The sequence below is a fragment of the Hemiscyllium ocellatum genome, chromosome 4 (assembly GCF_020745735.1).
Source record: "Hemiscyllium ocellatum isolate sHemOce1 chromosome 4, sHemOce1.pat.X.cur, whole genome shotgun sequence".
Classification (NCBI taxonomy): domain Eukaryota; kingdom Metazoa; phylum Chordata; class Chondrichthyes; order Orectolobiformes; family Hemiscylliidae; genus Hemiscyllium; species Hemiscyllium ocellatum.
The window spans coordinates 9,948,470-10,020,558 of NC_083404.1; the positions used below are offsets into that span (position 1 = coordinate 9,948,470).

A 72,089-nucleotide genomic window follows, 5' to 3' on the forward strand; every position below is an offset into this window, starting at 1 on the left:
CCAGGGATTGGTGTTGGAACCTTTGCTTTTTCCGATTAATATAAGCAATTTGGAGATGAGCTTTGAGGGCAAATTCTCTAAATTTGCAGGTGACACTAAGTTAGGGTGAATAATGAATTGTGAGGATGGTGCTGAGTGACTTCATAGAACATAGAACAGAGAGAGTGCAGCACAGTACAGGTCCTTTGGCCCTCGATGTTGTGTCAACCTTTCATCCTACTCTAAGATCAAACTAACCTACATACCCTTCATTATACTATCTTCTATGTGCCCATCCAAGAGTCGCTTAAATGTCCCTAACGTACCTGACTCTACTACCACTGCTGGCAGTGCTTTGCACACACCACTACTCTCTGTGTAAAGAACCTACCTCTGACATCTCCCCTAAACGTTCCTCCAGTCACCTTAAAATTGTCTATCTCTTGTAATAGACATTTCCGCACTGGGAAAAAAGTCACTCGCTATCCACTCTATCTATGCGTCTCAACATCCTATACATCTCTATCAAGTCACTTCTCATCCTTCTTCACTCCAATGAGCATAGTCCTCATTTCCTCAACCTTTCTTCATAGACATGCCCTCCAGTCCAGGCAGCATCCTGGTTAATCTGCTCTGTGTCCCCTCTAAAGATTCCATATCCTTTCTTTCATGAGATGACCAGAACTGAACACAATATTCCAAGTGTGGTCAACCAGGGCTCGATAGAGTTGCAGCATAACCTCGCGGCTCTAAAATGTAATCCCCCTGCTAATGGAAGCCAACACACTGTACGCCTTCTTAACAACTCTATCAACCTGGGTGGCAACTTTGAGGGACATTGATAAGTTGTCCAAATAGGCAAACCAGTGGCAGATGAATTTCAATGCAGAGAAATGTGAGGTAATGCATTTTGATAAAGGAAAGATGGAGAGATAATAAAAGCTCAATGCTACAACTTCGAGGGGATACAGGGACAAAGAGACTTAGGGATTCACATGCATAATTCTCTGAAGGCGGCCAGGCAAGTTGAAACAGTTGTTAAGTAGGCTTATCGGTTCCTTGGGTTTATAAATAGAGGCATAGAGTATAAAAGCAACACCTCTATAAATCATTGGCCAGATCACATTTGAAGTATTGTGTTCAGTTCTGGGCACTTTAATTGAGGAAGAATGTTAAAGCCCTGGAGACAGTGCAAAGGAGATTCGCTAGAATGATACCAGGAATGAAGGATTTTAGATACATGGCAAGATTAGAGATATGAGGCTTATTCTCCTCGGAGCAGAGAAGGTTAAGAGATGACCTTACTGAGGTGTTCAACATTATGAACAATTTTGACAGGGTAAGGAATGATATTCTGTTTCCACTAGTTGATGTGCCAGTATCTAGGGGTCACAATTTGAAGAATAACAGCAAGACAGCTGGGAGTGACATGAGAAAAAGTTCTTTACCCAGAGGGTTGTTAGGATTCGGAATGTGCCACCTGGGAAAGTTGTGGGGGTGGATTCCATAGGAGATTTGAAAAGAGAGCTGGATATATATTTGGAAGTGATGAACTGAGAGAGCTGCTGAGAAAAGGCTGGAGAATGGGACGAACTGGGTAGCACTTTCAGGAACCTGTACAGACACAATGAGATGAATGACCTCCTTCTGTACTGTAAAATTCTATGATTATTTTCAAATTGACTGAATTAATTTAGTTGGAATATTTATGGAATCTTCAAACAACACATGGAGCAAATGCCTGTAGAAAATGGGGAAATATCCTAGCATAAGTACCCGGACCTCTGCCCCAGTTCTACCAGAAATTGTAAGGTCAGGAGGTTTTTTTTAACTTTAACAGTTAATGTCAACTACTTGTGTCACTAGAGATGGACCTTGGACATCCAGCTGCTGATGCATTTCCCCCCAATATTCTGGATCAGTGGTGCTGGAAGAGCACAGCAGTTCAGGCAGCATCCAACGAGCAGTTCGGCTGCTCGTTGGATGCTGCCTGAACTGCTGTGCTCTTCCAGCACCACTGATATGGTTAATGTAATTTCTGCAGTTTCATGCATTCACACACACACACACCTCACACATAACCCACACACATACACACACCTACACACACACTCACTCACACACATACACACACCTACACACACACACATACACATACACTCACTCACACACACACACCTACACACACACACACACACTCTCACACTCTCACACACATACATACACACACACACACTCACTCACACACTTACACACACCTACACACACACTCACTGTACTAAAACTGAGGTTTAATGAATAGAAGCTAAATTATGAAACTAATGATTGACTAGGCCATAATGAAGCATGAACTAGAAGTTACCTCTGTAAAGCCAGGAACCTTGGGCAAGAAACCGAGGAATGCTTTGATTAGACACAGAGGGCAAAATACAATGAAAGCTCTTTTCATGACATACACAAAAATCAATAAATGTTACCAAATAGCAGAAATTGTAAAATAATATAACATTTTAATTAAAGAAATTGGCAGAGAAAAGCGTGAAATGCTTTAACCAATGGAATTGTCATTAATGATTTTTAATGTAAGAAAAATCCATAGCGTGAGATGTTTAAACCAATGAAATTATCACCAATGTATTTGAATGGAAAAATAATGTATAAGTATTAGTGCTGTAAAATCTCCCGTTGCGACTTCCAAAGTCCTTTTTGGAACTCGCCCAATCTTCGAAGATTGAATAAACATCTGTTGCTCCGTTTGTGTGTGTCTCGCAGTATTTCGATTTGCCACGGGAGAAGTGATAGCCGGTGGGGATAAGGGCTGATACCAGTCAACTTGGAGTTCGCCTTTTTGAACTTAACCTTGCGGACAGTCTCCCTTGATACAAGGGTTAAAGGACAGTCCGCGGTTGGCAGAGTTCGGAGGCAGGACCCGGTTGTTCTGAATCAGATCCCTAGAGTTAGAATAGTTAGCCAAGTGTCAGGAACTATTCTCCGGAGATTCAGAAAGCCTAGACAGAATTCACTTATAACAAATTTGGGGGCTCGTGTCCGGGATCCTAAACAGAACTCCCACAGGAGGCTCTGAATGATTCTGGGACACTGTGACACACACAGATGTTTGAGCAAACGATGTGAATAGGTGGCGCTCGCAATAAAGTAAAAAGGTTGAAGCTTCGAAAAAGTAAAAAGGTGATTTTTTACTTTGAGTCGGACAACTCCGTGCACAGGATCAAGGTAAGAACCTTCTCTGGTATTTTGGGGTTTTCGCGGAATTGAGAAGGGTACACTGCCTTGTCGACTCGGTGGTTGTGACAGGTAACTGGGATACAAGGGTTAATTGAGTAACCAGAGTGTAGGTTAGCCTGAAGACCAACCATGGGTGGCCGAGGTTCCAGGTCTAAAAAGGAACGGGAAAACGAAACCCCACAGATTCCCCTTAATAGTCCTCTGGGACGAAAATTGGGGAATTGGAGTCCCTACGAAAGTCGGGGCTTAAAGAAAAAGGAAATGATAAAATACTGTTGTTTTGTTTGGGTAAAAGAACCCATCCGTCCGCCATCAGTGATCTGGCCAAAATTTGGATCGGGCGAGGATTGGGTTTGTCAAATTTTAAATGATTATGTAAAGAATAAACAGTATCCAGGTTTAAAGGAGAGCGAGTATGCTGCATGTTGGGTAGGGAACCTGACAGCAACTGCTCCAACCCCAGTACCCTTATATCCTTTAACCCCACTGAATGAGAGTAAGTGGGAAGTGTTAGAGAACTTACCCCCGCCTGTGGCACCCCCGCCATATGCTCTTCAGGAGGAACAACGGCAGCGGCCGTTGGAGAATCAGGGAGCGGGATCCAGGGGATCTGGCGAAGGGGACGTAGAAGCCACAGCAGCAGGGGCTGAGGGGGTAAGGAGATCTGCACGACTAAAGGAGAGAGAGATGAGGGGAAAAGGTGATAAAGAAGTAGTGAGACTGTGTCCCCTACGGGAGGTCCCGTTTGGGGAACGGACCACAGGATTTGTTGTAGCCCCATTAAACTCAAATTATATAAGACAACTGAAGTTTATTTTTTACCAGCAGCTTGCAGTAAGACCGACAGAGAGAGAGAGAGAGTGCGAGAACTGCTCGCAAAACATTTAACCCTCTGTGATTCGGTTTGAATGCACATTGGTTTGTTGGTGATTGAATGAGGAAGTTTTATTCACTGGAGCTTGAGTTCCAGGATTGTTTTAAATGTGATCTTTATGTAAACTTAACATGATTTATTTTCAATATGCGAAGGACAGTTGTAGTTTCAGTTCAACAGTAGACTGTCGGGAAAAAAAGACGATAACTTCCATGGTTATTATCTGAGACCTTGGATTCGGCCATTAGAATTTTTTTAAAAAACTTGAATTGACAAATTATTGTAAGACAGCTCTGATTATTTTACGACCTAAAGTATTGTAATTGAGAAATAATTGGTCAGGAGTACATAAGAAAACTAATTTTGGATCTAAAATTAGGGTACTAAATCTGGGTGAATACAGTGGATTTTAAAATTGGGAACTGTATGCATTTTACATTTTAAATATTAAATACTGAATAAATGGACGTAAATATATAAATATGTTTACAAGTTAGGAACAGGCTTTAAAGTTAGTCAAGCATGAATTAATAAATTGGTGTTTGAGGATATGAGAAGCTAGGAACATTGCAATATTTCTTAAAAAAAAGGAAGAACGTATCGACTAAATTGCCGATAGGGGACAAGGAGATTGGGTTTGTGTGTGACCCCCTCACCAGTGGGGAGGTCGGAACATTTAGAAGGAAATGACGGTCCTGGATGAGAATCCGATAGGATTGTCAGAACAAATTAATTTTTGAGGCCCAGTCTGTATATGTGGGCTGAGTTAATGTCTATTTTTGAATATACTATTTACTGGGGGAGAAAGGAGACTTATATGGGGATACTGGATAGGGAAAGTGTTAATTGAGATTAAAAAAAACTAGTAGCAGTGCCGGTATTAAGCTTGCCGGACAATTTGGCCACGCTAAATTGCCCATGGTGTTAGGTGCATTAATCTGAGAGAAATGGGACTGGGTGGGTTACCCTTTGGAGGGTCGGTGTGGACTTGTTGGGCTGAAGGGCCTGTTTCCACACTGTAGGGAATCTAATCTAATCTATATCACAACGGTTGTCTATTTTCAACGCTTCTGAGTTCCCAGGAAGTTACAACACAATTGCAGTGGGAGGCCTGTGGAATGTTAACAAAGAAGTGTTTAGGAATGGAGAAAAAAAAGCAAATAGAATTGGAATTAAAACATTCAGATTTCTCTGATAAACAGGCTTGGTGTTCTCAGTGGATTCCTCAATTTTAAGGTTCGTCAGTATTTTTGTATACGTGTCTAGAACTACTGTGGCATTTCACACAGTGAGCAGGAGGCTCAGGCACCTTCTCCCATACCCTTACAGCAACACACACACACACACACACACACACACACACACACACACACACCAGGACTGTTATCCATTTTCAACCACCAATGTCCCCATTTGCAACAATTGATTCTCCCAGATGACCATTACCCATTTCTTTGTCTGTCCAATTGTTGTTGTCTCTCCCTGCCCCTCTCTCCACCAATCGTTTACTCCTCCCCCTTCACCCACCCAAACATACCAACCTTTTCCTAGTTACAATCAGTTATGAAGAAGGACTCAAAACATTAACTCTGATTTCTCTCGACAGCTGGTGCCAGACCAGCTAAATTTTCCTAACAATTTGTTTTCATTTCCGATTTCCAGCATCCGCAGTTCTTTGGGTTTCTTTTTGTTTAATATATACTACCAATCCTGGGCACAAGCAATCCTAAACATGAGATTGATCAATACAAATTAATCTTAGTAATCTTTGTGAAGCAGAAGTGATTGCAGGTGGCCTGTTAACTGTCACCTGTAGTCTATGATACGCAAACATGTTCCAAGACCTCATAGGCTGCACAAAGGGGTGAAGCTCCTTTCCTCACATTGAATGTGCTGTTATATGCATTGGTGCCTTTCTTGGGTCATGTGTTGGTGAGAACAAGGTCTCAGTGATCCGACAATATTCTACTCAATGTGCACAACATGCAGCATACACCTGAATGAGGTATACTATGTAATAGTTATATGTAGAGGCCTCCCTGGTCTCCCTTGTTGGAGACCTCCATGTGTTATGGTACTACGGTAAACACAACAAACTTTGTTTTAACTGGCACTTAATGAACCAACACTCTTAATAAACTGACAAAAATTATATACCTTAAATACTGTGAGGTTTACTGTATTATTCTGTCCAATTATTATAGTTTTCAATTTCTTTAACTCAATATAAATTATTCAATTGAATGGCTGCACAAAATATCAACAGATGATTCAATTTCAAGTCAATTTCTCCTCCAATACCATGATGTCCAAGTAGCCAGTTGAGAGTGAGAGAAGGGTCTCCATCAGTGAGATTTATTGAAAGCAAAGTTGCATTATTATTTAAGTGATTTATGCTGTAAATAAAGTATAATAATCATGTGTATCTTCCTGCACCACGTTTTTAATACATTGTGTATTTTTACATCGATTGTGTGGACCTCTTGATCAACTGCAATGTTTGATCAACCAACACATTATTGGTCCCATAGAGTCATAGAGTTGTACAATGTGGAAACAGACCTTTGGTCCAACTCATCCATGCCAAGTAAACATCCCAATATGGCCTAGTCCCATTTGTCAGCATTTGGCCCATATCCCTCTAAACCCCTCCTGTTCATATATCCATACAGATGTCTTTTAAATGTTCTAATTGTACCAGCCTCCAATACTTCAGGTGCTGGTTAATAAAAGGTTTGCTGTAGAATGCTGTAACTGCTGGCTGCTCAGGAGCTACGTGGTTTCTAAAATTCCCAACTTCGAACCAGCATCAATGGATCCAACCACAGCAGGTGTAACTATCACAGTGGCCAATGCACCACCAGGGCACGGAGAAGTTAAAGAGGAACGCTGCTTCTGCAAGCCCAGGGTCAACAGGAACCCAAAGTGTCTGCTGAACAACCTCCAAATAACCAGGTTGCAGTAAAAGATCCTGTCAGGACACGGAGATGGTGCAGGAAGCCCAGAACCAAATGTCCTCAATATCATTCCCTTTAGATGAGCAAGGCACAGTATTGCCAACAAATGAGGACATCCCAGGACACTTTTACAGAACTGCTGGAGCATTTCAGTTGCAGGGCTTTATGGACAGTGCATATGTCGTGTTGAGAGCACGGTATCATAATGCAGCTGACATCTTTAACAGGAAAGATTTTCATTCTGTCAACAGACACGTCTGTGATCATCGCTATTACATCTTAGAAGTCTGTACCCTGGAAACTGTCATGACACCTCTCTCCATAATAATTCTCAGGTTTCGGCTTCATTCCAAGGGGCTTACAAGAATGGCTAGGAGAAAGTGAGGACTGCAGATGCTGGAGATCAGAGTCGAGAGTGTAGTGCTAGAAAAGCACAGCAGGTCAGGCAGCAGCCAAGGAGCAGAGGAATTGACGTTTCGGGCATTAGCCCTTCATCAGGCTGCTCCTCAGATGCTGCCTGACCTGTTGTGCTTTTCCAGTGCTACACCTACAGGAACGGTTGCTGGGATACAAGAGCTCCCCTGCCCCCAAACATAACTAATGATTCTGTAGCACATTGTAGGTACATTGCCACCCCATTCTTCCACTTGGACAATCGTGGGCAGATGACAGGCCTTTTCACAATGAGATTCTGATGCTAGGATAGTTTGGGGTTGGTGCATTTGCAGTAAACTACAGGCAGAGTGTGCTGCATCATTCTGGCATGCTGTGCTCTGTCCAACTGGAGCAGGCAAAGAGATCACATGATGGATGCTGACGAGCGAGAGGGCGGCAGCCATCTCCTGAGGAGGATCATGAGGCCTTTGAGCAGGAAGAAGATTACCTTCAGCAGGATGAAATGGAACAGTGTTAAATTAAACAATTGAGGCAGGATTTAATGGGTACACAGATCAAATTTGGGTGAATTGACTGCGAATTTAAAGACAAATGGAGATTTATTTTTGTTTCTTTTTTTGATTTTCTTGTGCATTAAAATTAAAGTTAACAAAAGGACAGTGAAGAGGGTTACCTCAGTGTACAACAGTATCTTGATCAGATGGGCCAATGGGCCAAGGGGTGGCAGATGGAGTCTAATTTAAGCAAATGTGAGATGCTGCATTTTGGAAAGGCAAATCAGGGCAGGACTTATACACTTAATGGTAAGGTCCTATGGAGTATTGCTGAACAAAGAGCCCTTGGAGTGCAGGTTCATAGTCCCTTGAAAGTGGAGTCACATGTAGATAGGATAGTGAAGAAGACATTTGGTATGCTTTCCTTTATTGATGGGGACATTGAGTATAGGAGTTGGGAATATTGTGTGCAGTTCTGGTCTCCCTGCTATGGAAAAGATGTTGTGAAACTTGAAAGGGTTCAGAAAAGATCTAGAAGGATGTTGCCAGGGTTGGAGGATTTGAGCTAGAGAGAGAGGCTGGGGCTATTTTCCTTGGAACGTCAGAGGCTGAGGGGTGACCTTATAGAGGTTTATAACACCATGAGAAGCATGGATAGGATAAAGAGACAAGATCTTTTCCCTGGACTGGGGGAGACCAGAACTAGAGGTCATAGGTTTAGGGTGAGAGGGGAAAGACATAAAAGGACCTGAGGGACAACTTTTTCATGCAGAGAATAATGTATGTATTGAATGAGCAGTGAGAGAAAGTGGTGGAGGCTGCTACAATTATAGCATTTAAAAGGCATCTAGATGGCTATATGAATAGGAAGGGTTGAGAGGGATATGGGCCAAATGCTAACAAGTGGGACTAGATTAATTTAGGATAGCTGGTCGGCATGGACAGGTTTTCATGCTATACATCTCTATGACTCTAACTGTTTGAAGACTTTACAACATGTGATGCTCCCACATTACAACTATTTCCTGCTACTTCCCAGGAATGTCATACCATTGAGGTTATTAATTAATCTTGGCACATTACAATATATCAGGTTTCATATAACTTTCTCTCTGGTCAGTTTCAAAATGCACCGCTCTAAGAAACTATTTCAAAAGCATTCGCTGATCTCATCACCCAGGGGGATTAGAGCTTTCCAGTTTGTATAAGATTAAAGTCACCTATGATAACAGACATCCATTTATCACTTATACCCAATATTCCTTTTGGATACTTTGTCCCACATTGTGGCCTCTGTGGATGATTCCCATTCATGACTTCTTTCCTCTGCTATTAGAGTCATAGGGTCATAGAGATATACAACATGGAAACAGACCCTTCGGTCCAACCTGTCCATGCCGATCAGATATCCCAACCCAATCTAGTCCCACCTGCCAGCACCCGGCCCATATCCCTCCAAACCCTTCCTATTCATATACTCATCCAGATGCCTTTTAAATGTTGCAATTGTACCAGCCTCCACCACATCCTCTGGCAGCTCATTCTATACACACATCACCCTCTGTGTGAAAGGGTTGCCCCTTAGGTCCCTTTTATATCTTTCCCCTCTCAAAAATCTGATTGAAGATTTGTAGCTCGGGTATCCGTTGTTGTGGTTCTGCTCGCCGAGCTGGAAGTTTTTGCTGCAAACGTTTCGTTCCCTGGCTAGGGAACATCATCAGTGCTGTTGGAGCCTCGTGTGAAGCGCTGCTTTGATGTTTCTTCCGGTATTTATATTGGTTTGTTCTTGCCGCTTCCGGGTGTCAGTTTCAGCTGCAGTGATTTGTATGTGGGGTCCAGGTCAATGTGTCTGTTGATGGATGTTCTTGCCGTTTCCGGGTGTCAGTTTCAGCTGTAGTGGTTTGTATATGGTGTCCAGGTCAATGTGTCTGTTGATGGAGTTTGGGGATGAATGCCATGCTTCTAGGAATTCTCTGGCTGTTCTCTGTCTGGCTTGTCCTATGATAGTGGTGTTTTCCCAGTCAAATTCATGTTGCTGGTTGTCTGAGTGTATGGCTACTAGAGATAGCTGGTCGTGTCGTTTTGTCGCTAGCTGATGTTCATGGATGCGGATTGTTAGCTGTCTTCCTGTTTGTCCTATATAGTGTTTTGTGCAGTCCTTGCATGGTATTTTGTAAACTACGTTAGTTTGGCTCATGCTGGGTATTGGGTCCTTTGTTCTAGTGAGTTGTTGTCTGAGCGTGGATGTTGGCTTGTGTGCTGTTATGAGTCCTAAGGGTCGCAGTAGTCTGGCTGTCAGTTCTGAGACGCTCCTGACGTATGGTAGAGTGGCTAGTCCTTTTGGTTGTGGCATGTCCTCGTTCCTCGGTCTATCTCTTAGGCATCTGGTGATAAAGTTGCGTGGGTATCCGTTTTTGGCGAATACCTTGTATGGATGTTCCTCTTCCTCTTTTCGCAGTTCTGGTGTACTGCAGTGTGTTGTAGCTCTTTTGAATAGTGTCCTGATGCAGCTTCGTTTGTGTGTGTTGGGGTGGTTACTTTCATAGTTTAAGAGTTGGTCTGTGTGTGTTGGTTTCCTGTGTACCCTTGTGGTGAATTCTCCGTTGGGTGTTCTCTCTACTAACACGTCTAGGAATGGGAGTTGGCTATCCTTTTCCTCTTCTCGTGTGAATCGGATTCCTGTGAGTGTGGCGTTGATGATTCGGTGTGTTTTTTCTATATCTGTGTTTTTGATGATTACAAAGGTGTCATCAACATATCTGATCCAGAGTTTGGGTTGGATTTGTGGTATGGCTGTATGTTCTAACCTTTGCATAACTGCCTCTGCTATGAGTCCCGAGATTGGTGATCCCATGGGTATTCCGTTGATTTGTTCGTATATCTGATTGTTGAATGTAAAGTGTGTGGTGAGGCACAGGTCCAGTAGTTTAAGTATGCCGTCCTTGTTGATAGGTTCGGCCTCCTGTGTTCTGTTATGTATGTCCAGTAGGTTGGCTATTGTTTCTCTGGCTAGGGTTTTGTCAATTGAAGTGAACAGTGCCGTCACGTCGAATGATATCATGGTTTCTTCTTTGTCTATGTGTGTATTCCTGATGACGTCCAAGAATTCCTGTGTTGATTGTATGGAGTGTTTGGATCCGCTGACTAGGTGTTTCAGTTTTTGTTGTAGTTCTTTGGCCAGTTTGTATGCTGGTGTCCCTGGTAGTGATACTATGGGTCTGAGTGGGATGTCTGGTTTGTGTACTTTGGGTAGTCCATAGAATCTGGGGGTGTTGTTGCTTTCAGGTTTCATTCTTTGCTGGTCCGCTTTGGTTATCTGTCCGTTTTTTTGTAGATTCCTTAGTGTGTTGTTTATTCTATTGGTGAGTTGTGGTGTGGGGTCGGAATCCTTCATTTGGTAGGTGTTGGTGTCTGCGAGTAGTTGTTGTGCTTTCATGGGTACTACCGTTTGTCTCACTGTTTGTTGTGTCTCTTCTGTCAGTCCATTGTTCCTGAATGATGTAGTACCCATGATGATAAGAAAACGACAAACACATAACCTCAACACCAAGGAGAGGGAAGCACTGAAAGCACTGAAAAATGACAAAAACATAATCATACTACCGGCAGATAAAGGCAGAATGACGGTCATCCTAGATAAATCAGACTACATCAGTAAAGCACAACAACTACTCGCAGACACCAACACCTACCAAATGAAGGATTCCGACCCCACACCACAACTCACCAATAGAATAAACAACACACTAAGGAATCTACAAAAAAACGGACAGATAACCAAAGCGGACCAGCAAAGAATGAAACCTGAAAGCAACAACACCCCCAGATTCTATGGACTACCCAAAGTACACAAACCAGACATCCCACTCAGACCCATAGTATCACTACCAGGGACACCAGCATACAAACTGGCCAAAGAACTACAACAAAAACTGAAACACCTAGTCAGCGGATCCAAACACTCCATACAATCAACACAGGAATTCTTGGACGTCATCAGGAATACACACATAGACAAAGAAGAAACCATGGTATCATTCGACGTGACGGCACTGTTCACTTCAATTGACAAAACCCTAGCCAGAGAAACAATAGCCAACCTACTGGACATACATAACAGAACACAGGAGGCCGAACCTATCAACAAGGACGGCATACTTAAACTACTGGACTTGTGCCTCACCACACACTTTACATTCAACAATCAGATATACGAACAAATCAACGGAACACCCATGGGATCACCAATCTCGGGACTCATAGCAGAGGCAGTTATGCAAAGGTTAGAACATACAGCCATACCACAAATCCAACCCAAACTCTGGATCAGATATGTTGATGACACCTCTGTAATCATCAAAAACACAGATATAGAAAAAACACACCGAATCATCAACGCCACACTCACAGGAATCCGATTCACACGAGAAGAGGAAAAGGATAGCAAACTCCCATTCCTAGACGTGTTAGTAGAGAGAACACCCAACGGAGAATTCACCACAAGGGTACACAGGAAACCAACACACACAAACCAAGTCTTAAAACTATGAAAGTAACCACCCCAACACACACAAACGAAGCTGCATCAGGACACTATTCAAAAGAGCTACAACACACTGCAGTACACCAGAACTGCGAAAAGAGGAAGAGGAACATCTATACAAGGTATTCGCCAAAAACGGATACCCACGCAACTTTATCACCAGATGCCTAAGAGATAGACTGAGGAATGAGGACATGCCACAACCAAAAGGACTAGCCACTCTACCATACGTCAGGAGCGTCTCAGAACTGACAGCCAGACTACTGCGACCCTTAGGACTCATAACAGCACACAAGCCAACATCCACGCTCAGACAACAACTCACTAGAACAAAGGACCCAATACCCAGCATGAGCCAAACTAACGTAGTTTACAAAATACCATGCAAGGACTGCACAAAACACTATATAGGACAAACAGGAAGACAGCTAACAACCCGCATCCATGAACATCAGCTAGCGACAAAACGACACGACCAGCTATCTCTAGTAGCCATACACTCAGACAACCAGCAACATGAATTTGACTGGGAAAACACCACTATCATAGGACAAGCCAGACAGAGAATAGCCAGAGAATTCCTAGAAGCATGGCATTCATCCCCAAACTCCATCAACAGACACATTGACCTGGACACCATATACAAACCACTACAGCTGAAACTGACACCCGGAAACGGCAAGAACATCCATCAACAGACACATCGACCTGGACCCCACATACAAATCACTGCAGCTGAAACTGACACCCGGAAGCGGCAAGAACAAACCAATATAAATACCGGAAGAAACATCAAAGCAGCGCTTCACACGAGGCTCCAACAGCACTGATGATGTTCCCTAGCCAGGGAACGAAACGTTTGCAGCAAAAACTTCCAGCTCGGCGAGCAGAACCACAACTTTCCCCTCTCACCCTAAACCGATGCCTTCTTGTTCTAGACTCCCCCACCCCAGAGAAAATACTTTGTCTATTTATCCTCTCCATATCCCTCATGATTTTATAAACCTCTATAACATCACCCCTCAGCCTCCAACGCTCAAGGGAAAACAGTCTGAGCCTATACAACCTCTCCCTTTAGCTCAAATCCTCCAACCCTCGCAACATCCTTGTAAATCGTTTCTGAACCCTTTCAGGTTTCACAACATCTTTCCGAAAGGAAGGAGACCAGAATTGCACATGATATTCCAACAATGGCCTGACCAATGTCCTGTACAGCCGCAACATGACCTCTCAACTCCTGTACTCAATACTGTGACCAATAAAGGAAAGCACATCAAAAACTTTCTTCACTACCTATCAACTTGCGATTCCACTTTCAAGGAGATCTCACGGAAAACAGGGAGAACTAGCCATTTGGATACAGAATTGGTTCAAAGGTAGAAGACAGAGGGTGGTGGTGGAGGGTTGTTTTTCAGACTGGAGGCTGGTGACCAGTGGAGTGCCACAAGGATCGGTGCTGGGTCCACTACTTTTTGTTATTTACATAAATGATTTAGAGGCGAGCATAAGAGGTACAGTTAGTAAGTTTGCAGACCGCACCAAAATTGGAGGTGTAGTGAATAGTGAAGAAGGTTAGCTCAGATTACAACAAGATCTTGACCAGATGGGCCAATGGGCTGAGAAGTGGCAGATGGTGTTAATTCAGATAAATGCGAGGTGCTGCATTTTGGGAAAGCAAATCTTAACAGGATTTCTACACTTAATGGTAAGGTCCTAGGGAGTGTTGCTGAACAAGGAGACCTTGGAGTGCAGGTTCATAGCTCCTTGAAAGTGGAGTCGTAGGTAGATATAATAGTGAAGAAGGCGTTGGTATGCTTTTGTTTATTGGTCAGAGTATTGAGTACAGGAGTTGGGAGGTCATGTTGTGGCTGTACAGGACATTAGTTAGGCCACTGTTGGAATATTGCATGCATTTCTGGTCTCCTTCCTATCACAAAGAGGTTGTGAAAGTTGAAAGGGTTCAGAAAAGATTTATAAGGATGTTGCCTGGGTTGGTGGATTTGAGCTATAGGGAGAGGCTGAACAGGCTGGGGCTGTTTTCCCTGGAGCGTTGAAGGCTGAGGGGTGACCTTACAGAGATTTACAAAATTATGAGGGGCATGGATCGGATAAATAGACAAAGTCCTTCCCCTGGGGTCAGGGAGGCCAGAACTAGAGGGGATAGGTTTAGGGTGAGAGGGGAAAGATGTAAAAGAGACCTAAGGGACAACATTTTCTCGCAGAGGGTGGTTCGTGTATGGAATGAGCTGCCAGAGGATGTGGTGGAGGCTGGTACAATTGCAACATTTAAAAGGCATTTGGATGGGTATATGAATAGGAAGGGTTTGGAGGAATATGGACCGGGTGCTGGCAGGTGGGACGAGATTGGGTTAGGATATCTGGTCGGCAAGGACGGATTGGACTGAAGGGTCTATTTCCATGCTGTACATCTCTATGACTCTATGACTCTAAGGAGCTATGAAAATGCACTCCAGGGTTTCTTTGTTCACTGCATCTCCACCAAATGGATTCTACACCCTGATCTCCTGAACCAAGATAATCTCTAACTATTGCACAAATCCATTAACAGATCTACCCTTACACCTTTACCACCCTTCCTGTGAGTCTTGGTGTGAGTTGTTTCCATTGGTAGAGTTTGAGTGTGAGGTAGCAAAGAGAAGATGGTGGCACTCATCTTGCAGGCTGCTGAGAATTATTGAACTTCTCCCTGCACTGCTCTGCACTCTTCTGACCTGTGGCAATGGCATTGAAGCAAGCTGGTATGGTCTGGTGTCGTGATCTCCTCTGTCGGTAGGGTAAAAAGAGGATGGTTCTCTGCTCCAACAGAAGAAAGAGAGGACTGCAGGTAATGGCGATCCGAGTCGAGAATGTGGTGCTGACAAAGCACAGCAGGTCGGGCAGCATCCGAGGCCTAGGAGAATCGACATAAGCCTTCTTGACTTTTCCAGCACCACACTTTCAACTCTCCTCTCCAACACCCCGTACACCTTATGTTCCTAACCATAAACCGGGATACTAAATCGACTCTGTTGGACATCTTCCTTACAACTGTTGAGACTCACGAACTGTGAAGGGCAATCCATGGCTTGCAGCACCTTAAATTGAGCTCATCTGGAGTTTAAATGGGCACTTCCACCACTGCTGAGTGCAAGATGGCATGAGGGCAGTGCCACAGGGGTGTGGGGACATACTAAATCAGGCCAGCAGTGTAAAATTGAGTGAGAAAGCCCACTAAGGCTCACGAAGGGAAATCCACCGTGATACTCCCCAAAACTGACAGTCCGCCACATTTGGGAAAATTCAGTCCAATGCCCAAAGCAAGATAAACTGAGGGAACAATGTGTGAAGGTTGGGGCCAAGTGCTGAAGGACAACTAAAAGGTGTTGGATTCCACTGAATGGTAACAAACATTATCACAGAAAGCATAAGACACATGGCCTTTTGAAAATGGGTCCAGACCAAAGCAAAGTAACTTTCTGAATGAACTGCAATGAGGTTGAGTCAAAGTGTGATCATTGAGGTGACTTTGGAAAATTGGACTTAATTGGGAAATAATAAATTTCTACATCAGAACACATTCTTTGTAATGTTATTAATAATTATTAATATTTGGATTCCTTGTTGTAAAATCTGTTTGAAATGTACTTCAATTTTCTGCCAAAAACACCAGGATTTTTTTGAAAGTTTTTCTTATATATGTCCAATTGCAGCAATATTAGTTGTGCTCAGGTCATAACCTGGTGAATGCCTTTCTGAAAGAGACAAGCTCCCGCCTGTAACACAATCAGTCTAATTTGTTATCAGTTTAAATTGCGAAGTTCTGCCGGATTACTGCTGGAGCCTAATGCGGAAGTGGACTTCCTTCTTGGATCCAGGGTCTCGGAGCTGGAAATCTGACACTTCTTTCGAATTGACTTGTGCAGCAATGTTGTAATTTTGACCAAACGACGACGTTATAAGTTTGTCAGGACACCCTCAAACATGCAGATGAGAAGTTTGGGAGAGAGCAGAATGTGGTATGACTACATTTCAGCCTCGGTTGCAAGTGGAAGATACCGAAAGTTGGCCAACAGCCCATTCCAATTCCAGAATCTCTGTCTCAGCCCAGGGGCTGTTCCCAGAAGGACTTCGCTCCTGAATTGTAAGGAAGTTGCACTCGGTCAGTCATTCATAATTATTTCTTCACCAATCACATGATTTACTGCACAGAACAAACGGCGTTAATTCGATTGGCGTTTCTCTGTGCAAAAGTGAAAGAAAAAGTCACGTCCCCTCACTTGACAGACACAGCAGGATTCGGTGAAGACCTTATGGATTCTGTTTGAGAAACTTGGACATGGCAATCCAGGCAACGTTCACTAAGTGCGACTTTGTATTGAACCTGGGTGGCTTCGTGCTGTACTTAGCAGATATTGGAACCGACCTTTGGGTTGCTGTGGTGTATTTTCATGAAAAGGAGTTTGTTTGGTTTGCTCTGGTTCTGACTGTGATATTGCTTTCTGCAGTGGTGCTTCAGAGCTTCAGCTGGAGTTGGTATCAAGATGACGGGGAGTTTCACCAGGAGCAGCATAGTTCTGAAATACAGCACTTCCACAGCCCGAGTTCCTGGCTGTGTGCCGTGCATATCTTTCAGCTGGGGATGCCAGTAAGGTAGGTCCTCTCGAGTTATACAATCCTTACAATGTAGACCCATCTGATCCACACTGACCCTCGAAACAGCATACCACCACCGCCCCACCCTATCCCTACATCTCTGCATTCACCAAGGGTGGCACCGTGGCTCAGTGATTAGCACTGCTACCTCACAGCACCAGGGACCCCGGGCTTGTTTCCAGCCTCAGGTGACTGTCTGTGTGGAGTTTACAAATCCTCCCTGTGTCCGCGTGGGTTTCCTCCAGGTGCTCAAGTTTCCTCCCCCAATCCAAAGATGTTCAGGTTAGGTGAATCAGCCGTGCTAAATTGCCCACAGTATTCAGGGATGGGTAGGTTTGGTGCATTAGTCAGGGGTAAGTGTCGAGGAAGGGGTGCTGGGTGACATACTCTTTGGAGGGTCAGTGTGGACTTGTTGGGCCAAAGGAACTATTTCCACACTGTAGGGACTCTAAGATTCTAATCCACCTAGCCTGCACATCCCTGGACACTACTGACTAAGTTTGAGAGGGAGAAGCTGGAATCAGATGTGGTGGTATTACAACTGAGTAAAGGTAACTACAAAGATATGAGGGAGGAGCTGGCCAGGGCTGAACCTTGGATGCTGCCTGAACTGCTGTGCTCTTCCAGCCCCACTAATCCAGTGATTGGAAGTGGAGACCAGTGGGGAACACAGTGGAGCAGCAGTGACAGGAGCTTCTGGGGGAAATTTGAGGTGGCACAGCCGAAATTCTTCTCAAGGAAGAAGAAATATACTGAGGGGCAGGCAAGGCAACCATGGCTGACCAGGGAAGTCAGGGACAACATAAAGACAAAAGAAAAATCACTGTCTGAAGATCATTGGGAAACCAGGGGATTGGGAAGCCTTTTAACAACCAGCAAAGGATAACTAAAAAAGCAATAAGTGGAGAGAGAATGAAATATGAGGGTAGGCTAACTAGTAATATAAACAAAGATTGCAAGATGTTTTTTAGATAACCAAAAGGTAAAAGAGAGGCAAGAGTGGACATTGGTAAATGAAGCTGGAGAAGTAATGATGGCAGAGGAACTGAATGGGTACTTTGCATCAGTTTTCACAGTGGAAGGCACTAGCAGCATACCAGGACTACAAGAGAGGCAAGGGGCAGAGATGAGTGTAGTGCCCATCATTGAAGGAAAAGGTACTGAGGAAGCTGAAAAGGTAGATATCTGAAGTTGGATTAATCACTTGGACCAGATGGATTACACCTCAGTGTTCTGAAGGACATAGCAGAGGAGATTTAGATGCACTGGTGGTGATCATTCACGAATCACTAGAGTCAGGGAGGTTCCCAGAGGACTGTAAAATGGCTAATGCAATACCCTTGTTTAAGAAGGGAGAGGCAGAAGACAGAGAACCACACGCCTGTTAACCTGATCTGGGTCTTTGGTAAGATTTTAGAGTCCTTATCAAGATGAGATTGCAGAGTACTTGGAGGTGCATTGTAAAATAGGGCTGAGTCAGCACATCATCAACAGAGGCCATCCCTGACAAATCCGTTGGAATTTTTTTGAGGGGGTACTGAGCAAGTTAGACAAAGGAGAGCCAGTGTACATGATCTGTTTGGATTTGCAGAAGGTCTTTGACAAGGTGCCACACAGCAGGATACTAAATATGAAAAGCGCCCAGAGTGTTAGGGGGCAAGATAAAGGGTTGGCTGACTGACAGAAGGCACAAAGTTGGGATCAAGTGGCCTTTTTCAGGATGGCTGCCAGTGAGTCATAGAGTTCTGCAGGGTCACGTTTGGGACCACAACTGTTCATGTTATACATTAACGAACTGGACAAAGCAATTAAGGACATTGTTGTAAAGTTTGCAGATGGCATAAAGATAGGTGGCAGGACAAGGGGGTGTTGAGGAAATGGGGAGGACTTGGACAGGCGAGGAGAAAAGTCAAAGAATGGCAGATGGAATGCAATGTTGGAAAGTGTGAGTTTAAGCACTTTGGTAGGATGAATAAAGGCAGGGACTATTTTCTAAAATGGGAAAGGCTTTGGAATTTGGAAGCACAAAGGGACTTGCGAGTTCTAGTTCAGGATTCTCAAACATACAGGTTCAGCTGGCAGTCAGGAAGGCAAATGCAATGTTAACATTCATTTCAAGATGGTTGTAAAATAAAAGCGCAGAGATGTACTGCTGAGGCTGTATAAGGTTTTAGTCAGGTCCCACGTAGAATATTGGGAGCTGTTTTGGGCCCTGTATCTAAGGAAGGGTATGCTGGTGTTGGAGGGGGTCCAGAGGAGGTTTACTTGAATGATCCTGGGGATGAAGGGCTTGTTATATAAAGAACAGTGGATTATTCTGGGTCTGTACTTGATGGAGTTTAGAAAGTAGGACAGACTAGGATCTGATGGCATAGCCTCGGAATGAAGGGTCGGCCCTTTGGAATTGAGACAAGGAGGAATTTCTTCACCAAGGTGGGGGGGGCGGAGTTGGTGAGCCTGTGGAACTCATTATCACAGAGGGCTATGAAGGCCAAGTCTTTGAGAATAGTTAAGATCGAGATAGAGAAGTTCATGATTAGTGAGGGAATCAAAGGTTCCAAAGAAGAAGGCAAGAGATTGGGGTTGAGAAAAACATCAGCCATGATTGAATGGCAGAGCAGTCTTGATGGGTCGAATGGACTAATTCTGCTCCTACATCTTATTTCCTCTGGTCTAGGAAAAGCAATTAAGAAAAATCTGCAAAGAGGATCAAGAAACTGATAAGGAAAGAACAATTAAAGTATGACCACAATCTAGCAAAAACATAAAAATAGACTGTAAAAGCTTCTACACATATTGTAAAAAGGAAATGTTTGGCTGACAAATGTGGGCCCATTAAAGGCAGAGTCATAACAACTTGTGATTGGGAATAGAGAAATGGCAGAGAAGTTAAAGGATTAATTTGTGTCTGTTTCACAGAGGAAGATGTAAGAGACCTCCCAGAGTTAAATCCAAGTGACGAGGGAGAATGCAGTTTTGAGGGAAATTAGTGTTAATAAGAAAGTCGCACTAAAGAGGTCAGTGGGGCTGAACGTTGGGTCCTAGGATCTGGGGTTCTACAGCCCAGATTGCTGAAAAAGGTGGCTACTGAGATAGTCAATACATTCTATAGATTCTGAAATGGATTCTGCGGATTAGAAGTTGGTAATGCCACTACTATAGTGGGGGCAATTGGATAACGATGATCAAAGTGTGCAAAGTCAGCATGAATCTATGCCTGGTAAACCCTAGTGGAGGCAGATGTTGGGAGTTTATTGCAGTAAAATTAATAGAAAGGCGTCCATGAATGTAGACCAGAACCGCATGCAATATTCCAACTGTGGCCTAACTAAAATATAACTGTTACGTAACTTGTTAGCTTTTATATTTGATGGCCGGGCCAATGAAGGCATAGTGCTGTATGCCTTCTTGACCATATCATCTACCTGTGTTGTAATTTTAAGGAATCTGTGGACCTGTATGCTCAGGACCATCTGCATGTCAATACTGCTAAGAGCTCTGTCATTTATTACATGATTTGCACTTGAATTTGATCTTCCAAAATGTATCACCTCGCATTTGTCCTGATTAAACTCCATCTGCCATTTCTCCACCCATATCTACAATCTATCTTTGTCCCGCTGTATCCTGTGATAATCCTGCTCGCAATCTGCAACTTCACCAATTTTAGTGTCATCCACAACTCACTGATAAGATCACCTGCATATTCGTCCAGACTATTTGAATATATTACAAACAACAAAGATCCCAGTACCAGTCCCTGTGGAACACCACTAGTGATTGATCTCCATTCTGAAAAGCACCATTCCATCGCTACTCTCTGCCTTTAGTGACCAAACCAGTTTTGTATCCATCTTGCCAGCTCAACCCAGATCCCATGAGACTTTAATTTCTGTACCAGCCTGTTATGAGGTACCTTATTAAATGCCTGACTAACGTCCCTGTAGACAACATCCACTGCCCTTCCCTTATCAATCATTCTTGTCATTTCCTCAGAAGTCTCAAGTTGGTAAGACACCCTTCCCCACACAAAACCATGCTGACTATCACTAACAATTCCATTTGTGAATAAGTCCTGTCTCTTAGTATCTTCTCCAATAGCTTCCCCACCACTGATGTCAGATTCGCCAGCCTGTAATTACCTGGATTGTCTCTATTTACCTTGTTAAACAAAAGGAAACATTGTCCATTCTCCAGTCTTCTGGAACCTTGCCTGAGGCCAAAGAGGATGCAACAATATCTGTTTAGGCCCCAGCTTTTTCCTCCCTTTGCTACCTCAGCATCCTGGGATAGATTCTGTCTGGTCCGAAGGACTTGTCTACTTTTATACATTTGAAGATACCCAATACTTCCTCCTTCATTCTGTTGAATACCTCGAGAGTATTCACACATCTTTCCCTAGCTCAACATCCTTCATGCCCCTCTCTTTGGAGAGTACTGATGTGAAGTACTCATTAAGGATCTGGCTCCACATATAACCCTCCTCCTTCATCCTTGAGTGGGCCTACTCTTCCCCTAGCTAATCTCTTGAACCTAATATATATGTACAATATGTTTTGGGATTTTCCTTAATGAAATAACTCTACAAAGACTGGTATCCCATCACCAAGTCACCCTTTATTTACATGTGGAGAGTCCTTAACACTGATCCTGCTCCCTCAGAGCCAGCTCTCGGAGTAAGTACGATGTCTGACATTCCTGTTTTTTTTTTAAATAATTCATCTTTGTGTGTATTACACAAGTGTGTATTACACAAGTGTTCAGAAAATCAGTGTTACCCATTTTAAATTACCCAAATAAATATTTTCTTTTTTACACAATTTATTTCACAATACATCAGCAATTTGAAATACTAATGCAAATAGGTCTAGATTTTAAATGTTTATTATTAGCCTTCCTTTGCTATGCTTCTTTTGGTAAATCTTGACAATTAATTTCCTCCATTCTTCTAAGTACATCATTGTGTTTGCTCTAATTCATGCTCCTCTTCCATTAGACTAACCAGGAGTGTTTATTTATTTAACATCTCTCTGTGAACCTCAATTTCTGTGGTCTCTGCGTGATTTTCAATTATCTCCACATATTGCCTCTTTATCAATGGTTCCTCAGTAACCACTGTCTCTTCAGCAATGTCAGTTGCTGGAACAGTCAAAACTTGTTGTCCATCTTGCATTGTGACGATAATTGGTTGATTCATGCCATCACTGGCACATTCCTGTTTATATCTGCTAGCCAGGGGTTCCTGATTGGGGCTGTTAACTTGGTCCAATCAGGGAACCCAATTTACACAGGTTGGAGAACCGCAAAGCCTCTGTTCATGTATCCACCAGACTGTTGAGAAACAATCAAGGGAACGTTGAGAAGTTCTTTATCCTCATAGGTATTCAGAAGGCGAGAAGGATAGGCAGAGATAACTTCCCAACCTCTAGAAAAGCACGCAGAACCTATTCCTGCAGCAGCCAATGGGGTATCAGTTTTAAGGAGGATCTCCAAGAGGTGAAGAGACAACAAGCCTTGCTCTTTGCTGCAAGAGGCCTCCAAGATAATCTTCCGTTCCAGGGTCTGAACTGTCAAGCAGGAAGAGATGTGCTCGCTTTGCTTCTTCCAGAAGGTGCACAAGGAGAGCTCTGTGCTCAGCAGCCTGAAAGAAGGAGATGGCTCAATAACATCATTCCAGTCTGACATCCTGACGATCAGCCAATCCCTTTACAGCAGACTGTATGACACGAAGCCCACAGACAGTGCAGTCACCCAGTCATTCCTGTCCTCTATCACGGAGGTCCTAGACGACAGCACGCGGGAAAGGCTGGACCAGCCGCTGTCTTTGGATGAGCTGACCAATGCCCTTGAGTCCTTAAAAAATAATAAAACTCTCAGAAGTGACAGCTTACTGGCCGAGTTGTATTCAGCTCTGTGGGACCTGATAGGCCCGAACCTCCTTGAGGTGTACGACGTGTGCTTCTGGCAGGTACCACAAGCGAATCCATGAGGAAAGCTATCATCGCCCTCATCTACAAGCTGAAGGGGAGAGGGAGGAAATCAGAAATTTGCAAACAATTTTACTGCTGAATGCAGACTACAAAACCCTATGAGGTCCACGTGGATGATCTCTGATTGGGATTTTATTATTGTAGGAGTGTTGAAATCTCTTACCCTCCCCAACTAACTACGTTTCATTATTTTATGCACCAATGATTCCATCAAATGAATTAGTTTGGCAATATGATTGAACACAATAACACAAACATATATCGAGAGCAGATTGCTGCTGACAGTAAATTATCCAAAACAATTGATTCCAAGATAATTACACAAACAAAATCGATTGCAATTAGATTTTGTAAATTGTCAGAGCTTAGCAGCAAGGCACTGCATCCAAAATGAGTTATTGACTTGATCACAATGTAAATCCTGGTGTTCCTTCTTCTCATTTTATGAGTAATGTTCACAGACAAACTAAGATAAGGTTAGCATGGATTTATAAATGGCAAATCATGTTTGCTCATTCAAGTTGCATTATTTTAGGAATTCATCTAGATGGTCAATAAGAGAGTGGTACTGGCTGTTGCTATGACTGGGTGGAGAGAGAAATTGCTCTCATTTTAGTTGGTCACAACAATATTTTAAATTTACTTTTTAGCACACAGCAAGCTTCGGTTAAAATATAACTAATGAGAACAAAATGAAGCTGTCAAATCACAAAGTTTTCTTTAGCATTACCTAAAATCCGCCTCCCCCTCCCCCCACTAAAAATAAGATGTCACATCTAACACTGGCAATACATCTAACCAGAAGTGGAGGTAAGAATGTTGAGCACGGAAAAGGAAGAATGTGAGGACTGCAGATGCTGGAGATCAGAGCTGAAAATGTGTTGCTGGAAAGGCGCAGCAGGTCAGGCAGCATCCAAGGAGCAGGAGAATCGACGTTTCGGGCATAAGCCCTTCTTCAGGAATGAGGAAAGTGTGTCCAGCAGGCTAAGATAAAAGGTAGGGAGGAGGGACTTGGGGGAGGGGCGTTGGAAATGCGATAAGTGGAAGGAGGTTAAAGTGAGCGTGATAGACCGGAGTGGGGGTGGGGACAGAGAGGTCAGGAAGAAGATTGCAGGTTAGGAGGGCGGTGCTGAGTTCGAGGGATTTGACTGAGACAAGGTGGGGGGAGGGGAAATGAGGAAACTGGAGAAATCTGAGTTCATCCCTTGTGGTTGGAGGGTTCCTCAGCGGAAGATGAAGCGCTCATCCTCCAGCCATCGTGTTGCTATGGTCTGGCGATGGAGGAGTCCAAGGACGTGCATGTTCTTGGTGGAGTGGGAGCGGGAGTTGGAATGTTGAGCCATGGGGTGGTTGGGTTGGTTGGTCTGGGTGTCCCAGAGGTGTTCTCTGAAAAGGAAGGTAAAGCCTTATTGAACAAACATGAGTAACTTCCTGAAATAATTTTTCTGGTGCCCAGCAGTTTTGTTACATTATCTTCTTAGATGTTAACTTCTTAAAGGAACATGACCACAATTGAATTTATTTAATTTTCCTACGTTAAACATGAACGATGAATTAAGTATTTACAACAGCTGCAAAAAGCATATGACCCTGAAAATGAATGAGTATCGTTGAATCCCTACAATGTGGAAGCAGGTTATTGGGTCATCTGAAGAGCATTCCACCCACATCCATCTCCCTACTCTAACACCCTGCATTTCCTGTGGCTAATCCTCCTAACTTACTCATCCCTGGACACTATGGGCAATTTAGCAAAGCTAATCCACCTAACCTGCACATCTTTGGATTGTGGGAGGAAGCCTGAGCACACCGAGGAAACCCACACAAACACAGGGAGAATATGCAAACACCATACAGACAGTTGCCTGAGAGTGGAATTGAACCCGGGTCCTTGGCACTGTGAGACAGCAATGGTAGCCACCAAGCCAATCCATGTATCAATCCAGATCCATGGACAAACAGCGCTTCCTTTCTTCCTTCTTTCTCTTTGCCTCTTGTGCCCCAGGCTATCTTAAACCCCTCAAGAATGTTGAACTGGAATCTTTCTTGAGGGTGCTTTTCCAAAACCTGCGACACAATATCTCCTCCAGTTTTTTACTTTATCTCCTTTATCAGGGATGGGTTGGAATGGATTATTGGAAAACCTCTTCATCAATTCATGATTTCAAAATGCTTAGCTCTTTGTCTAAGCAAAGTTTAAAAATCCTGCAATTAACATCATCCTTTATCCTCTGAACTCGTTGCAAGTAACTGCTGGCCTTGCTCAATCACACTTAGCTCATTGTTCGCACGTTACATCACAAACAATTCTCCTCCATGAATTTCATCTTTCAAGTAACGTTCTTTCAAGTATCTTTCAAGTGTGTTAAACTAACTCCCAAAAACATTTTGCTATTTGTATCGATTCCACCAGTTATTTATATCTCAGGCTGTTTCTAAATCCAGATAACAAATTATCAGAATGGTCATTCAGTTCAGTTGTTTTTATTCCTTATCGGGCTGCTGAACCTTAGTGCTGTTCAATAAACTAACTTCTAGATATTTTTCTAATCAATCAGTTCAGAGATTTTATTACGTATTTCTACAGTAGATGGTACTTTGAGCCAGGCCTCAACATCAAGATGGCATCAGGGTAGGGCTCATCTGCTCTGACCCCTGTTCTTTCTTTCACTCTCTCGTTTTATTTCTCCCTCTACCTTTACTTACCTCTTGTCCTGAGCTCAGATGGCATCAGCAGTGGCAACAGCTCAGCACAAACTTTGAGAGGGCCTGGCGTGTGGACCTAAGTGGGCCCAGAGCAGAGGAGAGTAGGCCCAGAGCAGAGGAGAGTGGGCCCAGAGCAGAGGAGAGTGGGCCCAGAGCAGAGGAGAGTGGGCCCAGAGCAGAGGAGAGTGGGCCCAGAGCAGAGGAGAGTGGGCCCAGAGCAGAGGAGAGTGGGCCCAGAGCAGAGGAGAGTGAACCCAGAGCAGAGGAGAGTGGGCCCAGAGTGGACCTTGAGTGGGCCCAGAGCAGAGGAGAGTAAGCCCAGAGCAGAGGAGAGTGGGCCCAGAGCAGAGGAGAGTAAGCCCAGAGCGGAGAAGAGTGGGGCCCAGAGTGGACCGTGAGTGGGCCCAGATCAGAGGAGACTGGGCCCAGTGTGGACCGTGAGTGAGCCCTTACTTATTTTTCTGGGATGACCATGGGACCTATTTATGGAATCAGCAGCTGCTACATCGGAAAAAGCACCGTCTGCCTGTTATATCCAATGGTCTGAGGATTGGCAACTCTATTGGTGTTTGGGCCCAGCACTGGCGGTGGTGAAGTGGTAGCAAAAGAGTATCACAGGAACATTGAGGTGGACCCAGCAGCAAGAGACACAACTCCAACTGCCCGGTCTGGTGCAGGCAATGGTAAGTTGATGGCAGAGGAATATCAGCCCAACGATGAAAGATGAGGATGGGCGACTCTGATGTTGGCTGTGTCCAGTGTAGATGGCAATGAATCAGTGCAGGAGGGTTGGCTGTGCAGACATCGTTGATGGTGATGAGCTGGGTTAAGACTGATAGACTCTCTTTAAGCTATATCTTTCATTTTTTTTTCCCCCTCTTATTCTTAACTTACTCAAAATGGTGCTGAATCGTGGCAACAAATGAAAGCTTTTCATTGTATTTTATTGTATTCTTACCATAACAGGTCCGGGACACACACACTGAACAACCCCACCACCCCATGGCCGAACCCTAACTCCTCCTCCCATTCTGCCAAGGGCGTGCTAGTCCTGGGCCTCCTCCACCACCAAACTCTAGCCACCCCATGCCTGGAGGAAGAACACTTCATCTTCCATTTTGGAACCCTTCAACCACATGGGATCAATGTCCTACTTGTCCATCTTCCTTCTCATCTATCCGCTCAATCCTTCGCTCCAACCTATTACCCTCCCCCACCCCCAACCTTCATCTACCTATCGCATTCCCAGCTACCTCACCCTGCCCCACCCCTAATTAATGTTTTAGCTCCCTTGGGCCACCCCCTCGGACCACTCCCTCATTCCTGATGAAGAGTTCATGTTCGAAACGTTGACTCTCCTGCTCCTCGGACTGGATGTGCTTTTCCAGCACCACACGTTTTGGCTCAAATAAAATACATGTGACAATAAAATCATTCATTCATTTATTCCTGACCCTCTGCTAACGTCTATTGTATTTCCACTCATTAGTAAGTGCACATTCTTCAAAAGTGTCTTAACTAAACGAGGCTAAATTAAAAGCTGAGTGCAGTTGTGTACTATAGTTACTGATTTTAAATATTTGACAGTTGTTGTCCAACCATGCCTCATGTTTGCCTTTTTGGTCTAACCATCATGAATAATCATTCCACTAACTTTGTTTTCCTGGAAACTTAAGTAATTTTCAGTAAATTAAACCTCCAGCACCAACTTCTTCTTTTTATCTACAATTTCTAACATACGCCAATTGACACTGTTGCTTATCATATGCTAATAAGTATGATTGTCCACATAGGAAATCTTGTGTCACTGGTCATGGGTTCTGCGGATTGATGAGTCCAATCCCAGAGCCTTATCTCCGCCCAATAGTTTGACAGCTCCTTTCGGAGGGTACAGTTAGTCCTTGTTCATGACATTGTTTGCAATCCTTTCTCTGGTTCCTTTTCTGTACTTCCCCTTGATGACGGGTGTTCAGAAAAAATTGTGTTCTTTCATCCCAGAGTTTCTTCCAAGTTGGTTTCATTTGAATGAGTCTCCTGTGCATTGACATCTAAGTTGCTTTTCTCGAAGGAAGCCTTCAGGGAGTCTTTGAAATGCTTCCTCTGTCCTCCTCTCGTTGGAGTGCCTTTCTTGAGCTGGACAAAGAGTCGAAGTCTTCTTTGGACTCATTTACGACATCAAAGGTTGACACTCGTGACCATTGCCTGTTGGTTGTACGCAGGTTGTAGACTGAGAGTAATGAGATGATTGTAGTTGCCAACAGTGAACTGAGAAAGCTGGTTGATGTGTTGATGAGTTTGCTCTTGATAGTGATTATAATTTCATGTCCAGAAGCAAGTGTAGCCACTATCTTCTTGCCTTAGCTGCTCTTTGTCTGCTCTTTGAGTTTCCTGCAGGGCAGTGATAGCAATGATCATGGGGAATAAAGGCAGTGTTTTGTTCTGGATGATTGTTTTGCTTATTACCCATGTGGGTTCATACATTCTAGGTTCCGAAATTGAGTCTGACTTTGCTTTCCAGCCCGCACGCAGATGAACTTGCTCAATGCAGTTTTCCAGCCAAGTTAGTGATGCAAAAGATTATTTTAAGGGCAGCTTTCCTTGCTTTTATCCCATACGGGGTGAGCAGAGTGGAGCCTGAAGAGTGCTGTTCAATCATGATGGAAGCTACCCAATCCCACCCCCCCCTTCACCACCCCCCCCCCCGATCTTTTTCCAAGAGTGAAGTGACTGAATCCAGTATCCATGCCAACATAGTCTCAGAGTCATAGAGATATACAACACTGAAACTGACCCTTCAGTCCAACTCATGCTAGCTGACCATATATCCTAAACTAATCTAGTCCCATATGTCTGCATTTGGCCCATATCCCTCGCAACTCTTCCTATTCATGTACCCAACCAGATGCCTTTTAAATGCTGTAATTGTATCAGCCTTCACTACCTCCTTTGGCAGCTCATTCCATACACGCACCACCCTCTGTGTGAAGAATTTGCTCTTCAGATCCCTTTTAAATTTTTCCCCTCTCCCCTTAAACCTATACCCTCTCATTTTGGACTCCCCTACCTTGTGGAAAAGACCTCGTGTATTTACTCTATCCGCGCTCCTCATGATATGATAAACTTCCATAAGGTCACCCCTGAGCCTTTGATGCTCCGGGGAAAACCCCCCCCAGCCTGTTCAGCCGCTCCCTCTAGGTCAAGCCATCCAACCTTGGCAACATCCTTGTAAATCTTTTTTGAACCCTTTCCAGTTTCAGAACATCTTTTCTATAGCAGGAAAACTAGAATTGCCTAATAGCCTAACTAATGTCATGTACAGCCACAACATGACCTCCCAATGCACTGACCAAATGCATGTGACCAGTGGAGTGCCACAAGGATTGGTGGTGGGCCCTCTACTTTTTGTCATTTACATAAATGATTTGGATGCGAGCATAAGAGGTGCAATTAGTAAGTTTGCAGATGACACCAAAATTGGAGGTGTAGTAGACAGCGAAGAGGGTTACCTCAGATTACAACAGGATCTTAACCAGATGGGCCAATGGATTGAGAAGTGGCAGATGGAATTTAATTCAGATAAATGCGAGGTGCTGCATTTTGGGAAAGCAAATCTTAACAGGACTTATACACTTAATGGTAAGGTCCTAGGGAGTGTTGCTGAACAAAGAGACTTGGAGTGCAGGTTCATAATTCCTTGAAAGTGGAGTGGCAGGTAGGTAGGATAGTGAAGAAGGCATTTGGTATGCTTTCCTTTATTGGTCAGAGTATCGAGTACAGGAGTTGGGAGGTCATGTTGCGGCTGTACAGGACATTGGTTAGGCCACTGTTGGAATATTGCATGCATTTCTGGTCTCCTTCCTATCAGAAAGATGTTGTGAAACTTGAAAGGGTTAACAAAAGATTTACAAGGATGTTGCCAGGATTGGAGGATCTGAGCTACAGGGAGAGTCTGAACAGGCTGGGGCTGTTTTCCCTGGAGCGTCGGAGGCTGAGGGGTGACCTTACAGAGGTTTACAAAATTATGAGGGGCCTGGATCGGATAAATAGACAAAGTCTTTTCCCTGGGATCGGGGAGTCCAGAACTAGAGGGCATAGGTTTAGGATGAGAGTGGAAAGATATAAAAGAGACCTAAGGGGCAACGTTTTCACACAGAGGGTGGTACGTGTATGGAATGAGCTGCCAGAGAATGTGGTGGAGGCTGGTACAATTGCAACATTTAAGAGGCATTTGGATGGGTATATGAATAGGAAGGGTTTGGAGGGATATGGGCCAGGTGCTGGCAGGTGGGACTAATTTGGGTTGGGATATTTGGTCGGCATGGATGGGTTGGACAGAAGGGTCTGTTTCCATGCTGTACATCTCTATGACTCTATGTGTACCAAACACTTCCTTCACCACCATGCTGATCTGAAATTAAAAACTTCCAGATGTCACAACCATGCCTCTGTCACCTCTCACCTAATGCTTGTGTTGCTGTATTGCAGTGTGAAGTGACTAATTGGGTGCAGTACAAATGAGTGTGCCCAGATACATTAAGAAAATATTTGCCACACACTTGAGGACGAATTTTAAACCAGTGAGTAATAAGCTGACATGCTGATAATAAATTAGCTGCAAAGATCAAACTTCAAAGTAGGCATGTTAGTATATAAGCAAAATTCTATTGATTTCAGAAGGAACAAATTATAGGCTGTGTGCATAACAATATCTCAAATGCTTGTTTGTACCCAATATCAATTTACTTACAATTTTACTACAGACTACAGCTGACCATTATTATACAAACCACTTGTTCGACCTCAGTTGTGTGCAGTTCTGGTTGCTGCATTATTGGGAGGGTGTAAATGCATTGGAGGCAAACTAGAAAGAGTTTACAAGAATGGTCCCAGAGCTGAGGAATTTCAGTTCTGAGGAAACATTGAAGAAGTTGTGACTGTCCACCCGGAGAAAAAAAGGTTCAGAGTAGATCTGATAGAAGTTTTCAAAATCATGAGTAGCTGGGTAGAGTAGTTAGGAAGAAGCTATTCCCAGTTGGAAAATGAACAAGAATGAGAGATTTGAAGTGATCTACAAAATAAGCATGTGTGTGAAGTGAGGAAAATATTTTTCATTCTAATTTGAATTTAATTAGCTTTATTGTCACATGTATTCATATGAGTACAGTGAAAAGTTTACAAGTTGCCATTTATGCTCCATCTTAGGTAAAAAGGTGTCTAGGTACAGATTCTTAGGAAGACTAAAATTATAAAAATAAAGAAATAACAAGTCCAGCATTACAAACTTTCAAAAGTAAAAATCATGGTAATAAATTAGAAAAATGAAGAAGTAAGAGTTCAGAATAACAGAGTAGTTAAGGTGTGGAATATACTGCCTTGAGATATGTTGAAGACAGGTTCAGTTGAAGCATTCAAGAGGGCAATGGTTAATTATTTGCATAAAAAATAATGTGCAGTACTATGGAGCAAAAACAGGAGATTGGCAGCAGGTAATGATTTAACAGGCACAGAGGGCTGCATGGCATCTCATCTGCACCGTAACAATTCAGTGATTCATCTAAAACATTCCAGCCTACACCCTTGCCTGCGTTGATGTTCATGTGTTCATTACTGTCATTTATCATCAAATCTCACTGAGCTCCAGTCATGTAATTGTTAAAATCCTTATCTTTGCTTTTAATGCCTTTCATCTTTATTGCAGGCTACTGCAACACATTTCCAAAAGCCAAAACCTTCACCATTCCTTTTGAGCGGGTGGGTAAGTGGAGCTGAATCCACAAAAAGATCATGATCTGATTGAATGGCAGAGCAGCCTCGAAGGGCCAGATGGCCTACTCCTGCTCCTTTTTTTTATGTTCTTGTGGCTCCTTATTCACCACCCTCTTTATTCCATCTTCCACTAGTCTTTTGTATATTGCTTCTCTCTCAGCATCTTCACCCTATTGCTGATTCTTGCCTTTAAAACTCTTCTTAAGATCTTTCTGTTTATTTTCATAAGATATAGGAGCAGAACTAGGCCATTTGGCTTTGCCATTCAATCATGGCTGAAATACTCCCCACCCGCATTCTCCCACCATCTCTCCATATCCTTTCAACCTACTATCAATTAAAAATCCTCATTAAATTTACTCACTGTCCCAGCATCCTCCACACTTTGGGGGAGCGGATTCCACAGATTCACAACCCTTTGGGACAAGTAGTTTCTCCTCAACTCTGTTTTAAATTTGCTCCCTCTTATCCTAAGACTATGACCTCTCATCCTAGAATGTCCCACAACAGGAAGCATCCGCTCCACGTCTATTTTATCCACACCTTTTATCATCTTGAATACCTCAATTTGATCTCCCCTCACTCTTCTAAATTCCAGACAGTGTAGGCCTAAACTGTTCAATCTCTCTTCCTACGAAAGACTCCTCAGCTCTGGGATAATTCCTTTACCCTCTTCTTTCTTGCCTATTGTCTTTTTGTTTCAATGTCCATTCTTTTCCCACTAACCCTTTAAAGGGGTCATTCTCAAATGGGCGCGAAGGTCACATGACCATCTGTAGAAACTCTCGGCGGGGTCTCTTGAAATGTGAACCATGTGGGGCGGTGGGGGAGAGCAGTGTAGGACCACTGTAAGTGAAGAATGGGGCTGCTGTCTCCCATAAGATGGCTGGGTGCAGCAAGAAGCAGACAATGTTTTCCTCAATTTATCTTTGTAATGTCTGCCTTTGGTGCTGCTACACAGCCGCACGCATTTACATCTTAAAGGGAACATTTGCTTATGATTTATTACATGTACCTTGGATACAGAAAGTTGCAAGACTTTGCACTTACACAGCAACAACAGGATACAAATTTCACTTTATCTTCAATTAATTGTTATCTTAAAATCATTATGAAAACAGTCTACACCCAGCACTTTTGTATGATGAGTGTAATATTATCTGGGGAAGGTAGAGTCTGTATGAAGGGATGGGACAGGTCACAACCCAGCAGGACCAGGAACAAATCCTTCCAACACAGTGACAGAGGGGGTTAAACCTCGAGGGATAGCAACCTCAGCACGGAGACAAGAGTTGAGGGAAGCAAAGATGGAAATGAAAGATAGAAATGTAGGAAACAAAAGTGGATGGTAAGGGAAACAAAGACTAGCAGCAAATAGGGCTGGAGCATATTGAAAATGTCAAAGTATAAATGACTTGGAGGTGTGTAAAGGTACTATGTCTTAGTGCAATTAGAAACTGTGAACTAATGAAAATAGTTATATGGAGTTAAATGGTTGCAATTATTGAGACTTGTCTATGGGGTGACCAAGGCTGCGAATTCAAGGAATTCAACTTTTTGGAAAGACAGGCAAAAAAGGAAAAGAAGTTTGGGTGGTGTTATCAGTGCAGGATGAGATCAGTACAAATAGCAGGAGAGAATATTGGTTCAGGAAATCTCGACGTGGGATTAGTCTGAATGGACCAAGATCAGACATAGAAAATAGGAGCAGGGGTACACTCAGTCCTTAAAGATGGCTTCGCCAATCAGTATGATCATGGATGGTGCTGCTTGCTGTATCCTGATTAATCCTCATGTCCCTTGATCCCGAGAATGATGTCCAACTCTTTCATGAAGATGTTCAATTATTAGACTCAACTCCATCTTGTAGCTGGGAATTTCACCCACTCTCTGGGTGAAGAAATTTCTCCTGATCTCAGGTTAGGTGGCTTGGCCATGCTAAATTGCCCCGTAGTGTCCAGGCATGTGCAGTCTAGATGGGAAATGTGGGGTTACAGGAATAGGGTGCGTGGTGGTTCTGGGTGGAATGCTGTTCAGAAGGTCAGTGCAGACTCGATGGGCTGAATGGCCTCTTTCCGCAAAGTTTGGATTCTATTACGTGCCACAGTAGACTTGAGTATTATATTGATGTAATCTGAACTTAATTTCAGATCTGAAAGGCTGTTATACGCAACCATGCTGTAACATTTCAGGTTTGGAGGAACCCATAGACCTGCTTGGTACGTGTTCCTGGCGACTGCGTGGCTGTCATTATAATGAGCATTCCTTGTGTGGCAGGGGAACGTAGAACTTGCATCTCTCTTTGCCCAATAGTTAGTCCTTGTACATGACCTAAAATAATATAAAGAGCTGCAGACCCTGGAATTCTGAAATAAAAACAGAAATTGCTGGAGAAACTCTGGCAACATCTGTGAAGAGAGAAAGTAGAGTTGACATCTTATGTTCAGTGGCCCTTCCCTGTGTCTTTGTGGGTTCCTTTGGGTGCCTGGTTTCCTCCCAATTCTAAAGAATAGGTAGATTGGCCTATAGTCTCCATGAATGTACAGACTAGGTGGATTAGCCAGGGTTACAAGGATAGAGTGGGGGGGGAACGCTACTCCTCAGAGGGTTGGTCTGGACTTGATGGGCCAAATGATCTGCTTCCACACTAGGGATTCTGTGATTCTATGGGCAGCATGGTGGCTCAGTGGTTAGCCTGTTGCTTCATAGCACCAGGGATCTGGGTTTGATTCCAGCCTTAGGTGGAGTTTGTACATTCTCCCTGTGTCTGCATGAGTTTCCTCCAGGTGCTATGGTTTCCTCCTACAATCCAAATTGTGCAAGTTAGATGAATTGGCCATGCTAAATTGCCCATACATGGGGTAAATGTAGAGGACTGGGGGAATGGGTCTGGTTGGATTACTCTTCAGAGGGTTGGTGTGGGCCTGTTCTGCCAAAAGGATTGTTTCCACACTGTAGGGATTCTATAATTCTTCAGCCAATTCTGGGATCTCTGCTCCGTTACGAGTTGCTCTGGGAATAATACATAGTAAGATGTGTGACTCAATTCCCACATAAGATAGCATAACCTTTCATAACCTTTAGTTATGAATGATTTATGTTAGATAGCTGTTGGAAATAAAATGTGTGTAGGATACCTTGGTGGGAGTTGGTGTTAACCTGGGAGGCAGTCTCCTTTTGGAGAGATAATGTACTCTTTTGGAAGTTGTTCCAAGACAGCTTTGAGAAAGGCATCTGCCCTTTGGAAGGGTTAATCTATGCTTGAGAAAAGATAAAGTGCTCTTTGGGCAGGTTAATGTAGACATGAATATGTGGCAAAGGTACATAAGCAGATTGGATCCCTCAAAAAGATCAATCAAAAATTATGAGATCTGTAGGGCTGATTTAGGGCTTATTCTTTTTGTGAAATCTCAGATGAACACCAAAGTAGACTTTCTACCAGCCCGCCCCATAACCTGGCACCCAGTGGCTCAGTGGGAGGCCTGCCACAAATTTTAAAAATTCTGCCACCTCCCAAAAATAAAATGAAAATCGAAAAAGTTACAGGACAATTTGGTTTCACGGAGTATCCTGAATTGTTGCTCCTGACTTGGAATCAAAAATTTGGGCTTACATTGTCTTAGGTTTCTGAAAACGCTTTTGTCTTTCCATTCTAAAGGTTCTTCAGAGCACTTGTGCTTGGATACAAAGCAGCATTTAAACAAGGAGATAGTCACGCTGCCATCTATGCAATAACGGACTTGAGCATGTTACGATTATTTGAGGCGTTTTTGGAAACTGCACCTCAACTTATTCTTCAGACATTCATCCTCCTGCAGTCCGAAGACAGAAATTTTATTCAGTGTAAGTAGTCAATGTGTTCATGGCTGTTCATTTTCAGCCATATTAAATCCAGCAACAATTTTTTTTTCATTCATCTGGCCTGCAGAGGGTTTTAACTCCATCATCTGATATTCTGGCTTGATTCTGTTGGCCCAGCGTTTTGTCAGCTGGGCCTTAGATTGGCAAGAAGCCAATCGTGGGCAGTTGCTAAAATAGAGAACTCTATCCTGGAATTTTGTGGTAATGGAGATTACCACAGACAAGAACAGAAATTGCTGGGAGAGCTCAGCAGGTCTGGCAGCATCTGTGGCGCGAATTCAGAGTTAATGTTTTGGGGAGGCGATGGCCTAGTGCTAATATTAGTGGACTGTTAATCCAGAGATCCAGGTAATGTTCTGGGGTCGTGGGTTCGAATTCTGTCATAGCAGATGGTGGAATTTGAATTCAATAAAAGACTGCCGTTAAGAATTTAATGATGACCATGAATCCAATGTTGATTGTCAGAAAAACCTATCTGATTCACTAATGCCCTTTTGGGAAGGAAACTGCCATCCATACCTGGGGTGGGGGAGGGGGGTGGTCTGGCCTACATGTGACTCCAGACCCACAGTAATGTGGTTGACTCTTAACTGTTCTATGGGCAATTAGGGAAGGGCAGTCAATGTTGTCTAGTTAACGACACCCTCATCCCATGAAGGAATGAATAAAGAAAAAAAAAGTAGGGTTCAGTGACCCCTCCTCAGAACTGGTACTACCACTGTCCCAGGAGTATAGTCAGTACGTTTGCAGATGACACCAAAATTGGAGGTGTAGTGGACAGCGAAGAAGGTTATCTCAGATTATAACAGGATCTGGACCAGATGGGCCATTGGGTTGAGAAGTGGCAGATGGAGTTTAATTCAGATAAATGCAAGGTGCTGCATTTTGGGAAAGCAGATCTTAGCAGGACTTATACACTTAATGGTAAGGTCCTAGGGAGTGTTGCTGAACAAAGAGACCTTGGAGTGCAGGTTCATAGCTCCTTGAAAGTGGAATCACAGATAGATAGACTAGTGAAGAAGATGTTTGGTATGCTTTCCTTTATTGATCAGAGTATTTAGTACAGGAGTTGGGAGGTCATGTTGCTGCTGCACAGAACATTGGTTAGAACACTTTTGGAATATTGTGTGCAATTCTGGTCTCCTTTGTATCATAAGGGTGTTGTTAAACTTGAAAAGGTTCAGAAAAGATTTACAAGGATGTTGCCAAGGTTGGAGGATTTGAGCTATAGGGAGAGACTAAATAGACTGGGGCTGTTTTCCCTGGAGTGTCAGAGGCTCAGGGCCTTATAAAATCATGAGGGGCTCGGATAGGGTAAATAGACATAGTCTTTTCCCAGGGGTGGGGGAGTCCAGAACTAGAGGTTTAAGGTGAGAGGGGAAAGATAAAAAGGGACCTTAGGGGCAACTTTTTCACACAGAGGGTGGTGTGTGTATGGAATGAGCTGCCAGAGGAAGTGGTGGAGGCTGGTACAATTGCAACATTTAAGAGGCATTTGGATGGGTTTATGAATAGGAAGGGTTTGGTGGGATATTGGCCAAGTGCTAGCAAATGGGACTGGATTAGGTTGGGATATCTGGTCGGCATGGATGAGTTGGGCCGAAGGGTCTGTTTCCGTACTGTACATCTCTCTGATTCTATGGTTTGAGGGTGATCAGACTGCAGCAGCTCAAGATGACATTCACCACCACTTTCCTAACGGTAATTAGGGTTCATTTCTCCCGCTTTCACAACCCATGAATTAATTCTAAATGAAATTCTTGGAGGTTGCTAGTTGTCTTCCACCGGGGTTTGGGAAACCTTTCAGACGTTACCAACGACCAACTATCAGGCAAGTTGTAAAAATGATATAAGGGAAATTTTCGAGGAGCGAGCAGTTGGGGTTTGGAATGCACTGCCTGAGACTATGGCAGAGGCAAGTTCATTTGAAGCATTCATAAAAAGGATTAGACTTATTGGAAAAGGAACAATGCACAGGATTACAGGGAGAAGAGCATCAGGTGAGATCATCATTTGGAGAGCTGGGGGACACAGCATGGGCTTTTTATCTGCACTTGTAAACCCGAGCCTGTGATTCAGGGAGGTGGAGTTGGTGGGGGCTTTGCTCAGCTGATGATGAGGTCTAGATGTTGTTCCAGTAGCTCTGACCTCTTTATCCTGCATTTACTCCAGGATCTGTTGAGATGCTATTCTCTCCATATCATTTGAGTCATAGAGATGTACAGCACGGAAACAGTCCCTTCGGTCTGACTCGTCCATACCGATCAGATATCCTAAACTAATCTAGTCCCATTTGCCTGCACTTGGCCCATATCCCTCTAAACCCTACCTATTCATATACACATCTAGGTGCCTTTTAAATGTTGCAATTTTACCAGCCTGCACCACTTCCTCTGGTAGCTCATTCCATATACGCACCATCCTCTACATGAAAAAGTTGCCCCTTAGGTCCCTTTTAAATTTTTCCCCTTTCACCCTAAACCTAAGCCCCTCTGGACTTCCCCTACCCCAGGGAAAAGACCTTGTCTATTTATCCGATCCATGCCCCTCGTGATATTATAAACTGCTATAAGGTCACCCCTTAGCCCCTCATGGTCCAGGGAAAGCAGCCCCAGCTTATTTAGCCTGTCTCTGTAGCTTAAATTCCTGACAACATCATTATAAACCTTTTCTGAACCCTCTCAAGTTTCATAACATCCTTCTGATAGGATGGAGATCAGAATTGTACACAATATTCCAAAAGTGTCCTCACCAATGTGCTGTACAGTCGCAACATGACGTCCCAACTGTAGGACTTTTTGAGAAGGTGGTCAGAGAAATTTGGAACCATTTGGGAGAAGGTTTGATTTTAAAGTTTAGGGCAGCTTCAGTTGCTGCAATATTCCCATGCATCAAGAACTTTTCAAGGAGCTATTTATTAACCAAAGATGTTCAAAGATGGTATTTCTTAACGAAAGATGTTCAAAGGTGGGTATTCTGAACTTCTGGATGAGGTGGGACTAGAATCCAGACCTTCTGGCTCAGGGGTAGGAAAGCCACCACTGAAACCACAAGAGTGTTTCAAGAAAAGTTAACAACAGTCAGTCACTAGAACATCGCTGTCGACTCAGTCATGTCCTACTGCTTGAAGTGATAGATAAAAACATCTCATTAACTTCTATTTCATAGAAGCCCTACAATGCAGAAAGAGGCCAAAAGACCCATTGAGTCTACACCAATCCTCTGAAGAGCATCCCACGCCCTCACCCTATTCCAGTAACCCTTTATTTCCCATGACTAATACACCTAATCTGCACATCCCTGTACACCACAGACAATTTAGCATGGCCAATCCACCTGACCTGCACGTCTTTGGATCCTGGGAGGAAACCAGAGCACCCGGAGGAAACTCATGCAGACACAGGAAGAACGTGCAAACTCCACACAGACAGCCACCCAAGGCTGGAATTGAACCCTGGTCCCTGGTGCTGTGAGGCAGCAGTGCTAACCACTGAGCAACTGTGCCGTCCCAATTGTTGTCCCAATCCATGGTTGCTGTGCTACAAAAAGAGGCTGGCAATTTAAAACACTTCTCAGAAAACTTAAAATGTTTCAGTCAATGATGTATTCTTGAAGTACAATCATCACTGTAATGTACTAATACTAAAGATAACATGCTAAAAAATTACTTTTCCAATTGTATTGGTATTAGTGACAATGTTGGTAGGTACTTGTTATTTAAGCTTGTTTGGCTGATCTTCAGGGAAAGATTTAAAGGGGACAAAGGGGCAGTTTTTTCACTCAGTGGGTGGTTCATATATGGAGCAAGCTGCCAGGTGGATACATTTACAACACTTCAAAGACATTCGGAGAGGTACATGGATAGGAGGGGATATGAGCCAATTGCAGGGACTAGTTCAGTTCAGGAAACCTGGTGGCATGGACAAGTTGGGCTGAAGGGCCTGTTTTCATCCTGTATGACTCAATGACTTAACTTACTGGAAAGATACGTCTTGTAGGTGATGAGATATTACTGAACCACGCGATGATGACTCAAAAGAACATTGAACATCTTACTTCAGTGGCTTGGAACGGATGTAGTGTGAATAAAAATATGAAGTACGTTGTATTTTCTGAGATTGATCCTGAGGTGCAATGGCTCAGAAATTCTAGAGTGCTTAGAATTGCTGTTTGTCAGTTGTAGTGATTGGAACCAGGTGGAACTTGTGACCACGAGATCCTTGATTGGGGTTATTAAAGTTGGCCAAACAGGAGGCACTGGCTTGCCAGTATAAACAGAGGATTTATGGGGAATGGAGTGTATTATTTCCCCCTCCAACTCTATTTTGATTTAGTCCCTGCCCTCCCCTTCACTGTTTGATCACACAGCATTGCCCTTTTTGATGTGAAGGGCACTGCTTGTCACAGGCCACTCGGGTGTTTTCCTACTTTTCCTGGTGGTGGATATTGAATAAAGATTTGTGCACTTTGCGTCTCTCACTGTGTCTCACAACTACACACACACACCATGGGTGCTGGGGAAAATAAGCACTAGCAAAAAAGAAAAAAAAAACAGGGGATATTGCCCTTTGAAAATAAAGAAAAAAAAATAAACAGAGGATTTATGGGGAATGGAGTGTATTATTTCCCCCTCCAACTCTATTTTGATTTAGTCCCTGCCCTCCCCTTCACTGTTTGATCACACAGCATTGCCCTTTTTGATGTGAAGGGCACTGCTTGTCACAGGCCACTCGGGTGTTTTCCTACTTTTCCTGGTGGTGGAAATTGAATAAAGATTTGTACACCTTGTGTCTCTCACTGTGTCTCACACCTGCACACACACACCATGGGTGCTGGGGATAAAAATAATAAAAGAGAAAAAAATAAACAGAGGATTTATGGGGAATGGAGTGTATTATTTCCCCGTCCAATTCTATTTTGATTTGATCCCTGCCCTCCCATTCACTGTTTGATCACGTAGCATTGCCCTTTGATGTGAAGGGCACTGCTTATCACTGGCCACTCGGGTGTTTCTTTTCTTCCTGGTGGTGGAAATTTGAATAAAGATTTGTGTACCTTGTGTCTCTCACTGTGTCTCACACCTGCACACACACACAACATGGGTGCTTGGGGAAAATAAGCACTACCGCAGTTAGGCGGTAGTGTGGGGGTAATAGAACATTTTTTAAAAAAGAAAAAAATAAACAGGAGTGTCAGAAGAAAAAAAAACAGAGGATTCATGGAGAATGGAGTGCTTTATTACTCTCTCCAACTATATTTTTATTTAGTCCCTGCCCTCCCCTTCACCATTTTTCACGTAAACATTGCTTGTTCTGGGCTTTGCTTGTCATTGGTTCATCGATCACACAGGTGTCTTTTTTGGTGGTGGACTATGAATGAAGTTGTTTTCACATGGTGTTTTTCACTGTATCCTGCACTTGCACCTGCATGCGAGCGCGCGCGCGCACACACGTACACACACACACACACACACATACACACATATATACATACACACACACACACACACACATGCATACATGCACAAGCTGAGGTACGTGAACACTGTTGTATGGCAATAGTGTTGGAGGGACATAAAAAAAACGATTTAGAATCTCCTCAGTTCAAGAAACTGACTCTGAGCTGGCTGGCCACAGTCAATGTGTTGTGCACACGTAAATAAAGGGTGACTTGGTGACGCGATACTGGCATTTATTATTTCAATTAATATAATATCGTATTGTAGCTCTAAAGGGCTTTCTTCATTTTTCTTTTACAGATGGCTCTGTGATAATATCATTCATGGGCATTTCATGGACGACTTTGGATTACTACGCAGCACTGAAAAGATCTTTGCCCAATCCAAATCTAACTTGTGGATTCCCTTATGTGATTTACTTCCTTTATAAGCTGTTGACAATTGGTGCCAAGATTTTGAGCATAACTCTGCTGGCTACCCTACACGTCCTAGCTGTTGCTGCTTACTTACTACTTGTGTGGCCAATCATGATGGTCTATGTCATGATGCAGAAGACTACATTTTGCAAATCCAAATGTCAAGAAGATATTTATAGAATAGTCATTGGTTTCATCCTAATTTTCACCTTTTTCAACATAAAAGGTCAGAAAATAAGACTGGCTTTAACTCTCTATTACATATTTAGAATCTTTGAAACGAGTGTACTAATAATTTTGTGTTGGATACTGAAGAGTTCTTCACTTGACAAAGGCTATGACCTATCAATTAGCATAACCATAATGCTATCATTAATCACAGGGATTGTTTGTGTTGTGCTGTACTATAGTTGTTTCCACCCTTCTGTTTATTCAAAGGCTGCAACTGATGAAGACTCTGATAATTCTCACACTGAATCACAAATACCTGCATGTCAGGATGATGTTGATGGATTCCTACCTCAAAATTCAAATGTTAGACTTGACGATGTGTGCGAAAATAATGATGTGATTCGCTCATCAGTCCCTAAATCCAAGAGAGAAAACAGTAGAATCACAAATTGTTTAACAGAGTAATTAAGGTGAGGCTTGAGTCTGAATTAAATTGAGCACCTTCCATGGTGTTATAATGTGGGACTTGAAAAGAACCTTTTTTTTAATGCAGATCCCATAAGTGGTACTTATTCTTCACAGACCGGAAGCTGCATTTTTACAACTAATTAATGAATTGAAGAAAAGAAGCTTTGCTTGTAATTTAAGTTGTATATTAAGATGGTTTGTGGCACCATTCAGAAAGTAACAGGAAGCTTACTTGGTAGTGCTGACTGATGTTCCTCCTCTCTCAAGCAATACAAGAACAACTTAAAATAGTCATTCGTCTAATCTCACCGGATCTTCTGTCAGCAAAATAACAGCATGAGCCTGAGTAACTAGCAGCACACTCAAAAAAGTTAAGTGCTTGAGTGCAAAATGCTTGGAGACATGATAAGGTTCTAAGCTCACATTTCATGAACACAAGTAAATATAATTCTATTTGCTGTAATCTATATAATTGTTTTTACATATCTTTCTGTCAATAATACCTGACAGTCATATCTAAACTATTGATACGTATTTATGAGCTAAAACAGTTTGTTACAGCTGACTAGAAAAGTGAGGCCCATATGTTCAGTAAATGTTAATGATGCAATATAAATATTTGAGCAATGTTGGAATTGAGTCAGTTACCCTTTGGTAAATTATATGATAGTCTTTTTGGAAAACAAATATCCTGACAAAATGAATTCAATTATCTCACATTCATGTGCAACTTTCAGTTTACATCAAAACCTAACGCAAGTAATAATTTCTCCAATGCTAAAAAGTGTATGCCAGGTACACTAAACAAAGTCAGAGAACAAATAAGGAGTAAATATATTGAGCTATATTATTGAAGGGAAAAGGTTGCCAACATTAATATAATCTGCTCAGCAGAAAGCAATTATGGGTTAAGAAAATCCAAACAACTTTTCAATTTGCAAGGTTTGTAGCTTAGGTTGAGGTTTAGGGTGTAGGTTTGCTCGCTGAGCTGTAGGTTTGATATCCAGACGTTTCATTACCTGGCTCGGTAACATCATCAGTGGCGACCTCCAAGTGAAGCGAAGCTGTTGTCTCCTGCTTTCTATTTATATCTTTCTCCTGGCTGGGGTTCCTGGGGTTTGTGGTGATGTCATTTCCTGTTCGTTTTCTGAGGCATTGATAGATGGCATCTAGATCTATGTGTTTGTTTATGGCGTTGTGGTTGGAGTGCCAGCCTCTAGGAATTCTCTGGCATGTCTTTGCTTAGCCTGTCCCAGGATAGATACGTTGTCCCAGTCGAAATGGTGGTTTTTTTCGTCTGTGTGTCAGGCTATGAGGGAGAGGGGTTGTGTCTTTTTGTGGCTAGCTGGTGTTCATGTATCCTGGTGGCTAACTTTCTTCCTGTTTGTCCTACGTAGTGTTGGTGGGTTTGTGTGCACTAGGATTCCGAGGGGTCTCAGTAGTCTGGCTGTCATTTCTGAAATCTCTTTGATGTATCAAGGTGGTTAGGGTTTCTGGCTGTGTTGGGTCTGCTTGTCGTGGTTTGTTCTTGAGAACAAACCCACCAACACTCTCAAACAAAAACTAACAAACTTAAAAGACCCAGTACAACCCATGGACAAAACCAACGTCATCTATAAAATTCCATGCAAGGACTGCCACAAACACAACATAGGACAAACAGGAAGAAAGTTAGCCACCAGGATACATGAACACCAGCTAGCCACAAAAAGACACGACCCCCTCTCCCTCATAGTCCTACTCACAGATGAAAAAAACCACCATTTCGACTGGGACAACACATCTATCCTGGGACAGGCTAAGCAAAGACATGCCAGAGAATTCCTAGAGGCCTGGCACTCCAACCACAACGCCATATTAAAGCACATAGATCTAGATACCATCTATCAACCCTTCAGAAAATGAACAGGAAATGACATCACCACAAACCCCAGGAACCCCATCCAGTAGAAAGATATAAATAGAAAGCAGGAGACAACAGCTTCGCTTCACTTGGAGGTCACCACTGATGATGTTACCTAGCCAGGTAATGAAACGTCTGGATATCAAACCTACAGCTCAGCGAGCAAACCTACACCCTAAACTTTTCAATTTCTTATCAGTCATTCAACTAAATATTAACAGGGGTCATTTTGAAGCTAGATCATGAGTCACTTTTAATTGCTTTGTTCATTTTGTAATGAAGCATATAGCAATAGAAGCAAAATTAGAAATTGCTGGATAAGCACTGCAGGTCTGGCAGCATTTGTGGACAGAAATCAGAGTTAACGTTTCAGGTCCAGTGACCCTTCCTCTGAACTGTAATAACATGCCACTGTACTTTGGTACCATGAACACAATGGAGGAGAGAAGTTGCACAAATGTAATAAATTGCATGGTGTGGGGATGTCCTTTGGTGCTTTTCGGGTATACTTAACTTATTTCAATACATTCAGGAAATATAATTGTTCCTTAACATTCTGCAAAGTCTCACAAACAACAATGAGATAAATGATCAGGCAATCTGTTTTTAGCAATGTTAATTGGTTGATAATAGCCAGGAGATCGATGACCTCCTAAGGGCCCTTGAGGTGGTGTTTCATTTCCCTAAATCTGAGGCCAGGTTCATGTCGCTTGAACTCCAGTGATCTATAATAACACCTCTGAACAGATTGACTGGAAAATATATACAGGGCATCCAAATAATGCCATGCAATTGTTTTACATCAACCAGAAACTAGTTTAACATCTCATCCAAAAATTGACCCCACCCTGTGCTCTCCGAGAATGACAATGAGAATGATGTGCTCTGGAGTAAGACTGAAAACATCAACTAGACAGTAAGGCAAGTTTGGTTGCAGTGAGCTGCAACTGATTTCTAAGCAATCTAGAGACCAGTCAAATCAAACCCAGTCAAGATAAGGCCATATTTATATTTATTAAATCCTTCTCCACCACAATTAAACACCCTGATCCTGAAGCCTGTGACACTTGCACTGAAATAAACGATGGTACTGTGGGTTTTCAAATGGGAGTTCCTGAGGTCTCCTGATTGCTGTATTCTTGCTATTTATTGTTGCCACCTTCTATTATTGTGAATAAAACATTTTTATTAAAACATTATGCCAAACAATTTCTTTTGCGTCAGGTGAAATTATCATTTGCAACTTCAGACAGGAAGTCTCAGAGTGATCTTAAAGAAATGAATTTGGGATAAGGTTTACCTTGGGCAGGATCAGGCACTAATGAGATGACCAATCTCTTTTGAGGGCAGGATGGCATTTTGGTATCATTCTCACAATAGTGAGCTGCAAGCACAGAGTCAGTGCTCATTGGCATCTCACTATTCGGAGAGGAAGTTGGTGGATGCCAGGATATTCAGCAGTTCCAAAATAAAACTGAGCTGTGATTGGGAACTAAAGGTGGAGATGTTTCCTTTGGAAGGGTGGTGGTGACACAGGTAGGTGAGCAGCAGATTGTAAGAGCTTTGTGGGATCAGCAAGCTACACTTAAAACAAAACCTTGGGCTGTCTCTTTCATTCATTCATGGGACATGGGTATTGTCAGCTGGGCCAATATTTATTGAATGTCCCAATTATCCTTGAGAAAGTGGTGGTGAGTTACCTTCTTGAGCTGCTGCAGTCCATCTGCTGTAGGTATGCCCACAATGCTGTTCTGGAGAATGCTCCAGCATTTTGACCCACTGACACTGAAGCTTTATGAATAAGTCCCAGTGTAATTACTGTTTCGGGAATGCATCTATAATTTACTCTACTAATTACTTCTTTCCCTTAGGTTATTTACCTCCATCCAAATGGACTCTATATCATCCGAGTCTATGTCACCTCTTACAACTGTTCTTTTTATGTCTCTCACTAACAGTGCTACCCCACCACCTTTTCTGGCTCCTGTCTCTCCAAAAGGTAAAATATTCCTGAATATTAAGTTCCCAGTTTTGATCCCCGTGTAATGCTGTCTCCGTATTGGCTCCAAGAGCATATCCAGTTACCCGGATTTGCACAGTCTGTTCTGAACACTTGGTGTATTAAGGTAGGAAGTCTTTAGGCTTGCCTTTTTGTCATTTTTAACCATCCTAACTTTGCTTGGTACCGTGGCCCTCTTGCCATTGATAACCCTGTCTATCATTCTTGCATTTTATAGTTGCTTCCTTTATTACCATCCTTGTTTCCCTTTCCCTTGTCACCCTGCTTAGGTTCCCACCCTCTCGACATTCTAGTTTCAACCTGTCCCAACCACACGAGCAAATGCTCACCCTCAGACATCAGCCTCAGTCTTGCCCAGGTGTAACCAGTCCAGTACTGGTCCCACCTCCCCCACGAAGTGGTCCAATTGTGGCAGGAATCTAAACCCCTCCCCTTACCTTGGAACATCTTTCCAGCCACATGGTCAACTGATATATCCTGTTATTTTTACTCTACTATGCGGTGCATTAGTAATCCTCAGATCACTACCTTTGAGGTCCTACTTTTCAACTTACTCCCTGTATTCAACTTTTAGGACCTCAATCCTTTCCCCCCCCCACCCCATGTTATCAGTACCTATGTGTACCATGACCACTAACTGTTCACCCTCCCCCTTCAAAATGTCACCTGCTCTGAGACATCCTTGACCCGAGCACCAGGGAGGAAACATACCATCTTGAAGCCTTGTTTGCAACTGCAGACATGTCGTTCTATTCCTCTTTTAATTAAATTCCCCTGTGACGATTGCATTTCCACACTTCCTTCTCCTCTCCTGGCAGCTGAGCCAGCTGTTACTGGTTTCCCTGAGAGCTCTTTCCCCTCCCCGGCAGTACCCAGAATGGTATGTTTGATTTGTAGGGGATTAGCCATACAGGTTGCCAGCCTAGTCTGGTTACACTGCCTGCTGGGTACCTATTCCCTTTCTGCTTGCACAGACTGAGTCTGCACAATGATCACCTCTGGCCACGATTCTCTCAGCTTCATGGATGGCTCACGGTCCCTGTTCCAGCTTCAAAACTAGGGATTCCAGGGGTTTCTGTTGGAGACTGTACCTGCACACATGCTGGCCCCGTGCACTGGAGATGTGCCCAGCTTCCCACACAGAACGGGAGGAGAAACTACAAATCTGAGCTCTCCTACTGTGACCTATCACTTTGGACTAAACTCCCAAATCAAAAAATACTTTGGAGACTTTCTTGACTGCATTAAAACAGAATATAGCCCATTCAAACTGTAAGCCACAAAATAAAGACATTACAAACTATAAGCGATGATAGTTCTATCTGTGAATTTACTGATAAAACCTGCTCATACACCCGTGACCTGTCACGCCCACACATGCCTTTCTCAGAAAGCTGTCTGCAGAGGAAATCAGGGGTCAGCCTGCTGAGGCATGTTACTTTGCTGAGCATGGAACCTACCGTTGTTTTGTTGTAACCTGCTTCTCTTGTTCCCCATCAGAGGAAATGCAGATCTCAAAGATTGCTGAGGGAGAAATGGGTTTTTGATTCAGAATGTGGGAGCCACACTTTTGGGATGGTCTGCGTCCACCCACACCAAAATCAACGCATCATATAACAAGCACTTGTAGAGAGGGCTTTAAAGCCCAAGAGTGGGTCAGCTTTCATGAGAGAGGAGATTTTACAAGTTAAAGAGAACTTGCAAATCAATAGTGTAAGATGGGACAAAGAAACTAGGTATTCAGTAAACGCCCCTCATTCCCACCTTATGATGAAACAGACATCATTAATGAAGCAGCTGAAGATGTTTGAGCCTAAAATAAGATCCTGAGGAACTCCCACAAAGATAGAGAATCATAGAATCCTTACAGTGTGGAAACAGGCCCTTCAGCCCAACAAGTCCAGACTGACCCTCTGAAGAGTAACCCATTCAAACCCATTCCCCAACCCTATATTTACTCCTGACTAACCTACACATCTCTAGCACGGCCAGTTCACCTATTCTGCACATCTTTGGATTGTGGGAGGAAACCGGAGCACCCAGAGGAAACCCGCACAGACACGGGGAGAATGTGCAAACTCCACACAGACAGTTACCTGAAGCTGGAAGTAAACCCGGGTCCCTGGCGCTTTGAGGCAACAGTGCTAACCCCTGAGCTACTGCGCTACCCTAGATGTCCTGGAGCTGAGGTGATTGACCTCCAACAATCACAAACATCTTCTTTTGTGCCAGCCAATGAGCAACAAGCTTTCCTCCCCATTCATATTCACTTTAGTTTTTCTGGGCCGCTCTCAGTCAAATGTGGCCTTGATGTCAGAGGTGCCCACTCTCCCCTCCCCTCTGGAATTCAGCTCCTCTGTCCATGTTTGAGCCAAGGCTGTACTGAGGTCAGGAGCTGAGTGGTCCTGGTGGAACCCCAGCTAGGCGTCACTGAGCAGGTTATTGCTGAGCAGGTGTTGCTTGATAGCTCTGTTGATGACATCTTCCATCACGTTACTGATGATTGAGAGGAGACTGATTGGGCGGTAATTTGTTGGGTTGGATTTGTCCTTGCTTTTTGTGTACAGGGCATACCCAGGCAATTTTCTATACTTATTGGGTAAATGCCAATGTTATAACTGTATACTAGAACAGCTTGCCTAGGGGTGCAGCACATTCTGGAGCATAAGTCTTCAGTATTATTGCAGAAACATTGTCAGGGCTCAAAGCCTTTGCAGTATCCAGTGTCTCCAATCATTTCTTGATATTAAGTGGAGTGAATCAAATTGGCTGAAGACTGGTATCTGTAATACTGGGAACCTCTGGAGGAGGTCGTGATGGATTACCTACTTGGGACATCTGGCTGAAGATTGCTGAGAATGCTTCAGCCCTATCTTTGGCACTGATGTGCTGTGCTCTCCCATCATTGATTACTTGTGGAGCCTCCTCCTCCAGTGAGTTGTTTAATTATCCACCACCATGCACGACTGGATGCTGGAGGATTGCAGATCTGACCTGCTGGTTGTGGGATCACTTAGCTCTGTCTATCACTTGCTGCTCATGCTGTTTGGCATGCATGTAGCCCTGTTTGGTAGCTTCGCCAGATTGACAGGTCATTTGCAGGTCTGCCTGGTGCTGCTCCTGGCATGCCCTCCTGCACTCTCCATTGAACCAGGGTTGATCCACTGGCTTCAAGGTAATAGTTGAGTGGGGGATTTGCCAGGCCATGAGATTGCAGGTTGTGTTGGAGGACAATTCTACTGCTGTTGATGGCCCAAAACACCTCATTGACGTCCAGATCTGTTTGAAGATTATCCCATTTAGTACAGCAATAATGCCACAACATGAAGTAAGGTAATTTCAGAAGTCAGCACTTTTGTCTCCACAAGGACTGTGCAGTGGTCACTCTTACTGATGCTGTCATGGACAGGTGCATCTGCAGATCCTCACCACCTGCTTCCACAATGTTTCTAACATTAGCAAAGTAAGAGTTATCGAGTCATACAGCATGGAAACAGACCCTTCGGTCCAATTCCTCCATGCTGACCATGTTCCCAAACTAAACTAGTCCCACCTACCTGCACTTGGCCTGTATTCCTCCAAACCTTTCCTGTTCATCTACTTATTGTTATGAAGTCGAAGGTGTGTATTGCACCTTTAAGAGAGAGGAAATGCTGTTCTAAACTGGAAGACTATAAGCATCTGTGTATGTGACTAGACGACAGTCCCAGAGTGTACAGAAAATTAAAAATATGTAGCATTTGTTTGTGAAATGGATACTTGAGTTTTGGGTGCAGTTGTGACAACAATTCAAATTTAGCCAATCAGTTTAAATTATGCCCCAGCATACTAAAACCCAATTGAGTTTGAATTTCAAATCGATGAGACGATCCAACGTTGGGAGACATAAATTGCAAACATTTTGAAAATTGGTCAAAAAGCAACTGCCTTAGAGAGAGAAAATACTGGCGAGCTAATTGTCCATCCTAACATCTTGTTCTCAAAGAAATGAGAAAACACTTCCTATAAAAGGTATTTTTTTATGTGAAACATCCTCACAGTAAAAAGAAAGAAGACAAGGAGATCCACAGTCCGAAGAGCAAAGACACAGAAGAAGATAGAGGTTGTGTGATCTTGAAATTAAGTTGATGTAATTTTAATAAGTGTGTTATTGGAACAACATATTGTTATAGAATTGGAGAAGCAGTTAAACGAACAGGGGCTTCAATTTGTGAATAGCTGTTGTTTCCATAGAATCCCTACAGTGTGGAAACAGGCCCTTCAGCCCAACAAGTCTACACCGATCCGTCTAAGAGTAACCTACTTATCTCATTCCCTGACCCTATTATCCTCTATATACCCCTGACTAATGCACCTAACCTACCCATCCATGAACACTATGGGCAATTTATCACAGCCAATTCACCTAAGCTGCACACCTTTAGATTGTGGGAAGGTGTACAAACTCCACACACACAGTCGCCCGAGGCTGGAATCGAACCCTGGTACCTGGTGCTGTGAGGGAGTAGTGCTAACCACTGAGCCACCGTGCCGCCCACTTAATGTTCACTTCTAGAGTTAGAAAATAAATTGATGTAATTTTCTTTAAATAGAGGAATTTAGGAGTTCTTTGTCACTCGTATTTAAACAGATTACAAAGTGAGGTAAGGCGAGCTTTTCTGGGTCTTTGGCTTAATTAACGGAGGAGTTCACCTCCGTGTCATAACAGCTTGGGAACTCAGGTCCAAGATTTAGTCAGATTTGGACAAGTTTAGACAGATCCAGTCAAGGATTTGGAGAGATCTGAACAGATTTGGGGTACCAAAGATCCCACAGATTAAACACTTGGCGATTATTGTCCTAGGTGTGGGTGCAAGTTTTGCATTTTGTGCAGTTGCAGGGGAAGGTGCCGGGAGTGGAGGTTGGGTTGGTGGGGGGTATGGATCTGACAAGGGAGTCGCGGAGGGAGTGGTCTTTCTGGAACGCTGATAGGGGTGGGAGGGAAATATATCCCTGGTGGTGGGGTCTGTTTGGCGGTGGCGGAAATACCGAAGGATGATCTGATGTATCTGGAGGTTGGTTGGGTGGTAGGTGAGGACCAGTGGAGTTCTGTCCTGGTGGCGATGGGAGGGGCAGGGTTCAAAGGTGGAGGAGTGGGAAGTGGAGGAGATGCGGTGGAGAACATCGTCAACCACGTCTTAGGGGAAATTGCGGTCCTTGTAGAAGGGGGCCATCTGGGTTGTTCGGTATTGGAAGTGGTCCTCCTGGGAGCAGATGCGGCGAAGGTGAAGGAATTGGGAATATGGGATGGCGTTTTTACAGGGGGCAGGGTGGGAGGAGGTGTAATCTAGGTAGCTGTGGGAGTCAGTCGGTTTATAGTATACGTCTGTGTTGAATCGGTCATCCGAAATAGAGATGGAGAGGTCTAGGAAGGGGATGGAGGAGTCTGAGACGGTCCAGGAAAATGTGAGGTCGGGGTGGAAGGTGCTAGTAAAGTGGATGAACTGTTCAACCTCCCCGTGGGAGCACCCCCCACCCCACCCTCCCCTCCCATTTATCTCTCCACCCTGGATGCTCCCTGCTTCTATTCCTGATGAAGGGCTTTTGTCCGAAATGTCCATTTTCCTGCTCCTCGGATGCTGCCTGATCTGCTGTGCTTTTCCAGCATCACTCTGATCTAAACTCTGGTTTCCAGCATCTGCAGTCCTCACTTTTGCCTAGAAATTCAGTGTTCCCCTGTGTAAGATCAGGTTGGAAAGCCAAACCAAGACTGGGGAGGTAACAGTGGGAATGATTGACAGAATGTCAGTTCCAGGAATATAGTTTGTTCTTGGGAACGACCGAGCAGGATCCAAGGTGGGAGTGAAGCTCCTTGTTAGATTACTTACAGTGTGGAAACAGGCCCTTCGGCCCAACAAGTCCACACCGACCCGCCAAAGCACAACCCACCCAGACCCATTCCCCTACATTTACCACTAACACTACGGGCAAATTAGCATGGCCAATTCACCTAACCTGCAAATTTTGGATTGTGGGAGGAAACTGGAGCATCCGGAGGAAACCCACGCAGACACGGGGAGAACGTGCCAACTCCACACAGTCAGTCGCCTGAAGCGGGAATTGAACTCGCGTCTCTGGCGCTGTGAGGCAACAGTGCTAACCACTGTGCCACCATGCCACCCATAAATGTGATGGAGTAGCCAAAGGAAAACCAGGGAACTGAGGAGTTAAAAGACACATACCCTGGAATTTTTCCTGACTGCGTAGTAACAATATCCCACGGTCATAAGTCACAACAAGAAGCAAAAAATAAAGAGAAAGACGATGGGGTTAAGGTTCAGTTAGCAGACACCCTGTTTGACTAATAGTGCAGGAGAAACCAGAACAGGCAGAGGGCCCTGAAAGGCTAATAGACTTACAACAGAAAATATGTAAATACTGATGCATACTCAGAAAAAGGAACCAGAATGTATTCTGGAGGGTTATTATCTTAAAGGTAGAATTCTAAGATGGAAATGGAGACCACGGCAGAGACAAAATGGGTGGAAGTGTACCAGATTGTGTTGCTGGTTGCATACAGGCAGGAGGTGTTACAGGTAGCACATCAATTACCAGTAAGAGGTCACCTAGGTGTGAGAAGCACTTCTTTTGGCCTGGACTGCACAAAGATGGTTTGCCGTACATGTCATACATGCCAATTGGTAGGTAAGCCACAGACGGTAATAAAACCAGCTCCTTTGTTGCCAATTCCCACAGTTGAAGAACCTTTCACGTGGGTTATAATTAATTGTGTGGATCTTCTCCCGAGAACTAAAAGTGGGAACCAGTACATGTTAACCATAGGGGATGTGTCTACGAGATTTCCGGAGGCAATTCCCTTATGGAGTATCAAAGCAAAAAGGTTAGTAGAGGAATTAGTAACTTTCATCACACGGTATGGGTTACCCAGAGAGATTCAGTCAGACCAAGGGTCAAATTTTACTGCAAGGCTGTTTAGGGAAGTCATGGATAGCTTAGGAATACAGCACTTTAAAACAAGTGCATACCATCCTGAATCCCAGGGAGCTTTGGAAGGGTGGCATCACACATTGAAGATCATGTTGAGAGCATACTGTCAGGATTACCCAAATGGTTGGAATAAAGATATCTCATTCATATTGTTTGCCATTAGAGATGCTCCAAAAGAATCTACTCAGTTTTCTCCCTTTTAAATTAACATTCAGACATGAGGTGAGCGTGCCTTTGAAACTGATGAAAGAAAAATTGAGAGGACCAAAGTCAGAGATCTCATACTTGGATTATTTATCTGAAGTGAGGGAGGGAATAAATCAGGTAGGTGAGTTAACTAAATAGCACCTGAACAGGGCACAGCATAGAATGAAGCATGTGGCAGATAAAAACTCTAAAATTCTGACGTTTTCCCTTGGGGATGATGTATTAGTATTGTTACCAGTGGTAGGAGATCCCTTCAAAGCCAGGTTTAGTGGTCCCTATCAAATTGAGAGCAAGTTGAGTCAGGTAAACTATCTGGTAAAGATGCCGGATAGAAAAATTCTGTATTAGGTATGTCATGTGAATATGTTGAAACCTTACTATAGTGGAGACAGGGAACTGGAGAAACAGGTGTCCATTACTGCCCCGCAGAGTGAGGAATCAAATATAGATTTTGATGTGCCTGAAAATATGTTAAGTAATGAGGAAGTCCTTGAGGAGTGGGATAGGTTATTGAGCTATCTCAGGAGCAAAGAACCCAGTTGATAGATTTGTCGCAGCAGTATGAGGACATATGCAGGAATAGGATGGGGAGGACTAATACTATTGTGCATGAAGTGCAAGTCAGGAATGCTGTTCTAATAAACAACACCCCCACAGGCTTAATGTTCATAAAGCCACACCGGTCCAGAAGGAAGTGGCTGTGATGTTCAACAAAGATATCATCGAACCGAGTCAGAGTGATTGGGGTTTGCTAATCGTGTTAGTTCCCAAACCTGACAGGACTCAATGATTTTGTGTAGACTATTGGCAAGTTAGACACTATAACTAAATCGGACTCCTGTTCAATCCCAGGACAGTATAGAGAAAGTTGGTCAAGCCACTTACATCACAAGGTTGGACTTACTGCGTGGTTATTGACAGGTACCTTTATCAGAGAAAGTGAAAGAAGTTTTGGTGTTTGTAACCCCAAATGAGCTACAACGATTCAAAATGATGCCCTTTGGAATGAAGAATGTACCAGCCACATTTTAAAGACACACAGAGTTGTGGCTAGGTTGACAAACTGTGCAGTCTACCTGGACAATGCAGTGATCTTTAGCGAGTCATGGAAAGATGACATGGTAGAGTTGGCAGAGCTCTTTGAATGATCATGAGAAGCAAATAAACTTAAAGAAAGCAGAATTCGCAAAGACAGAGGTGATATTCTTGGGACATAATATGGATCATGGAAGGTTGACCCCAAGGAATGTGAAGATGAAAACCATCGAGGAATTTCCACATCCATTCTTGAAGAAAGAGGTACTTCGATTTTTGAGACTAAGCGAATTCTACTGGAAGTTTGTTCCAAAGTTCAGCAGTGTGGTGGCAGCATGAACAGATTTACTGAAGAAGAATGCAAAATATCAGTGGACAGTACAATGCCAGGAGGCATTTGAGAATTTAAAACTCATATTAACCACAGCACCACTATTAGCTACAACAAATCTTTTGAATTTCTTCAAAGTTGCAATTGATGCTAGCGATACAGGGGTTAGAACTGTACTGCTACAGGAAGTTGATGATGGAATTGAATGGCCAAATGGCTACTTTTCAAAGAAACTCAACATCCACCAGAGAAAATACTCTACCATTGAAAAACAATCATTGGTACCAGTCTTACAACATTTTAATCTTTATATGACGAACAATGTATTGGAGATGGTTGTGTATATGGACCACAATCCTCTTACATTCTTTGTACAATCTAAAGGCAAAAATATGAGACTATTTCATTGGAGTCTGATGTTACAGACATTTGATTTACAAATTGTACATTTTGCGGATCGCAAAAATGTGATGGCTGATGTATTATCAGGAATTAAAGGAAAAAGTGTGGTTAAGATTGGACAGATTCCAATGTTGTATACATGTGCAGAATTAATAAGAAAGGTATAATTTAGATTAATGACCTATGTATTTCATAATAATGGGATTAAGAATTAGAAAAAAAGAGCCATTTTTCATTACAACGGTTCATGTTTTTCTTAATAAGTAAGGTATTATGAAGTTGAAAAAAGAGAAAATGCAGTCCTGAATGGAGATATTACAAGCTAGATGGCAGTCCCAGAGTATACTAGAAAATTGAAAATAGGTAACATTTGGGTGTGTCTTGACAACAATTCGAATTTAACCAATCAGTTTAAATTATGCCCCAGGATACTAAAACCCAATCAAGTTTGAATTTATTGTTTTGCCAACATCGAACCAATGAGACGGTCTAACGCTGGGGTGTATAAGAATGCAGACATTCTGAAAATTGGTCAGAGAGCAACTGCTGTAGAGACAGAAAGTACTGGAGAGCTAATTGCCCATCTTAACATCTTGTTCTCAAAGAAATTAGAAAACACTGTCTATAAAAGGTACCTTTTAATATGAAACTTACTCGCAATAAAAAGAAAGAATACGACCCAGGGAGATCCACAGCCCAAAGAGTGAAGACACAGAAGAAGACAGAGTCTGTTTGGTTTTGAAATTAAATGGATGTAATTTACATATGGAACAGCATATTGTTATAGAGTTGCAGGCATATAGTAAGCAGAAAACCAGCAGGAGGGCTCAGATCTATGTTGGAGATGGTTATGTGTATGGACCACAATCCTCTTGTTTTAATGTTCACTTTTAGAGTTACAAAATATGTTATTTCCTTTAAATAGTGGAATTTGGGAGTTCTCTGTCACTCGTATTTTAACAGGTTAGGAGGCAAGATGAGCTTTTCTAGGTGTTTGGTTTAATTAACAGAGGGATTCGCCTCCGTGTTGCAACATTATCCAAATATCTTAAATGTTACAACTGTACCTGCATCCACCACTTTCTCTGGCAGGTCATTCCACATACGAACCATCCTCTATATAAAGAAATTGCCCCTCACTTTCATTTTAAATCTTTCACCTCCCACCTTAAAAAAATCCACCTAGTTTTGAACTCACCCACCTTAGGGAAAAGACCTTTGCTATTCACCTTATCTATGCCTGCCATGATTTTACAAACCTCAACAAGGTCACCTTATATCTTATATACTCCAGTGAAAAAAGTCCCAGTCTTTCTAGTCTATTTTTTCCTCAAACCCTCCATTTCCAAAAACATCCCGGTAAATCTTTTCTGAACCTTCTCCAGTTTAATAATGTCCTTTCTATAGCAGAGCGACCAGAACTGCACACATTATTCCAAAAAACGTCCTCAGCAACATCCTGTACAACCTCAACACAATGTCCCAATTCCTATACTCAAAGGTCTGAACAATGAAGGTAAGCATGCTAAACATCGTCATAACTACGCTGTCTACATGTGATGCAAATTTCAAAGAATTGTGTACCTGAACCCTGAGGTCTCTCTGTTCTACAACACCGCCCATGGCCCCACCATTAATTGTATCAGCCACACTCTTATTTGTTTTACCAAAATGCAACACCTCACATTTATCCAAATTAAATTCCAGCTGCCACTCCTCAGCCCATTGACCCAATTGATCAAGATGTCTTTGTAATCTTAGCTAACCTTCTTCACTGTTCACTACACCACCAATTTTGGTGTCATCTGCAAACTTGCTAACCATTCCTCCTATATTCTCATCCAAATCCTTCACATAAATGACAAACAAAAGTGGACAGACAAAAGGTGAAAGGAGAATTTTTAAAAAGGACATGAGGGACAACTTTTTTTATACAGAGGGTGGTTCGTATGTGCAATGAACTGCCAGAGACAGTGGTGGATGCAGGTACAGTTGCAACATTAAAGATATTTGGACAATGTTATGACACAGAGATGAACCCCTCTGTTAATTAAACTAAACTTCCAGGCTTCCAGCCCCAAAAAGAACCCTCCACCACCACCCTCTGTCTCCTACTGCCAAGCTAGGTTTGGATCCAATTGGCTAGCTCACCCTGAATCCCATATGATCTATCTTTATTAATTAGTCTACCATACCGAACCTTGGTAAATTATGTTCACCTGAGGAACTCTGACATTTTAACTAATTTACAAGGGATGGTCTCCCTGCATTGAACACACGTCAATGTAATATTCATTTTGTTCACAAGATTTTATCATGTGTGATGTACAAAGAAAGTGGATTGACAACTCTGACATTCAGGATTAACATAACACTGATTATCGAATTGTTGGAACTTATATTGAGATAAACACGCCACATAAATACTGCAGGTAGTTATTAAAAAGAATGACAGAATTATGAGAACTATAATGTACCAATTCAGTGCAGATGCAATGGGGATAAGGTCTCATTTTCCTGGGAGGTAAAATGGGTAGCAGTAGATTAGCCATTTGTTAAAGTTAGAGAAAGTTGAGAATGTGATAAGAAGGAAATCTTCTACAGCTTATTTTTCATCAGTGCCTGTTATTAGATTAGATTCCCTACAGTGTGGAAACAGGCCCTTCGGCCCAACAAGTCCACACTGACCCTCCGAAGAGTAACCCACCCAGTCCCATTTTCCTCTGACCAATGCACCTAACACTATGGGCAATTTAGCATGGCCAATTCACCTGACCTGCACATCTCTGGACTGTGGGAGGAAACCAGAGCACCCAGAGGAAACCCATATTGCTGCAAATAGATGAAATGTTGTATTTTTATTTTATATCGCAATGTCTTTCAACCACTAAATACTAGTAGAGTTGGTAACTATTTTCAATAGAAACTATTTTCCCTTTGTGGTTATGAAGACAACTATCCTTAGGTATAAATGGGATGACATCTTAAACCAGCCAGAAGTAAGCCTAAGAAATCTGACATTCAGTACAGTGATGAATGTAGTCATAGGTCCAACCCGTCCACACCGACCAGACATCCCAACCCAATCTAGTCCCACCTGCCAGCAACCGGCCCATATCCCTCCAAACCCTTCCTATTCATATACCCATCCAAATGCCTCTTAAATGTTGCAATTGTACCAGCCTCCACCATTTCCTCTGGCAGCTCATTCTATACCCGTACCACCCTCTGTGTGAAAAAGTTGCCCCTTAGGTCTCTTTTATATCTTTCGTCTCTCACCGTAAACCTATGCCCTCTAGTTCTGGACTCCCCGACCCCAGGGAAAAGACTTTGCCTATTTATCCTATCCATTAGGAGACCAGAATTGCACGCAATATTCCAACAGTGGCCTAACTAATGTCCTGTACAGTCGCAACATGACCTCCCAACTCCTGTACTCAATACTCTGACCAATAAAGGAAAGCATGCCAAACGCCTTCTTCACTATCCTATCTACCTGCCACTCCACTTTCAAGGAGCTATGAACCTGCACTCCAAGGTCTCTTTGTTCAGCAATGCTCCCTAGGACCTTACCATTAAGTGTATAAGTCCTGCTAAGATTTGCTTTCCCAAAATGCAGCACCTCGCATTTATCTGAATTAAACTCCATCTGCCACTTCTTAGCCCATTGGCCCATCTGGTCCAGATCCTGTTGTAATCTGAGGTTACCCTCTTCGCTGTCCACTACCTCTCCAATTTTGGTGTCATCTGCAAACTTACTACCTGCACCTCTTATGTTTGCAACCAAATCGTTTATGTAAATGACAATAAGTAGAGGCCCCAGCACCGAGCCTTGTGGCACTCCACTAGTCACAGACCTCCAGTCTAAAAAACAACCCTCCACCACCACCATCTGTCTTCTATCTTTGAGCCTGTTCTGTATCCAAATGGCTAGTTCTCTCTGTATTCCGTGAGTATAGTGCTTGCGAGCTTTCAATCTGTGAGACCATGACTTGGAATCTCTTCAGAACTGCACCAAGTTTGATCGCTATTCTCTGCTGAAATTGTGGTAGAAATAACATTTGCACATATTTACAGCTCCCTTTACTTCCTGTAATGTAACAATGGAGGAGTTGGAGCTGTTCCAAAGAATCAGATGGGCAAATGGGCTGAGGAGTGGCAGATGGTGTTTAATTTAGTTAAATGTGAGATGCTGTATTTTGGAAAGGCAAATCTGGGCAGGACTTATACTTTTAAAGGTAAGGTCCTGGGGAGTGTTGCTGAACAAAGAGACCGTGGGGTGCAGATTCATAGTTCCTTGAAAGTGGAGTCACAGGTATGTAGGATAGCGAAGGAGGAGTTTGGTAAGCTTGTCTTTATTGGTCAGTGCATTGACTAAGGTGTTCAGAGGTCATGTTGCTGCTGTACAGGACATTGGTGATGCCACTTTTGGAATATTATGCGCAATTCTAGTCTCCTTCTTGTTGGAAGGATGTTGTGAAACTTGAAAGGATTCAGAAAAGATTTACAAGGATGTTGTTGGGGTTGGAGGGTCTGAATTAAGAGAAGCTGAATAGAATATAGAACATAGAACAATACAGCACAGAACAGGCCCTTTGGTCCTCGATGTTGCGCCGACCTGTGAACTATTGTCAGCTTGTCCCCCTACACTATCCCATCATCATCCATGTGCTTATCTAAGGATTGTTTAAATCTCCCTAATGTGGCTGAGTTGACTACATTAGCAGGTAGGGCATTCCACGCCCTTACCTCTCTCTGTGTAAAGAACCTACCTCTGACATCTGTCTTAAATCTATCACCTCTCAATTTGTAGTTATGTCCCCTCGTACAAGCTGACATCATCATCCTAGGGAAAAGACTTTCACTGTCTACCCTATCTAATCCTCTGATCATCTTGTATGTCTCTATCAAATCCCCTCTTAGCCTTCTTCTTTCCAATGAGAACTGACCCAAGTCTCTCAGCCTTTCCTCATAAGACCTTCCCTCCAGACCAGGCAACATCCTGGTAAATCTCCTCTACACCTTTTCCAATGCTTCCACATCTTTCCTGAAATATGGCGACCAGAACTGTACACTATATTCCAAATGTGGCCACACCAGAGTTTTGTACAGCTGCAGCATGATATTGCGGCTCTGGAACGCAATCCCTCTACCCAATGAAACCGAACATACCATATGCCTTCTTAACACTATCCACCTGGGTAGCAACTTTCAGGGATCTATGTACATGGACTCCAAGATCCCTCTGCACATCCACACTACCAAGAATCTTTCATTGACCCAGAACTCTGCCTTCCTGTTATTCTTCCCAAAGTGCATCACCTCACATTTAGCTGCATGAACTCCATTTGCCACCTCTCAGCTCAATTCTGAAGTTTATCCAAGGCCCCCTGCAACCTGTAACATTCTTCCAAACTGTCCACTACTCCACTAACTTTAGTGTCGTCTGCAAATTGACTAATCCATCCCCCTATGCCTGCGTCTAAGTCATTTATAAAAATGACAAACAGTAGCGGTCCCAAATCAGATCCTTGTGGCACACCACTAGTAACCGGACTCCAGGCTGAATATTTTCCATCGACCACCACTCACTGCCTTCTTTCAGAAAGCCAGTTTCTAATCCAAACTGCTAAATCACCTTCAATTTCACGCCTCTGCATTTTCTCCAACAGCCTACCATGTGGAACTTTATCAAAAGCTTTACTGAAGTCCATGTATACCACATCAACTGTCCTACCCTCATCTACATGCTTGGTCACCTTCTCAAAAAACTCAATGAGGTTTGTGAGACACAACCTGCCCTTGATGATACCATGTTGACTATCTGAAATCAGATTGTTGCTTGCTAGATGATGATAAATCTTATTTCTTATAATCCTTTCAGAAACCTTTCCTACAACAGAAGGAAGGCTCACCGGCCTATAATTACCTGGATCATCTCTACTGCCCTTCTTGAACAAGGGTACAACATTTACAATCCTCCAGTCCTCTGGTACTAAACCTGTAGACAATGATGAATCAAATATCAAAGCCAAAGGCTCTGCTATCTCTTCCCTAGCTTCCCAGAGAATCCTTGGATTAATCCCATCCGGCCCAGGGGACTTGTCTATTTTCACTCCTTCTAGAATTGATGACACCTGTTCATAACTAACCTTGATCCTTTCTAGTCTAATATCTCATACCTCATTCTTCTCCTCTACAATATTCTCCTTTTCCTGAGTGAAAACCGATGAGAAATGTTCATTTAGCACTTTGATAAGGGCTACTGTAGGTGAGCTTGCAGCATATATAGATGGGCTGTTGGAGAAAATGCAGAGGCATGGAATTGAGGGTGATTTAGCAGCTTGGATTAGAAACTGGCTTTCTGAAAGAAGGCTTTCTGGAAGAGTGGTGGTTGATGTAAAATATTCAGCCTGGAGTCCAGTTACTAGTGGTGTGCCACAAGGATCTGTTTTGGGACTGCTACTGTTTGTGGGTTGCATTTCGGAGAGTCGGTGTGGACTTGTTGGGCCGAAGGGCCTGTTTCCACACCCTGTAAGTAATCTAATCTAACTTATTTCGGATACTTCTGACGTTGAAGTACACACACTTCAAACCACTTCACTGTCTGCCAGCACATTCCTGTGACCCTGAAATCATGTCACTGTCCTTCCTACTCCCATCCTCCTGTGCACTGCAACTACACCTCTGGTTCCCATCCCCCTGCTGAGCTAGTTTAAACCCACCAGAATAGCACCAGCTAGGATGTTAGTATTCCTCTGGTTCAAGAGAAGACCGACCTGTTTGTACAAGTTCCACCTTCCCCAGAATGAGCCCCAATTATCCAAGTACCTGAAACCCTCCCTCCTGCACCTTCCTTGCAGCCACGTGTTCAGTTGATATCTCTCCCTATTCCTTGCCTCGCTATCACATGGCACGGGTAACAAACCAGAGATAACAACTCTGTTTGTTCTAGCTCTCAGCTTCTACCCTAGCTCCCTGAAATCCTGCCTTACATCCCCATTCTTCTTTCTACCTATGTCCTTGGTACCTACATGGACAACAACTTGAGGCTGGTCACCCTCTTCCTTCAGGAACTCAAAGATACGATCCGAAACATCATGGACCCTGGCACCTGGGAGGCAACACACCAACCGTGAGTCTTGTTCGTTCCCAACAAACCTTCTATCTGAGCCTCTAACTATTGAGTCCCCAATGACTAACACTCTCCTCCTTTCCTTCCTTCCCTTCTGTGCAACAGGGACAGGCTCTATGCCAGAGATCTGGGCCTTACTGCATACCCCTGATAAGTCATCCCCCTCAACAGGATCCAAAACGGTATACATGCTTTTCAGGGGATCCCTCCCCTGACTGTTTTTCCCCCCTTCGAACAGTCACCCAGCTTTCTTCATGCCTAGAAGTAACTACTTTCCTGTAGTTTTTATCTATCACAGTCTCTGTCTCCCAAATGATCCAAAGTTCATCCAGCTCCCGCTTCAGTTCCCTAACACAGTCTTGGAGGAGTGAGAGTTGGATGCACTTCCTGCAGATGTACTTGGATGGGACATGATCAGTGTCCCTCACCTCAAACATCCTGCAGCAGGAACATTGCTCTCCTGCACTGCCATCCCTGCTCGTCCCCTTATCACAAAGTAAAAAAGAAGAGACGCTTACCTGACATGTCCCTGGTCTTTAAGTTAGAGGAGGTGGTTGGGTGGGTGGCCCTACAATGGTAGTGTCTCAGGGTGAGAAAACACTGACTTATATAGCTGGATGGACATAAAAATAAGAAGTCCCTCCTTTCCCAGAAAACTCTACTCTCTAACTTCAAATTTAAAAGCTAGGGTTATTTTCCATGCAGTGTCAGAGGCTGAGGGGATGACCTTATAGAGGTTTATAAAATCATAGGGAGCATGGATAGGGTAAATAGCCAAGGTCTTTTCCCCAGGGTAGGGGAGTCCAGAACTAGAGGGCATAGGTTTAAGGTGAGTGGGCAAAGATTTAAAAGGGGCCTAAGGGGCATCTTTTTCATACAGAGGGTGATGCATGTATGGAATGAGCTCCCAAGGAAGTGCTGGAGGCTGGTACAATTATAACATTTAAGAGGCATTTGGATGGGGATAGGAATAGGAAGAATTTAGAATGACATGAGCCAAGTTCTGGCAAATGGGACTAGATTAATTTAGGATATCTGGTTGGCATGGATAAGATGAACCGAAGGGTTTGTTTCTGTGCTGTGCATCTCTATAACTGTATGGCTCAAATTATTGGGCCAATATCTCTTTTACAAACAAACAAGAGAAAACTCTTGAAGAAACAAATGTGGGAAGATGCGTCGGGTAGGCTAGAGGTTATTAAGGTGGACAAATCCCCAGGACCGGATGGGATCTATCCCAGGTTGCTGAGGGAGGTGAGAGAGGAAATAGCTGGGGCACTGACAGATATCTTTGTGGCATCCTTAAACACAGGTGAGGTACCGGAGGACTGGAGGGTTGCTCATGTTGTTCCCCCTGTACAAGAAGGGTAGTAGGGATATTCCGAGTAACTACAAACCAGTGAGCCTGACGTCAGTGGTGGGAAAGTTGCTGGAGAAGGTACTGAGGGATAGGATCTATTTATATTTAGAAAAGAATGGGCTTATCAGAGATAGGCAACATGGTTTTGTGCAGAGGAGATCATCCTTTACCAACTTAATAGAGTTCTTTGAGGAAGTGACCAAGTTGGTAGATGAAGGAAGGGCTGTTGACGTCATATATATGGACTTTAGTAAGGCAGTTGATAAGGTTCCCCATGGTAAACTAATAGAGAAAGTGAAGTCACATGGTGTGCAGGGTGTTCTAGCTCAGTGGATAAAGAACTGGTTGAGCAATCAGAGAGTAGTAGTTGAAGGGAGTTTTTCGAAATGGAGAAAGGTGACCAGTGGTGTTCCACAGGGGTCAGTATTGGAGCCACTGTTGTTTGTGATACACATAAATGATCTGGAAGAGGGCACTGTTGGTATGATTAGATTCCCTAGAGTGTGGAAACAGGCCCTTCAGCCCAACAAGTCCACACAGACCCTCCGAAGAGTAACCCACCCAGACCCATTTCCCTCTGACTAATGTACCTAACATTATGGGCAATTTAACATGGCCAATTCACCTAACCTGCACATCTTTGGACTGTGGGAAGAAACCGGAGGAAACCCACACAGACAGTCGCCCAAGGCTGGAATTGAATCCTGGGACCCTGGTACTACATGGCAGCAGTGCTAACCACTGAGCCACCGTGCCTCCCTAAATAGAGCAATAGAAATCATAAGGGTCTGTCAGAGGATACAGGAGGATATAGATAGACTGGAGAGTTGGGCAGAAAAGTGGCAGATGGATTTCAATCCAGACAAATGTGAGGTGATCATTTAGGCAAGTCTAATTCTAGAACGAATTATACAATGAACGGAAGAGCCTTGGGAAAGGTTGATGAGCGGAGAGATCTGGGAGTGCAGGCCCATTGTACCCTGAAGGTTGCTGCACAGGTGAATAGAGTGGTCAAAAAGGCATATAATATGCTTGCCTTCATTGGATGGGGTATTGAGTATAAGAACTGGCAAGTCATGTTAAACTTGTACAAGACATTGGTTCGGCTGCATTTAGAATACTGTGTACAGTTTTGGTTGTCACATTACCAAAAGGGTGTGGACGCTTTGGAGAGGGTGCAGAGAAGGTTTACGAGGTTGAGTAGGTTAGGACTGTTCTCATTAGAAAATAGGAGATTAAGGGGGGACTTGATGGAGGTTTACAAAACCATAAAGGTATAGACAGGGTGGACAGAGATAAGCTTTTTCCCAAGGTGAAGGATTCAATAAAGAGAGGTCATGCTTTTAAGGTGGGAGATGGATAAGTTTAAGGGGGATACATGCGGCAAGTACTTCACACAGAGGGTGGTGGGTGTCTGAAACACGTTGCCAGCAGAGGTGGTAGAGACAGGCATGGTAGATTCATTTAAGATGCGTCTGGACAGATGTATGAGTAGGTGGGGAGCAGAGGGATACAGATGCTTAGGAATTGGGCGACAAGATTAGACAGGTTTAGATTTGGATTGGTTCAGGCTTGGAGGGCCGAAGGGCCTGTTCCTGGGCTGTACATTTTCTTTGTTCTCTTCGTTCTTTATACCTGATATCTTCTTCTGATAATAAAAATCTATGTCATTGGAAAGCAAAAATACTCAATACCTAACACAGGACTGCTTGCCTGTTAGAAAAACAACTCTTTTCCTGATTTCAATATTTCTATTACTGGTGAAAAGGAAGTGGTGAGAAAAGTTTTTAAATGTCTCTTGACTTTTCTGCAAGATTGCAAAAACAATGCCCTGAAAATTAATTTTCGATTCCTCAAGACTTCAGGCCAACCCTGGAGAGTTCACAACTGTAACTTCAAATTTCTTACTCACTTTGCAAGGTCTCCAAAGAAGCTAATGTCAATTAATCATAACCAATGGGACTGATTTGTCTTTTCAAGTCTGTCAGCTTCAAATAGTTGAGAACACGTACAAAATCTCCTTGAAAATTCAAGTGCTAAATCCTACTCCAATCTAGGGAGTAAGCATATATTCATTCATTTCACACGTACCATGAGCCATAGGAGCAGAATTAGGCCATTTGGCCCATCAGATCTACTCTGCCATTGGATCATGAAAGGTATAGACAGGGTTTCTCCACCCGATTCACTTGCCTTCTCCCCAACACCCTTGATCCTCTTGCCAATCATGAATCTATCTGTTTTAAGTACATCCAATGACATGGCCTTAAGTAAATCCAATGACATGGCCAGTCCAGGGAGGAGTTGAGTAGTTGGAGAGGAGCCATTGTGTGTACATCAAATATAAAATAATGAAGATACTGTCAAAGAATGTCCCAATCAAGGGAGAACATTAGATTACTTACAGTGTGGAAACAGGCCCTTCGGCCCAACAAGTCCACACCGACCCACCGAAGTGCAACCCACCCATACCCCTATATTTACCCCTTACCTAACACTATGGGCAATTTAGCACGGCCAATTCACCTGACCCGCACATCTTTGGACTGTGGGAGGAAACGGGAGCAGCCGGAGGAAACCCACGCAGACACGGGGAGAACGTGTAAACTCCACACAGTCTGTCGCCTGAGTCGGGAATTGAACCCGGGTCTCAGGCACTGTGAGGCAGCCGCCCACAAACATTCTGAAACCTCATAAGGCTGAGCAGGCAAGAGTCAAGAGTGTGGTGCTGGAAAAACACAGCAGGTCAGGCAGCATTCGAGGAGCAGGAAAATCGACATTTCGGGCAAAAACCCTTCATCAGGCAAGAGATGACAATTGAATGTCAGGGAAGTGGTCCTATCACTCGGTGATTAAACCTTGGTCATGTTCTGGGGACTTGGTTTCAAATCCTGTCATGGCAGATAGTGGAATTTGAATTCAATAAAAAACAAAATCTGGAATTAAGTGTCCAGTGATGACCATGACATCATTGTTGGGAAGAGAAAGCACCTGACTTGTCTCTTGAAGGAAAAAAATCTTCTGTCTTTGCTTGGTCTGACCTACACATGACTCCAGACCCATAGCAATGTTGTTGACTCTTAGCGGCCCTCCGGGCAATTAGAGATGAGCAAAAATGTTAACTTGTCCAGCAACGCCCACGTCCTATGAATTAATTTTATAAGATGATTAAGAGAAAGATAGCCATAAATTTAGGCATGACTCCACCTAAGTTTAATTAAGCATGTATCCACAATAGAATCATGTCCAATGTTCCGTGAGATGTTTGCGTGTTGAGTTGACCTTTGTGTCATTTTCTATCACATCAGGTACAGGCAGTGTGTCTGGAAGGAGGGTTTACAATGAGTTCATGGAATGTGACAGTTTCTGGCTGGACCAGAATTGGTTCCTGCCTGTCCCGAGCTGCCTCAGGGGAGGTGGTAGCGAACTCCCTTCTTGAACTGCTGCAGCCAGATTTCAGGCCACAGCTCACTGCTGCTATCCTGCGCGTGACAACCTTTCACAGGATGCTAGCTGGAGCTGTCTTAGTAGGGTTGCCACTGTTCACTATACGTATTTCTACCGACTTACATACCCGTGAAGAGAAGATCCCATAGGTGTCACTCGCTAAATGGGCTTGGAGCAAATTGTGTGCAAAATGTCCCAATTTCAGGGTCCAATGCGGGTAGCCTAAGTAAGGATCCTTTGATCAATACACGTCAGAAAGTAGAAAGGCAACTGCAGTGGCTCAGTGGTTCGCATTGCTGCCACACAGTGCTAGGGACCCAGGTTCAATTCCAGCCTCGGGTGACTGCCTGTGTGGAGTATGCATGTTGTCTGTGTGGGTTTCCTCCCACAGTCCATAGTTATGTGGATTGGCCATGCTAAAGTACCCATAATGTTCAGGGATAGGGTAGGAGATGATGTTCTTTGGAGAGTTACCATGGACTTATTGGGCTGAAGGGCCTATTTCCAAACCTTAGGGATTCTATATTTTAAAAAAAATCAAGACATTCAGTAACTATTTCTGCTGTCCTGAGCAGAAATTGTAAAACAGCAAATATCTCATTAATGGGCACCTATGGAGCCAGAAGTGGTTGATCTAATATTCCAATTGATCAAGAGGTCCACATAATCTGTGTAAAAACACACACCAAGTAATAGAAACGTAATGCATGGGGGATACACATCACTGTTATACATTATTAACAGTGTAAGTCACTGATCTAATAATGCAACTTTGCCTTAAATAAATCTCACTGGCAGACAGCCTTCTCATTCCCACCCTCAACTGAATACTCAGGCAACGTAATGTTTTTTTGAGGAGAAATTGACTCTAAAATTGTGGACTGAGAGTAGTGTGGATGTTGCAGCTGCTCGTGAGATTCAGGCTCATTTCTAGATTTCTTTTGGAGAGGGTTCAGAAGAGATTTTACCAGGATGTTGCCAGGAGTGGATGGTTCGAGCTGTGGGGAGAGGCAGAGATTGGCTGGGACTAGAGTATAGGAAGTTGAGGGGTGACCTTAAAGAGGATTTTAAAATCATGAGGGATATAGATAAAGTGACTGGCAAGGTGTCTTTTCCCTAGAGTGGGAGATTTCAAGACTTGGGAGCATAGTTTGAAGGTGAGAGGAGAAAGATTTAAAAAGGACATGAGGGACAATTTTTTTTACACAGAGTGATCTGCGTGTGGAATGAACTTCCAGAGTAACTGATGGATGTGGATACAGTTATAACATTTAAAAGCCATTTGGATAAGTACATGAATGAGAAGTGTTGGAGGGATATGGGCCAGGAGCAGGCAGATAGGACTAGTTTAGTTTGGGATTATAGTCAGCATGGACAGGATGGACCGAAGGGTCTGTTTCGTGTTGTATGACTCTAATGTGAATCAACTGTTGTTATTTCATGTGATTATTTGATTGAACAACAAGTATATTGACATTGAGGTAAATAAATCAAAAAAACTATAATAATTGGATAGAATAATACAGTGAACATTGCAGTATTTGAGGTACTTGTCGGTTTATCAAGAATGTTAGTTCACAAGGTGCTGGTTCAAGCAACATTTGTTATACTTAGACTCCTCCCATGTTCTTGGATGCAAATGTGATCTAGTGAGGAGCAGCAAGATATTTTCCATGCAATCTTCTCCACTGCTGACTGTCTCAAAGGCAACCTCATCCTGATTAAGGGATCTCTGGTTCCCTCCACTAAACCTTCCTCACCCCTAAGATGTCCTGGGATCATAAGTCCCAGGAGATGTACCTTCCTTCTCAATAGGGGTACCCTGGTTATCTGAGAGGATTACACTGAGAGTGGACTTACCTGATCCGAGGACATCCATCTCTGATTTCAATTGAGAGGCTAGCTGTTTAACCTGCAGGATGGACCAATATTGACAGAAAGAGCTGAATGCCTGTGGAAGAACAATCCCATAAAATGGCCATAAGACTATGAGAAATAGGAGCAGAAATTAGGCCTTCAGCTCATCGAGTCTGCTCTGCCATTCAGTCATGGCTGAGAAGTTTATTAGCCCCATTCTCCTGCTTTCTCCCTGTAACCCTTGATCCCTTTGATCCTCAAGAACCTATCTATCTCCGTCTTAAATATACTCAATAACCTGCCCTCCACAGCCTTCTGTGGCAATGAATTCCATAGATTCACCACTCTCTAGTTGAAGAAGTTTCTCCTTATCTCCAGTCTAAAAGATCTTCCCTTTACTCTAAGGCTGTGCCCTTGGGTCCTAGTCTCTCCTACCAATGGAAAGATCTTCCCAACATCCACTCTGTCCTGGCCATTCAGTATTCTGTATGTTTCGATTAGATCTCCCCTCACTCTTCTAAACTTCATCGAGTATAAATCCAGATTTCTCAAAAGTTTCACGTATGTTAAGCTTTTCATTTGGGACCATTCCCGTGAATCTCCTCTGAACACACTCCAGGGCTGGTATATCCTTCCTGAGAGATGGGGCCTAAAACTACGCGCAATACACCAAATGTGGCCTGACCAGAGCCTTATAGAGTCTCCGGGGTACTTCCCTGACTTTATATTCAAATCCTCTAAAATACCAACATTACATTTGCCTTCCTAACTGCTGACTCAACCTGCAAGTTTACCTTGAGAGAATCCTGGACCAGAAATCTCAAGTCTCTTTGCACTTCAGATTTCTGAATTTTCTCCCCATTTGGAAAATAGTCCAGGCCTATATTCTCCCTTCCCAAGTGCATGACCACACACTTTTCCGCATTGTACTCCATCTGCCATTCCTTTGGCCACTCTTCTAACCTGTCCAAATCCTTTTGCAGCCTCCCCACCGCCTCAATGCTACCTGCCTTACTGCATATCTTTGTATCATCTGCAATCTTAGCCAGAATGCCCTCAGTTCCTTCATCCAAATCATTAATGCATAAAGTGTAAAGTTGTGGTCCCAACACTGAGCCTTGCGGAACACCACTTGTCACCGGCTGAAAAGGACCCTTTTATCCCCACTCTCTGCTTTCTGCCGGACAGCCAAGTTTCTCTCCATGATAGCACCGTGCCTCTGACACTATGGGCCCTTATCTTGCTCAGTAGCATTTTGTGTGGCACATTGTCAATGGCCTTCTTGAAGTCCAGGTCTAAATTCTATTAAAAATCTGCATAGTCAAAGGGGCTCCCTTTCAGGTAACGTGTTAAACTGAAGCCTTGCTCAGTTGAACTTAAATATATAGAACAATATATGACTGAGGAAATCAAAGCCTGGAAGGATAATTTGGTAATGTGTTTTCTTGCTGCTTTAACATGTGTCAATGAACGTTCGCTCATAAAATTTTGACTTCTTGTAACAGAAATGCATCCTGGTTAAATTTGTACTTTGCAATTAATACACTTTAATCCAATTTAAAAGGTAATCTCTCTTCTCATCACTTTGCAATCTATTCCCTCCTGGTCCCCAAGCTGTGGGGAGGGCAATGGTCTAGTGACATTATCACTGAGACCCAGGTAATGTTCTGGGGACTGTGGTTCAAATCCCACCATGATCAAACAAAAATTAAGAGTCAAATGATGACTAATGAGCTGTTGCCAATTGTTGGGAAAATTGTTGTTTCATTAACGTCCTTTAGGCAAAGGAACTGCTGGCTGAGATGTGACTCCAGATCTGCTGCAAGGTGGCTCATTTCTAACTGTCCTCTGGTCAGTTAGAATCAAATGATTATAATCACAAAGATAATAAAGCATGCTTTAAATAAATCGCTACTTGTGACACTGTGTAAGTAAGACACTGTAAGTCTCATAACCAGTAATGTCAAAATTTAAGTTTCATTAGCCAATAAGACCATAACATGTAGGAGCATAGTTAGGCCATTTGGCCCATCAAGTCTGTCTGCATACTCCAATGATTGCCCTTTATATCAAATTAAAGTGTATTCATTGCGAAGTACAAATTTTAACCAGGATGCAGTTTTGTTACAAGAATTCAAGATTTTATAAATGAACATATGTTGGTACATGTTAAAGCAGCAAGAATGTTTTCATGTGGAGTAAACATGAAGAAAATTAAATTTTTACACCACTCCTTTATTAATTAGTGTCTTAGGGAGGACACCGTGCTCAGGCATAATCAAATCTGGAGAAGAAAATCAATTAATGATAAAGAAGCCATCAAGTGACATCTTGTGGGGAAAGTGTGAACTGCACATTACAATAGTTGTGTTCATACCAAGCCAGGGCGCTGGTTGGTTCAGTTTCCTGGATCGTTACTGTGTGATACAGGGTAAAGCTGTGGCACCTCATGGAGGTCTGTATCTGTTCCTTGCCCTCTGCTTTCGGAGCAGTGACCTCAGTTATACATAACCATGCAAGTTAGCTCCAGACTTGACTCTGTCAGCACGCTCCTGATCGGCCTCCCACGTTCTAACTTGTGTAATTGCAATGTCATCCAAACACTTGCCTGCCCATCTCCTGATGCCACTGTAATTTTGTTCACCTCTCTGCTTCCTGGACTGCATCTGTCCTCCCACCCCATCCAGACAAGCAACAAATGTTCACCCTTTTACAGCCCTCCAAAGCCTTCCTATCTGCACAATCTTTCCGTCAGTCCCACAGCAATTTGAATGATCTAGGATCCTCCAATAATGCCCACTTCAGCATCCATGATTGTAATTACACCACCACTGATCGTCCCACTCTGTGGCTACTTCTCCCCCATCCTGTCTCCCGAAACGGTCCCACCAGGAGGAAATTCCTGTCCCAACAGCTTGATAGAGTTGGAAAGAAAATAAACTGGGATGGTAGCATTAGATAAGGAGAATGCTGCAGTGCTGGAGATAATGTTCTAGACAATATCTGTTTGATTAGAGTTAAGAAGCAGTTGAGGCACCAACCATGGCAGGAGCAGCTGATAGAAAGCTTTCACATGTCAGACTGAGTGCATAACGATAGACAATGGACAATAGGTGCAGGAGTAGGCCATTCTGCCCTTCGAGCCTGCACCACCATTCAATATGATCATGGTTGATCATCCTTAATCAGTATCCTGTTCTTGCCTTATCTCCATAACCCTTGATTCCACAATCCTTGAGAGCTCTATCCAACTCTTTCTTAAATGAATCCAGAGACTGGGCCTCCACTGCCCCCTGGGGCAGAGCATTCCACACAGCCACCACTCTCTGGGTGAAGAAGTTTCTCCTCACCTCTGTCCTATATGGTCTACCCCGTATTTACACAATGGTGTAAACTGTTCAGTGGCACAAAGATAATTTGGAGTGGG

At 43.3% G+C, this 72,089-nt stretch overlaps 1 protein-coding gene across 2 annotated transcripts; it reads left to right on the plus strand.

Moving 5' to 3' along the window:
* The first annotated feature begins 16,419 nt into the window (after nt 1–16,419).
* On the plus strand, nt 16,420–42,409 carry xkr9 (XK, Kell blood group complex subunit-related family, member 9). 2 transcript variants are annotated; one of them, XM_060824125.1, is made up of 4 exons: nt 16,420–16,630; nt 16,995–17,139; nt 35,263–35,447; nt 41,224–42,409. In XM_060824125.1, exons 1-4 carry the CDS (start codon nt 16,471–16,473, stop codon nt 41,973–41,975), a joined length of 1,242 nt encoding a protein of 413 aa, XP_060680108.1. In that variant the 5' UTR covers nt 16,420–16,470; the 3' UTR covers nt 41,976–42,409. The 2 variants fall into 2 exon arrangements, with proteins under 2 accessions (XP_060680108.1, XP_060680107.1); XM_060824124.1 differs by having other exon boundaries at nt 16,543–17,139.
* The last annotated feature ends 29,680 nt before the right edge of the window (nt 42,410–72,089 follow it).

Bases quoted from the DNA above. Each gene is read 5' to 3' on its own strand.
- xkr9 (XM_060824124.1), top strand. From the start codon at position 16,826: ATGGCAATCCAGGCAACGTTCACTAAGTGCGACTTTGTATTGAACCTG. The intron at 17,140-35,262 runs GTAGGTCCTCTC...TCCATTCTAAAG, and splicing joins CAGCTGGGGATGCCAGTAAG to GTTCTTCAGAGCACTTGTGC. The intron at 35,448-41,223 runs GTAAGTAGTCAA...TTTCTTTTACAG, and splicing joins AGACAGAAATTTTATTCAGT to ATGGCTCTGTGATAATATCA.